This window comes from Falco rusticolus, chromosome 4 (assembly GCF_015220075.1).
Source record: "Falco rusticolus isolate bFalRus1 chromosome 4, bFalRus1.pri, whole genome shotgun sequence".
NCBI classification, from domain to species: domain Eukaryota; kingdom Metazoa; phylum Chordata; class Aves; order Falconiformes; family Falconidae; genus Falco; species Falco rusticolus.
This window is the reverse complement of record NC_051190.1, coordinates 32,091,495-32,163,583: the sequence shown is the minus strand read 5'-3', so window position 1 is coordinate 32,163,583 and position 72,089 is coordinate 32,091,495. Positions and strand designations below refer to the sequence as shown.

General features: G+C 41.6%; 3 long non-coding RNA genes across 4 annotated transcripts; 1 reads left to right on the top strand and 2 right to left on the bottom strand.

Annotated features, from left to right (window-relative positions):
• Positions 1 to 34,321: 34,321 nt before the first annotated feature.
• Positions 34,322 to 69,152, top strand: LOC119147544. Its single transcript, XR_005104076.1, has 3 exons — positions 34,322 to 34,558; positions 48,221 to 48,371; positions 69,054 to 69,152. It is a non-coding gene; the product is annotated as an uncharacterized LOC119147544 (long non-coding RNA).
• Positions 41,966 to 62,599, bottom strand: LOC119147542. 2 transcript variants are annotated; one of them, XR_005104074.1, is made up of 7 exons: positions 62,448 to 62,599; positions 61,003 to 61,336; positions 59,132 to 59,220; positions 58,760 to 59,028; positions 57,312 to 57,430; positions 55,949 to 56,111; positions 41,966 to 42,884 (listed from the first exon to the last, which is right to left on the bottom strand). It is a non-coding gene; the product is annotated as an uncharacterized LOC119147542 (long non-coding RNA). The 2 variants fall into 2 exon arrangements; XR_005104073.1 differs by lacking the exon at positions 41,966 to 42,884 and adding an exon at positions 49,841 to 52,393.
• Positions 62,683 to 67,831, bottom strand: LOC119147543. The gene is made up of 4 exons (XR_005104075.1): positions 67,583 to 67,831; positions 65,654 to 65,805; positions 63,723 to 64,359; positions 62,683 to 63,402 (listed from the first exon to the last, which is right to left on the bottom strand). It is a non-coding gene; the product is annotated as an uncharacterized LOC119147543 (long non-coding RNA).
• Positions 69,153 to 72,089: the final 2,937 nt, after the last annotated feature.

Genomic DNA, 72,089 nt, shown 5'->3' with positions numbered 1-72,089 from the left:
CAAAACCAAAACACCCCCAACCTGTCAAACAGCCCTAATTACTGGTTTATTGATTGGCTTATCATTGTCTTATTCTTTATCTCTGTGTCTGCTGACACCGTGTCTCCCAGACCCCTTGGCTCTCATGCTAGGTGTGCTGCCCATTACCGTGACAGTATCATGTTTCCCGTCATTAAAGCATAGTTTTGCTCTTGAAGGTAACTATATACATCGTGTAAGATTTGTCTTCTGAAACTTAGTTGTCTAAAAATTAGACACCTGACTTCAGCTGTTGGCAGGGCAATCACTGATTGGCTGTGAAGTACAAAGAGAATGTAGATGGAGACCTTAAGACACATGACTAATTTTTAGGCAGCTTAAGTGAGGTAGGAGGTTGTTTCCTCCCTGCAGGATTTCTGCCACCACAAGACCCCACTGTGATTTACTGCACACACTTTGAAACAGGTATTTTCCCTTAAAGATCTATGGGAGTATTTTGAAGATGTACAGGAGATGTAGGAGCACCCCCTCTGGGGGGACTGATGTATATCTACCCAGCTCCACATAGCCTCACTCCATGGAAGTGCCAATAGTTTTACACCAGGTGTGGAGCCTCCTCAGCATCCTAGATTATAACTCACAGGAACTTGGGGTTCAAGAGGAAACATGTAGAAAAAAAAAAAAAGTAAAACACTGAGGAAAAGGGAAGCAAGTTTTCTTTAAAGACTCAGTCAGAAGCTGTTCTGACCTTCCCAGGGACTAACAGCCCTGTTTTGTGTAGTAACTCTCATTACTCAGTTGTGTCACCCAGCTTAGTGTGCTGCAAAGTATTCAGGCCTCGCTGCTGCTGGGGGTTAGGGAAGGCACCAGAATCCAGTTGAAAAAAAACCAAACAAACACAACAAACCAACAGCAATATTAGAAACAAAGAATTGGCTTTAAAGAGAGAGTAGTTACAGAAGTTTGCCTAGAAACATGCTGTATTTCCCACCGCCACCCCTCTCTCTGCTGATGGGCCCTATTTGCATTTCCAAATTATATCTGTCAGTTCAGGCAGCAGTTACAAATTTGATGAAAGAATTAGTGGAAAAAACCTTTCCAGCTCATGTGATAAACAACCCTAGATGATCATAATCCATAACCAAACCCTCTCTACTCTCACTTTTCCCCTGGGAGAGGGGATAAGAGAACAGCACATGGCAGATGTTAGTTCCTTGGCTTAATGCAGTGTTTCATGTCTTGCGGTATACTCATCTGCATGGCCAGCAGGTGCGGGAGCCTGCCTGTTGCTAATTCCTTCCTGTGCTTCCACCGATAGCACTGGAAAAAGTTGATTATTTCAGTGAAAATGGTTGAGAAGACATATTTTACACTGGATGGTTGTAGTATTATGTACTGCTGTAGTGTTGAAAGTGGAGTTTTTCCAAGGCTTCCTAACAGTGTGTGCAAAATTGAATTCTCCGTTGCCAGTGCTGCTGGGTGTGACTTGGCCGTTCGTGTTATGGGAAGTGAAATCAGAGCTGGGGGGCGAACGAGGAGGCAGGAAGATGCGTTGCTACTCCTTTTCCTCTCCGGACAGGAGGGGCTGAGGAAACAGCTACTGGTTTTGAGACAAGTCATCCTGCAAACTTTCTTCAGCATTACCTTCTGCCCCGTTCACGCTTTCTTTGCTTCAGTGGTTGCCCCAGGCTGTGGTTTTTGGGCTCTGGGGGGCAAGGAAGGGGCAGAGACAGTTTGCTGACCTGAAATTCCGCTCTGATTTGCTTTAATATATGGCTGTTCTAACTTAAAGATTGAAGCGCATTCTTACTAATGTATAAGACAGATATACAAGTTTTGGACCTGACAGTATATTATCTAATTATGTATTGTAGGAGGCGTGTTTGCCTGTATACCTGTACCCATATGTGCACACATATAGCACTATAGGATGCTGGCAACAGTCATTTGAGCAAACGTGCACGGTGTGTGCCCCACAGACACGGAGCCGGGTGTGCAGTGTCACCTGCCGCCTGGGAGCTGGTGTCTCACTTCTGCAGGGCTAGAGGGTGACAAGCTGAATTTACACCTGTGTGAGAGAGACCTGGCCCTTTTGTGCCCCTGTTGTTGGGGAGCTCCATTTTTCTCTCCCCTTGTTTTGTCATTTCTCCTTTTTCACAAGATAAACGCTCAAAAGCAGACAAATGACTCGGGAGCCCAAAGGTTGTTTTCAGACTGAGCTAGGTTCTGTGATCCTGCCCGGTCCCTAAATTGTATTGGAAATGCCCTGGGCATGTTCAGGGAACTGGACTGGTGATCTTGCAATGACATTTGAGGCCCTGCTTCAGCAAAAAAAGTTTGAGGATTTATTCAAGTACTGTGCAGTTAAGCGTGTATTTAAGTGTTTTGTTGAAGCACAGCATATTTAGCTTTGGAAGGATTTGGGTTTTATTTATTTATTTATTAGCTTTTTGTAAATAAATTTGTTAAATTTCAGTAATTTCATCTATGTCTGTTCTGGACAGCTTGGGTTCTTTTAAAATAGCCTTAGGGATGTTGGTCTAAAGTTTGCTGTCTACATCAGAAATGTTTGAGAAAACAACTGAAATCATGAAGAGAAAATCGATCTAATAGTTTTCCAAAGAGATGGTAACTTGTTGGCAGAAGGTGGTGCTGTTACCTGATATTGCAGCAGATAAGTAACTCCCATGTCAGTGAACTTCTGCTAAACGAAGTCCCTGAGCAAAAGAGATTTTCTTTTGCTTCCCAATCACAGATGCGATACATGAATAGATGCAGATGAGGTTTCCCAGTCACTGAGATATAATAGTCGTCTTAATTAGAAGGCAGACAGCCATGCCAGCGTTTTTTTTCCAACGTAAATTAGAATATCAGGTGAACTTTGTATTTGGACAAATAAGCGCAGCTATAGCATGCTTTTTAAACAGAGTGGCTGATTTCACTGAGAAGAACATATGGACTGGATTTCACAAAAAACGATTGATGGAAGGGACAGCTGAAAGTTTTTGAAGTTTTTTTTTTTTTTCATGAGCAGCATGCTGTCACACTTGGTGATATCAGAAGTCATGAGAGGAAATTTGGAAAAAAAGCCAGAGAGGTTTTGGTAGGGAAAAGCTCTTTTAAGTTCTATCTTGTGCATTGCTAAACCAGTTAGTATGCTTAAACTGACAGGTGACGCATGGTGGCGGGTTGGATGTAACATGTGCAATGCACATGTGTAACACATAAATCACTTCCCGCCTCTTCAGAATGATTTCAAGCCTCCAGAAGCATTTAACATCTTTTTGAAAAGAAAGGATAAAATATAATGATATAATAGATAACAAATCTCATTTCTGAGCTTTCAGAATATACATAGGTTGTATTTTCAAGCTTTACATGGTACTCATAAAAGTTAGAAAATCCTTTTGTATTTTAAAAAAGATGATTTTATTTTTTTTCCTACCTAATCCTATGCCTGTGGGACTTAATGGTACTGGAGCAACACACAGGTGTAAATAGAAACCGTTATTGTGTTGTTTCTCATATATGATGTTAGTTGAGGGGTTATAGATTGTGTAAATGGAATGTTCTACCTATTTCTGGATTAGAATGCTCAGAAAGTATTGTAATTTTGCTCCACTTACAGTTCCTGATTTAGGAAATATTAGAATGTGAGAAAGGCTTTTCCTGAAATAGCTCACTGGTAACCAGTAGCAGAAATACCAATTTGTGTTCCAAAGCGTTTTGATAGATTTTCATAATCAAGAGATTTGGAAAATTTACATATACATCCAACTTTTTATCCTGAAGGGGGGCCAAATTTCAAACCTTTGAGAATCTCTTTGCCTGTTGCTAATCCTTCAGTAATTTATGATCATTTTAAATACAAGCCTCTATAAAAGAGCAGAACACTTCACATGTGCAAGGAGAGAAGGTTAAACAGTGAAAAAGAAAGTCCAAATCATGAAATAAATCTTTCAGGATTTGTGCTATCTGCTAATCTGAATCAGCAAGAAAAGCACTGGTGGATTAGGAAGGGTGAGAAATATTTGTGCTCCTATGAAATAATATCCCTTTTGGGATGGCAGATGTAGATAGTGGCTTGTGATACCATAAATGTTCAGAGCCGGGCAGCAACTCTGAATTTCAGAGATGAATTTGTACAGTTGCCACGTGCATTTTGGGCCATATTTTAAAAATTCAGAAAGATTGGCTTTGATCCTTTTGTTAGAACAGCTCCATGGATGTACAAATAGGCAATAAATATCTGCACTTTGATGGCGGGGGGCGTGTGTGCCTGGCTTTGAAAATCTGGCTTTTAGAGACAAGGCACTATGCCATACCTTCAGAGAAGAAAACAAAACAGGTCAGATTCCATTTAAGATACAATTGAGTCTGAGACTGAAAGGCTTTTGCAGGATTTTCAGACCTGGAGCATAAGGCTTCTTTTTCTTTTTCTTTTTTTTTTTTTTTTTTCCAATTGGATTTCACGGTTGAAACTTGGTGTAAGAATCCTGAGACTAGGGAGCAAATAGCTTTTTATGGAGATTTGAATTACATTTTACACTTGAAAAATCAGTCTAAGGAGTGAATGAAATGGCCTGGCATTTTGTCTCTGTGCCAGTCCTCTGCTGCTCTTTTCCTGGCCAGAGCAAGTTACACTTACAGGGCATCTAGAGTGGTCTGTGGCTGTGGCAGAGCAGGGTACAAGTGGCTAAATGGAAAGAAAACATTAAGAACTGATGCTTCCTCCTCCATTCAAGCCCTCTTTAAAACCCGTTTTAAAAGTCTATGAGGATTTTAGCTCTCATTTATCCTGGCTTGGTCAAGTGATACAGCAAAGAGATGTGGGCTTCCTTACTGCTTTCTGCTGCCAATTTCTCAGCATGAGGTGTGGTATGAGTCCAGCACCATTTCATTTGCTGCGCCTGAAGTCTCCTCTGCTGACAAATGTCATCGCCAGTTTAGTAGACTACTTGAAGTCTGTGTCCAGTGATTCTTGCTGTTCATCTGATCACCATCACATGGACCATTTCCCTTCTGTATGTGAAAATCCAGCAGTTTTCCATAGCTGATGTTGGGTTTGGAAACACAAGTAAAGCAGGATTTCAGGTAGTCCTTAATTCACCCGCAGTGCTCAGCACTGACATTGGAATAAATCACTCTGAATTCACTACAGTTTTCCAGAGTGTCTGTTAAGAGATGTATCTTTATTTGATTCCATTTTCATTGATACTTATCTACTGCACAGATTAGCAAACTTCACTGCCAACCAGTTTATGAACTGAGGAGTTTGTAAGGTTGGTACTTATTTCCTATTATTTTGTGAATTTTGATGTATCTCTGGACAAATCGGTGACTTCACTGTTATTTTGCCTCAGAGCATAACTGTACTTCATGGCCTTAAATGAAATACAGTAACCACAGAGTCCAAACCCTGAATTCTCACTTGTCAATGGGGGAAAAAACCCATCAGCCTGATGGTGGCACAGTCCACCCCTGTAAATGACATTTACTCAGGTGAGTTATCCTGGTCCTAGGCAAACTTCTGTAACTACTCTCTCTTTAAAGCCAACTGTGGAAAGCGGTTGTATGTCAGCTATGATCATCTGTTTTCCATTTTTTTCTGTGAGTTGCTGAAAAGCAAACCTTTCCCACAACTAATTGTATTTGCTAATTAGCTGTGAAAAAGCAATTATCTCCAGGTGATGCATTTCTTTGGAAAGGCTTTTTTAATTGGCAAAGGTGGGGAAAGAATCTCTTCTATGGATGTTGTTTTCAGAAAAAAATCTACCCAAATATTGTATCTGATGTATCACATTAGACACATCAGATTGGGTTGCATCAGCAATGTTGCATTACATCACATCACCAAGGTAATGTGCTGTGACAGACTTGCAATGCAATGTGTCAGCTGGAAAATGGGGAAAGATGTGATTTCCTGAACAAAATGCTTCTTAAGCTTTATGGTATTTTCCCCTCCTCCAACTAAAGAAGTGGCTGTTTATGTTTTACGGTATTTCTTAAAAGACTCAATTGCCTTTTGAAGAATTCTAAGCTTTTGGTTTGTTTGTTCCCTGGTGCTCCATGGGTAATTAACAGGTCTAGAAAGAAAGATATTTTTTGCTGCTTACATTTCCATACACAGATTATAACATATCTGGTTTTTACTCAAACTTTCAGTAAACTGAGAAAGCATTTCCTAGGAGGAGGAAAGTTTGTGCCATTTGTATAGCTCTCTGTCCCCAGGCTGATCTTTGACCTTAACTGGTGCAGTATGTTGTTCCCTGTGAGTGCCAAGGGGTGAGCTCCATACAAATGAGGTTCAGGATTACAGTGGTGAGGCTACACATATATATCTATATATCTATATATCTATATATGTATGTATAAAACATGGCAGCAATGTGTGTACAAATCAGAGCTGCAATTAGATAGTGATTTTATAGCACATGACTTATTTATAGTGCACATCATCTACAGGGATAGCACTGAAATACCTTACTTGCCTTCCTTCATGACTGTGGCCTTCTCTGCAGGGGTGATAGCCGGCAGATGCTTGCAGACTGTCTTTGCTATTGGGAAGTCATCCTTCAGTGATGTATAGGAAGACAAAATCTGCATTAGCTGAGGTATTTCTCAAATCCTGAGTAAAGGATGACTTGGCTAGCTCAGGAGAGAGAGGGTAGTGTAATGTTCACTTTGGTTACCAAGAGTGACATGTGCCTGGCCAGCCTTGCAAAACAAACAATTGCCATCTGCTCACTGCTCTTTGAATGAGTTTCTACTCTAGTTCAGTTGATGGCATTTAGACATCTTTGGCAGAAGACTTGGTTGTGGTCCATGTTGGGACTGTACACAGAGCAGAGACGGTGGGAATAGGTGCACTTCAGCTGTAGCTATGGAGGTAGGGCACACAGAGATGAAATAGCAGTGCAGGTGAGGGAGATACTCTTTTCCTAAAGAGCTGGATAGTTGTAAGTTTATCTATGAAATCCATGTAAAAGCAAAAATCCAAATCTTTTTAGTATCTCTTCACAGTCTCCATTGTCAGAAATAATGTACATTATCAGTTTGCTTTCTTTCCTGGTTGATTTTTTTTTTTTTAATTGTCCACTTTTTATCAGCTGCTTGGTGTTGCCTGATACTGAGCCTCCTTTCAGGCATACATTATGCTACAAGTAAAACATCAAAACCAATATACAGAGAATTTCTGAGAGGGAAGTGCTATACAATAACGATGAACACATTGTCCTCAAGCTGTGGAGGTTAACAACCCAAAATTGTTTTGGTATTTGTACATACTGAAATAAGAAGAATTTATGTGTTTGCTCTCATTTTAGTGGGCTCTTGTGATTCATTACATTGGCACTTCAGAGTTCAGAATAGTCACTTGTCTCCTGCAAAGCAGCACCCTTAACTGTGTTACTATTTGGTTGCTCATTATTGTCCCAATTCTTTCTTTTTTATTGCTGCACAAATATACTTTGGTTTCACAGTAACTTCCCTAATGCTGCTTTCTGTAGCATTCATTGTTTGAAGGATCAGGGTTCTGGTGTACTCAGAAAGAAATCAGCTAAGTAAATCTATAATAGCATTGCTGTTTAAACAGTGCCTTGGATCACTAAAACTATTTTAAAAAAATTGTTTATGTACCTATGGATACCTTTCATTTTATGTTCAGTAGTTGGCAGTAGTTTTTTTAAAATGGCAGCATTATTCGCCTTTTTGCTTACTTTGATTTAGTCTTTAAGGACAGTACAGTCATTTCACAGTCTGTCCTGAGTAAGGGAAAGTGCATAATTGCTGTGCCCTAGGAACAGCCTGGGAAATTAATTATGAGTTGAAAGTCTTTAATCTTGCCCTGCCAACCTACACTCCTGCTTGCTCTAAGCACGTATTAAGACCATTAAGAATAAAGGTATTTAAAAAGGTATTCAGGTGCCTAAAGATTCAAATAGGCTCACAATGTTTTGGGGTTTGCTTTATTTTTATAAATGAAAGATAGGCCACTTTCATTCATTGAAAACAAGAGGAGCTGTATGCCTGTTCCCCTGCAGCCCTCTGGGGAAAAAAGAAAAAAAAAAAAAAAAAAAAGAAAATAAGCTATATGCCTTATTGTGCCCATAAGTTCCTCCAATACTTCTACTAAGCAGTGCCCCGGCAGTGTGAGGCCATCCCGTATCACCCACCTGGATGCTTGGGTGTAGATATCCGTGCTAGAGCCAGGCTCCCCAGGGACCTGAGCTGTACGAGATGAAATGCATCTTGAAGTGTCTGTTTGGTCCCTACTAACTATACAAGAATTCCTCTGGGGCGACCTCAGAAATGGATGTTTCTAGTCTGGTAGCCACATTTGCTTAGGAGAACCATACTTTTAACAAAAGGACAACCTTGCTGCTCTGTCACTTGTTTTCATCAAAATGAATATTTTCTACTGCCCAGCATATGTGTAAGTCATTGAGATCAATACAAAACTTTCTTAATTTTATCTTTTAACCAAATATTAACCTTGATTTCTATTTACAAGCTGATAATAACTCACACTAGCCCTTTTTCTGCATTCAGAACTCCTATTCTAAGCCTTTTTTTAAAACCTGTTTTTAATTCTGCCTTTTATGTCTAAACCTGGTACAGCAGCACAATTAACTGCTTTACTTAGCATGCAAGGTTATAAGCGATCTCTATGATACCTCTGACATTAGAAAGTAAATGGGGTTAAACTGATTCTCATTACAACCTGAACCTTATATAGGCTTTGGTTGGTAGAACCGGCAGCAGACGTGTATTGCAGAATTAATTTGAAGAGAGTTATAAGAACCATTGCTACATAATGGTGATAGCAGGTGAGAATGGAAGAATCCACAGAAGTCTTTAATCTCCCTCAAGCCAAGATATTAACAGTGCTTTATTCTGTAGTTTAAAATAAATCCTTAATCACACTGTCAACATCTGTTTTGTGCTCTTCCTTTACTTCTGATTACAAATATGAAGCAGCTTTTCCTTTAGCAACACTGGGAAGTAGAAAAGTTCAAGCTCATCTGCTCACAATGAGCAAGAGCTACTTTTCCTACTGTAGTAAGAAGACAGTATCTCAGTTCTTTAGCTCCATGGTCTTAGACTTCTTCGGTGGTGAGTTCATAGAGAAACAGTGTGTTCAGATGCTTTGTCAGATCTAGCCAGAAGTGTTCCAGGATGAGACTGAGAAAGAAATCACTCAACAGCTCACAATTAGAATTAGGGAACAAGGTGGTGATACATGTTGTTAAGTGACTGAAATGGTGCCTTTCCCCTGCCCAACGGGACACATCTTCATAAAATTACAGCAGATAAAAAGGTAAGTCAGCTAATTCTGTTCTTTGCTTGGTGAAGAGCAGGAATTTAACACAATTTTAAAAGAAGTAGTAGTGGTTGAGACAGCAAATGACTAATGCATGACTAAGGTTTCTACAGAAGTTGTCAGGTGAAGGTAATGCTCAATTCTGGCTAGATTTGTAAAGGCTGTGATCAGCAGGTATGCCAAAATGGAGCTATGAGTTTCAAAAAGCTTGGGAATAAGGCTGAATTCCAGGGTTTCAGGGCAGATACCATATCTGAGTGAGACTTGTAATAGCAATGCCATGACAGAAAAAAACCACCACTCAAAACACCCACTCTTCTTCAGGCAGATTTCTTCTTTTGAAACTGTATGCAGTAGGCACTCAGGAAAGCACCGAAAGACTCCAGCACACAGAATAGTTGCTGAGGAAGATGCAAGAAATCACCTTTAGAGAAGCAAGACTGAAACTAGGAGTGAGACATCTCTGGGTGGGGAAAGGAGGATGAAAAGATTACAGAAAATGAAAAGTTTCCACCTGCTTTGAAAATATTAATGTGAAGAACAGCACAGCAGTGCCTTGTGAGCACCTTCTTTGGCACCCTTTTCAGTAGGTTGCTGGAGATTTGCATTGCTAATTTGCTTACTTGAAAGTTATCCCAGGCATCCAGGGAAAGGAGGCAGATGTATCTTTTCAGGGCAAGGCAATAAGGTGTTTGAGTAATTTTACCTCTGTGTCCTAAACTGTGGATGTACTGAGTGTGAAGCCTTGGGATTCCTGGGAAGAAAATACCTAAACTTCACATTCATTAAAGAAAGCTAGTTTCTAACCACTGTATCCTTGATAAGTAGCGCATCAGTAGGAGGGCAAAATAACAATTGCTCTAGGCTTGGAGAGGCTTTTGCATTACTGCTACTCCCATTTTTTTTTTTCTTTTTTACACATGTTCAGCAATCTCTTGCCTCTAATTACCGTACTGCAGCTATTAGATACAGCCACTAGGCTTTTAACAAGCCATCGTTACTTGCACTTGCTATCTTACAATTTAACAACAATGTCTTTGAGAGCAGTGTAACATTCCTCTTTTACAATAAACTCACAGGCTTGTGTACGGCACATGCATGTAAAAGCTAGTTGCAGTCGTAGACTTTGCTAAGGAACAGTGAAGAAGCCGACGGCAGAGGTGCAGAAGATGGAGGCAGCTGCATGCTATAGTCCTGATCTGAAGATTCTAGTTAAAAGTTATTTGTGATATCTCTGTTGGGCAAATTTTTTCTTCTACTTGAGAAACAGTGGCTGAGGATGGTGTTCCAGTAAAACAGCCCTAATGTCGGGAAGATAATTGCCAAATTGGAAAGCATATAGATAACTGAAGGCCTCTGAGGTCTTCTATTGATGTCAGATATGAGGACAGCTATGTATCTGCTGTCCTTGAACACCTACAGCAGTGGGGAAGGCATGTTAAGAAGGTTTGCCTTCTCCCAGCTGTCCCTCTGCGTGGCAATTTCTTTCCTGTACTCTGCTTTTGTAGTGGTGCTGAATACTAAAAAGAGGTAATTTTGTGTACACCCGGGCAAGAGGAGCATGGTGGGCCAGGTTACCTGATTAGCTGGTGGATTTTCTATGCTAACCCCAGGTGGCCAGGCAGAGCAGACATTTAAAAACTCATCCATCTCTTGTCTTACTATCTTTGAATTTGCATAATTAAAAGTGAATTACTTGCTATATTTTTAATATAGGCAGTGAAAATGCATGAAAAGCTAAAAAATTACAGCAATCCAGTAATTCATGTCATGTCCCATTCAGAATTACAGCTTTTCAGTGCCAGCTCAAATACCAAGGATTCCCTGCCACTGTAAAGCTATAATTGCTGAATTAATAACAGCAGGTTTTGGAGAGTGACTGCACAGACTCTCTGACCCAGGTAATAGAAATACTCATGTTAAAGTGAAGTTGATACATGTGACTTAATCTATTTCATATTGGGCTCAAGTAGTGAAGATCATTGCTTTCCTTGCCATAGGATGTTATGAGAGCTGCAGCAAGGTGTTACTTTTCAGACTGAGTTTAAGCCGGCTGCATTGGTTAGCCATCAGGGATTAGAAATTAAATTTTCAGGGACCAGCTAGGATAGCTTTTCTTCTACCAGAGGGCTTGTACCCCAGATCTGCTAGTCTGCTCAGCACTTCTGGGAGGTGGAATTCTCCATCCAGCTGCAAAGGCATGGAGAACAGGATGTAAAGAGAGATGGTGAAAGGCTTCTGCTAACGTTTCATTACTCCGGAATTTTATTAACAACTAAAAAACCAATCTTTCCCCCTTGCCTTCCAACTTGGGAACAAATTCTGCAGCTGCTTCTGTTCATAAAACCTGATGCCTCGTGGCCCCCACAGCTATGGCACTCATAAGGACTGGGATAAAGTAACTGTTTCTAAATGGAATGATAGGAAGTTAAGCAAAATAGCATGATCTGAAAGGTCTCTCTCTCTAATTTTTTTTTTTTAATTTAAGGGCTACTTTGGTATTTAGGGGAACTGGTAATCCATTTGCAGAGATTTCCCGGGTTTGGGACCCTGATGCAGTGGTCATTTGAACCTGTGGGACTCTACATTTATTTCAGTAGGTTTTGTGATTATCAGTCGTGACTGTAAGCTGACTCAGGTCATTAAAGATCAAGCGGCCCGTGTGAAAGGATCTGCTTGTACCAAGGAATTTAGTGAACAATTGTTCATGCTGCAAAGCTCAGCTGCAGCAAAAGCCAGGAAGCATGGCCAAGCAGACACTGGACTTCTCAGCTCAGGATAATGTCCCGTGCTAGGGAGCTCTGCAATAGTCTCATTGTGATTGTATGTACGTTGTGTATAAAAAGAACTGGCAGTTTCCAGGGCTAGCAATCTGGTTCCTTTTGTAAGAATTACCATCATTAATTAAAATCTCTTTTTCTGTCTAATTATTTCAGCTCTAATTCTCTTGTAGGTTCATAAATAGTAACATCCCGTTGTCCTGGAAAAAGTTCATTTTTTCTCCTTTTCATTCTCTTTGTCGTTGCCCTCATTCTGTGCCCTCTCATGGCTTAAGGTAATTAAACTTCCAAAGTCTGGTCACCTCTCTGAAATATTTAAACATAATCAAAGAGATTTTCACGATTCTTTGGCCTGCAAAGCTCAATGAGAGTTTCAAATGCAAAGGCTGTGCTTTTTGCTTCTGCAAATAACCGCAGGAGAGGGGCCAGGCCCAGTAAGGGATCAGTTCTTTCCACTCTGGCTCACTATTACACAGACCCTGTGCTATTGAGTTACAATTCTAAGAGCAAACATTTCAAGCCTTATAGCTTGCAGGCATTGTGAAAGGTATTTAACTTGATCTTTACAATTACCTCTTTGCCATTTAACACTAAGATTATAGCATTTACTACTGGATGTTGATAATTCTCTCAGCTGAACTTTTGCATCCAGCAGATGATTTTTGCAGAATATTCTCATGGAAGATACCCATTGAAATTTGTATGTGCATGAATGCATGCATGCAGAGTAGCTTGGGCTAACTATCGTTAATGGAGAGGAGAAAAAATCTTCCCAAAGCCAGATATGTTCAGCACTATTACCCCAAAAAGCTGAATAAAAGACCTGGGTATTTTAAGAAGTAATCAGTATATAACTGTGGCGTTAAGGCAGAAGGAGATCCTGCTTTAAGCAACCTGAGGGTGAAGTAGGGGGAATCTTTCTAGGTTGTCAACAAGGCAATAATTTTTATCAGTTTGATGTGAAATCTGCCTTTCCTTTGCAGATATTTAGCTTGCTGGCTGATGTTTTCTTGAAATTTCCTTTATTAAGTGTCAAGTTTTGGTACCAGAAAATATCAAACACAGCTAAAGGTCAAAGTAAATCATGAATGAAATTACACAAACTGATATACAGTGAAGGATAAAAGAGAATGCCAGAGGCTAGTTTACATAAATGTTATCCCTACGTCAGAGGCCATCCATGGCCACCCAGAGAAGCCCCTGTGCTTGCACCTTGGAGGTGCAGGTCTAACAATCTTATTGACGAGAGGTTTAGGATACAACTGGATGCCTGATACTTTCACCGTATGAAACAGCAGATGGTGCCTGAATTATCATAAGAATTTGGGGAACTTCACTGAATGCTTTTATTTTGAGGGAAAAAAATACTACTTCTTCCTCCAAAAACCTGGAGATGCTAGTGGTACCAGGTATCTGTGGAGGTCACTCTTCCACAGCAGCTTGGCTGACAAAGAGTAGAACAAAAGATTGCTGCTCCAGCTGTTTTCTTGCTTGTTAGGTTACATGATGTGGAAAGACAAAATCAAGCTCTGCTGCCCACTGTAAGCACAGAAGTAGCATCCACAGAACAACACACAGGCTGGGATGATCTGTCAGCTCTACCCTTCGATTCAGCACCATGTGCCAGTATTGGATTCTTGCCTTGGTCCAGTGTGCAACGTCTTTCTGCTTTCCAAAGACAGTCAATACAGCTTGAGCCAAAGCTTGCTGTTTATGGTGCATTTACAAGCAAGACTTCCAACAGCAACACTTTTAGTGGCTGTTAGGCCCTGAGACAATGGTGTCTATCCAACCAATTGAATTCTGCTTAGAAGCAAGTAGTTCTGTGAGCCACAGAGACAACAGGATTCCTAGTCCCTGTGTCCTGCATTTATCTCCGGGTAAATGGAGAGCTTGTTTGTCTAGTTACTGAGGTGCCTATTTCATAAAATTTGTAGGAATGCTAATACCTTGACCACACACAGATATACATATTCAGAGGAGCTTTGTGATCATATAAAACTTAAGAAAGCATAAAAGAAACAGTTTTTCTGGATATTTGCAGCGCTGTCTGTACCAGAAAGGAGTGGCAGAACTGGAGTGAAGGAAAAATGCATGTCCACAGATCACAAGCAGAAAAGTAGGTATTTTGAAATACTTTGATGGTAACAAGAATGTTGTCTCCTCTCCAATGTCAGGGTTTTTTTTTAAAGCTCAGTAGGCAGCAAAATGAAATGTTTTACAGTTTTATCAAGTGCAGCAAAGTCACTGCTATTATACTTGCAATTTCATGACCTGGTAAACAGATACCTTTGTGTTTAAGGATCTGAGTGCCAGTGGTGTAGAAAACTGATGATTATGCTGCTTTGTGAAATGGAAGCTTCTTCATAAGAAATGTATCATACCTGAAGCAGCATCACTTGATATTTGCCCTTGTAGAGCATGACCCTGTGGCCAGTGTTTTTAGTGAGATCAGGAATGAAGAAAACTGGTGGGATAGTTGATCTGGATATATGTTTATATAGTTCAGCACGGGCTGTATGGAATATATATTGCTTCTTCAGATACAGTGATTCAGCACCACATGCCAGTACTGGATTCCTGCCTTGGCCCAGTGTACAAACTTTCTGGTTTCCTAAAGACAGTCAAAGCAGTTTGAGCCAAAGCTTGCCATTTATGGGGCATTTACAAGAAAGACTTCAAAGAACACCCTTTTAGTGGCTGTTAGGCCCTGAAACTATGGTGTCTAACAACCCCATTGAAAACTTGTGTTTTCTTGGTGAGGGCATGCAGCCATCTGTAAGTCCTTTCCTGTAGATCTGGTGTAGCTGATTTTATAAATTAATCGGTGACATGAGAGAAATCTGATTGCAGGAGAAGGGACCCCCTGGCTGTGAGTTTCCACAGAAATCTTTTTGATTTCAGCAGTGAATGGTAGCTTTGTGCTATTCTCGCTGTGTCTTATCTAATGCGTTATTGACGCTGTTGCATTTGCTTTCAAACACAGTCATTAGAACATTTAATTTGCAGCAGCTGTAATTTATATTTGTAATTTTGTCTAAGATCAATAAAGGAAACTGAAGAGATTTATAGTCCTAGTTTCAACTAAGATAAATTGAAACAGGCTTTATTTCCCTGAAAAGCTTTATTTAAACAGCATTTTAAAAGAACAAAATGAATTAGATGAGATATTTGCATGCAAGCATGGGTAAATAATCCCTTGTGTCTGGAAGAGATATTGGAAAGTGTGAACACGGTCAGTGTGTTCTTCTCTGAAATACAAATAAATTCCTGGGAAATGTTACCTTAATATAGGATCTAATGGGAGTGAAGTAACCATTTCAAAATGTTTCTTAGCAGCAGCAGTCAATAAATATCCTTGAGATCTGTTGTATTAATACTCCATAACAAGACTGTAGCTGCATGTTCTAAATACTGCCAGGATCTGTCTGAGTGGAAAGCAAGACCCTGAAAGCATGGCTTTTCCTGATTTTACAGCAATCCTTGAACATGGGTTGCAGAGATGTGTTGTTAATTTTTGAAAAGTCTGTATTCATTTATGAAATATTCATGTTCCAAGCACTGCCTCATGCATGGGGAAGAGGTGCCTCTCCCATACAGCAATTAGCTGAGGGATTATGCTGGGCAGAAGAGACATGAGTACAGTCAGGCCAGCTCAAGGCTGTAATACAGTTTCACGATAAGGGAAGGAAGAAATGCAGTAATGAACCTTTCTCCTCTAGCACAGCAGTAGGATACTGAATCAGTGCCCAAAAGAGCTTAAAGCTGGGGATGAGGGTTGTTGCAGCTGGCCCAGGATAGGGCACAGTTTAGCAACTTGTGGGCATGCTTTGAAGCCTTTCTGACATGGTGACCTTGGGGAAGGGAGTATATTCTTTCTCTACTCTCTGTTAATTTGATTTAAGGCTAATCCAGCTGCCTTTTGCCAGTAGATTGCTGGTATTGCTGTGCTAGGGCACATGTTACTGTACTCTGTGATGTAGCTAGGCTTGGAATTTCTGCTGTTTTGGATAAAGTTCCATTTCCTACTGTTGTGTGATCACATGAAAATGGCAGATCTCATACTGAAAAAAAAAAGATAATTTGTACTTCTCCGTGACATGAACAAGGAAGCTCCACAGTGAAACCTTGACCTCCTCTACCGGGCAGTTGTTTTTTTGGATTGGATTTTCAATATTATGGTGTTTTGACTTGGAGTTTTTTCAAACTGCTTCACCCTTTCTGGGTTCATTCAGCTCATCCTGACTCCCCAATTGTCTCAGAGCTCCTGGATTTGTGGTGTTTGTGAACCCACGTGAACGTGGTTGGTGTGTGACATGGTGAAAGGAAGGGAATGGGAAGCCTGTTCTAGCCTGCACACAACTCATCTTCCTCTGTCATTCTGGAAAGATGCATGTGCAACTGACACTTAATATTCTGCAGGCGTTTATCCCTATGGGGAGAAATCCAGGATGGAAACCAGTGTTTCTAATCTGTGCTATACTAAGATTGCTAAGGTGGGTGGGGGGAGGAGGGCAAAACTCCCCATTTTCTACACTTCCACTTGGTGCATCCCATGAAGGTTACAGAGAAAGCGAAGAGTAGAACCTGACCCATCTCTCCGTGTGTGCTGCATTTCATGAGAAGGATTTGTCTTGGAACTTTAACTGTCAAAGGCAGCTAGATACTGTTCTGAAAAAGATGTATTTCTCCTTTTTTTTGTTATTGTGGCTGGTTGTTTGCATTCAATTAATTTAATATGTTTTTAATAGTACAGTGCTGCCATCTCTACAGTACCTTGTAAACAACAATTTTTGCTGTAAGCAATCAACCAGCACCCTGTGTCTAGTCATCACAGGGGTTGAATGTTGCCATTATGTCTGAAGGGCAAAGATTGCTGTACGGGCCACAAGACTGCAAAACCCAAAATTATTTATATTCATATAACTACTATTCATAATAATTGTTTACATGTTAAAACAATTACTAGATATGCCAGCAAGGGATTATGGTGCTAGAGCCAGGACACAGACAGAGAAGTCTATGGAAGAAGACAGGCCGCCTTCTGAGGACCTTCTCTTGCAGTTGGATAACAGAAGTGAATGTGTCAAGGGGGAAAATAATTTGAGAGGCAAGAAGACACGTTCAGCATCACGTGGTGAATTTAATAGAACTGAGTAGGAGCCTGTAATCCTGAGCCACTGCTAGGCTCACACCGTTATCCTCTTCTCCCAAACAAACCTATGGCATATTGAAGCCCCAGACGCTTTGTTTATTACGTGCAATCAGTTCAACTTGTCACTTCACCTACACTTTCTATTACCCTGTGTTTTCCTTAGAAGCGTCTAACAAAAGATTCAGGTGAAAGATTTCTTGAAAATGAATAGCTATTTGTGAGTCAGTGCATGATATTGGATTTCACCTGCCGTGGTTTTTGGAAGAGAGAAATCCAGAAGGAACAACAGATAACATAGCCAGATTTAAATGACTGGTAGGTTATTCTGAGGGCTTGCTGTGTAATGGCCCTGTATCCTGTTGTCAGCCTGCAAAACTCTGTCTTCAATCTTGCAGGGCTACAGCCCACATAGAGGCAGAATGGTCTGTTCTTTTGTCATTGCTAATGAGACTGGAGGAGTCTATTTTCTTCCAGAACTTTACATTTGTATATCCCCGGTGTCCTCTTCTGCTGCACAAATTCTGTGTGGGAGTGGAAGGAGGGATGGCCGACTTCTTAGACTGCAATGAATGAGATCTGCTGAGAAGGGTTTACTTCTACTCAGGAGGTCTTTGACTATTGTATCAGCAGAGAAGCTTTTAATCCACACCCCAGCACGGTCAAAACATCATAGTGTCTTCTCCACTGCATTCCACCTCTGATTTGGGAACAGAGGGATGATGGTGATGACCAAGGAAAACTCCCCCCAGTTTAATACTCCCTAAGATGTACTGGGTTTTTCTAGACATTTTCAGGGCCTTCACTGGTGGGTGGGTGAATACATGGCTGAACAGAGCTTTGGAGCCCACCACTTCAGTTTGCTGAACACCAGTGTTGGGAGTCACAGCTGCAGTCTGAAGATTGGCAGCCCCCCTGCTTTCATGCACCTTGCCAGTGGGGAGGGTGGAATAGAGAGAGCGGAGATATGTCTCCATGGATTGGGTCCCTAGGGTGAACAAATGAAAGAAAGGGATGTTTAAGAGATGTGTGCCATTAAGCCAGCGTTTCAAGTTGCTAAATAATAGGCAGCATTGTGAAGCTTCTCTAGGGAGGAGGCTTCTGGTGGTAGCTCTCTCTGTGCCTCCCTGCTGTGAGTCATTGTGAACTCAAGTTCAGAGGAATTGGTACCAAGGAAAAAGCATTGAGATAATAACCTTGAAAAATCAGAAGAGACGGGCAAAAGAAATCGGAAGATTTATACACTGAAGAGAGCAGAACTGCCTCACCCTAAAAGCATTCTGTAAATGAACACCCATGCTTCCCAGCTGTATGCCTTTATCAAAGCCATGATCTTCTAAGGACGGAGAAGCATGTGCACCAAGGTTTAAGGACTTTGCATATTGTGCCACACAGCCTAAGCCAGTGGTTGGTATGCTGCCAGTTTGCAACACGACTCATCAAGGCAATGGAAATGCTTTTAAATCTTATGCTTGCAATTATAAGGAACAGTACTTTCTACTGCCTCAGGAGAAATCGTGTGCTATGATTTCCTTTCTCCACGTATGCAGGTCTCTAGCGTTAAGAACACTGACATCTATTCAAGCATGTTTTACCTGTCTAAGAGCCATAGACAATGCCATGCTGTGTGGGAATTTTGTGGTGCTTGCTAGCTGCTGGGCCTTCTTCTTGGAGATAAACATACATTGTGTTATTAACAAGAACCCTTCAAGTTGCTGTTCTGATTTATATTCCCTTCTATGCTGTTGCATGCATTTATTGTTTGTTAAAGGCAGACTGCCCTGGAGACCTAAGCTCTTTATTTCTCCACAGAGTGAAATTCCTCTCTCTGTAGAGGGGATGCCAGAGGCATTAATTGTCAATGACACTGTTGCATGCAGAAAATATCCTTTCTCAATTTTCCAGCCAGAATAATTTTGCCGTGTGAAGGAGAATTTCTGAAATGGAAGCCAATGTAGAGAGTTTATCTGACAGAGGCAATGGGACTCCAGCTAGAGAACATAGACAAGCCCAAGTGGAAGTGAGGGGAAGAATGGTGGTGCTGTCAGATATGGGATTTTTTTTTTTTCTTATGCCTCACCTGTGCTCTGAAGCCAAAAGCTCTTTGCACAGCAATCTTGAGAACTGGGCTGTGTGGTCAGAGGTGACCAATAACATTTATTTGGTCAGTAGGAGCCATACGCTGACAGTGTCCTAGCTGGGTAAGCTCAGAGCAGATTAAGGCAGAAGCTCTGGGCATGCAGACACCTCCACATTAGGCATCATCACCATCAAGGTGCAGCACTCAAATGCCAAAGACTTTTGATTATTTTTTATTAATCTCAATCAGTTTAAAATCATATAATACAATCCGACAGAGCTGCTTTAGCTCTCTGCTTTCCTCAGCTCTGTCTGGTTTATTACATGCTTAGGGAAGAGGGGCTGGAAAGCTGCCTGGCAGAAAAGGGCCTGGGGGGGGGGCTGGCCAACAGCCGCTGGGCAGGAGCCGGCCGTGTGCCCGGGTGGCCAAGGTGGCCAGCAGCATCCTGGCTGGTACCCGAACCAGCGTGGCCAGCAGGGCCAGGGCAGTGCCCGTCCCCCTGCACTGGGGGCACTGGTGCGGCCGCCCCTCGAACCCTGGGTTCAGCTGTGGCCCCTCACTGCCAGGGGGACGTGGAGGGGCTGGAGCGTGTCCAGAGCCGGGCAGGGGCTGGGGAAGGGGCTGGGGCACAAGCCCTGTGGGGAGCGGCTGGGGGAGCTGGGGGGGATCAGCCTGGAGAGCAGGGGGCTCGGGGGGGACCTGATCGCTCCCTCCAGCTGCTTGACAGGGGCTGTGGGCAGGGGGGGTCGGTCTCTGTGCCCAGGGAACAAGCGACAGGGCAAGAGCAAACGGCCTCGGGCTGCGCCAGGGGAGGTTTAGGTTGGAAACTGGGAAAAATGTCTTCACTGAAAGGGCTGTCAAGCACTGGCGCAGGCTGCCCATGGAAGCGGTGGAGTCACCGTCCCTGGAGGATTTAAAAGACCTGAAGATGTGACACTTAGGGCCATGGTTTAGTGGTGGGCTTGGGAGTGTTGGCTTGATGATTGGACTTGATGATCTTAAAAGTCTTTTCCAACCTAAAAGATTCTGCAATTAATAAGCATACCTGGTATCTGCTGGTCCAGAGATAACTCATATCTTCTATCCTTAAGCAGTTCAAAAATGTTGGCAAACCTACTGTTATTATTTTAGGGACACAAATAAAGAGAGGAAGTGAGACCTTATAACAGGAAAATACTTTTCTAACCTTGCATGTTGGTTTTAAATGTGGTCCTAACATATGACTGTATCACATCTTGCAAAATACCTTCTAAAAGCAGAATTCATAGAAGCTACTAGTTAGTTACCAACAGCCTATAAAGAGTAACATTGAAAGGAATTTTTATTTACTCATTTTCTTCTGTAAAAAGAAGGTGATTCTAGGGGGAAAACCTGAATTTAAGAAAAAGCTGAATTTTCATCTCTTTTACATTCCTTTAACAACCATTTAAGTAGGCAGCATCCTCCAACCTTACTCGTCTCTGAAATCCCAGAGAGAAGGAAGCTTCCATTTAATCTGAGGAAAGATAGTAGCTTTGGACCAGTGTTTATTCTGCTATAGTGTTCTACAGGAATGGCTACAGGGCATCTACTTGAGAAATGTGAAAAGCAGATTTATTTTAATTACATCAATTTATGTTCATTAAAAAGCCTCCTCAATAACTAAACCTTGTATTGAATCGTTTTGTATCTCTTCCTAATGCACTCAGACAATGTTTATTTAATTTAATTGACAGTAAGGGTGAATTTATAGGACTGTAATTCACACTTCTAGTGAAAGGCAAAAAACAATGTGAAACTATATTATTTGCTGCAAAAATCAAGTAGGTAAATTCATCAGAGCAAACTGTATATTCGATGTTAATAGTTTTCCTTCATCAGACTCTCTTAATGGGGTTTATTTTGCAATTGCCAACCACCACTGAACTAAATCCAAATGGTAGAGGAGTTTTTAGCAGCATAACCTGTTCACTTCCTTCTCTCTTTGATAGCGCTTTTTCTGAAGTAAAACATACCAAGTTTCCAAAAGATCTCCATTCTCCCCCACCCCTCCTTTTTTTTTTTTTTATTTAATCAGAACCTTTCCTTCGCCATTTCAGCACAAGTTTTTGTTTTGTTTTTTTTTGAATGGACAATCAGACCACTTGTGTTTCCTGAAGAACCTGTCTGGATCACAAGTAAGAAAGGTGTCCAGAGCTAAGCTGTTGATAATTCTTGCTTAGCCTTTCTATGCTTTAGGTCTATGGGAAATAAAGGCTTTGAATAACTTGATTGAAAAAAAAAAAAAAGAAAAAGAAAAAAGCCCTATCATACCCCACCAGCCTTCCTATTTTAGGAGGCTTTGATGTGTGAAGGTGGTATGTCCGGGTGATAAAGGAAGACTGGTTTTGTCAGAGCCCACATGGCAGAGTACCTCTGAGAAGCCTTGTGAGGCTGAAACCAGCGCTGCCTGCCTCCCCTGAAGGGCAGCAGCTGTCTTCTCACAGCTCTCTTGCGGGTGGACTCCTGTGAGCCAGGAGGCAACTGGTCCCTGCCCACTTTATTCCTAGGAGCAGCCACCCTCACCTTTCGGTGGGCTCATCCCAAGGTGCCCACCACATGCGTGGTGGGTCTGACAGTGGGTCGAGTGGGACACCTTCCTCCTGCTCCATCCTTGGGGAATGCACAGGCCCTGCCACAACTTCCCATGGTGGACAATTCCCCCAAAACCATCATCTAAAGAAGCTTAGTGAGCATGAGACAGCAGTGTGTAACCTTTCACTTGTTTCTGTTAAACCGCCCCAAATTATGAGATCCTTTTCTGGAGTCCGTGCTTTCGTGGAGTGTGTAGCAGAGTTAAACCTGGAAGTAAGTGTTTCAAAGGGGGTCTGATCTTTACAGGATCCAGCAATCAACTGCCACAAAGTCATAGCAGTTTTTTGGACTTACGGGATGGAGGTGGGAAGCAGAAGGTGTTTCCATGGGGCAGTGCATTATATTAAGGAGTGCAGTGGGATCTGACCACACCAGCTACCTGCTCATGGGGCAGCAGGCTGTATCTAAGGCTCTGGGGTTTTAAGAAATTGCTCTGTTGCAAGCTGAGTATGATACCTTTGAGATGACAAGATTTATTCTTGGGCTATAATAAATAAAGGTAATTATGATGCTAAGAATTAATAAATGGAGTTTATTTGTCTAGATGATCACCTTTAAGCATAGAAATCAAAGGCACTGATGAACTTTGGCCTTACTGTGTGAAGCTTTTGCAATGCCGTGATTATTATCAAATCTCAATAACTTCCAGTAATGTGTAAGTAGCATCAACAACAGCTGTCGCACAATTTCATTGGGCTTTCAGATAAGTATCTAGAAGTAGAACCAGGTTTTAGAGGTATAAAGAATGCAATTACCATTTTAATATCTCTGCACAGGGAACAGGAAGATTAATTTTTGTAGGTCTATTTTTGTGATTTTTCACAGGTCAGAAGAGATACGCAAAAAGCTGGCAACAACACTAGAAATAAATTAAGGGCTGCTGATAGCTAATTAAAGGAGCACAACTAGATAGCAGAATTATTGGAAAAAATCTAAATATCTTGTACTTTAAAATCATGCTGTACTTTTGATGGGGTTTTCAAAAAGAGAAGAGATGTTGAGATTCTTGGCTCTTGCTTCTTAATGAAGTTTAAACCAGCATTTTCAAAGCAAGACTGTGTCTCAGAAGTCCAGAGAATAGAAAAAGTATTTTTCTACGCCTTTAGGATATATTTATTGTTATAACACTCGTGAGTTATTTATTGTTACCTGACAATTCCTGTATTCTAATACATGGATATAGTGTGTTTTATAGCTTCATTTCCAGCTCGTTCACTGCTTCCTGATGAGACTTTTAGAGTTGGTCCAATAGAAAATGAACTTGGTTTCTAAATGGTGCAGATATGTGACTGCTTTATTGAGATCCAGTTTAAGAAAAGAGGTATGAGCTGGCAAATCTACCAGAGAGCTGGACTTATTCTGGGGAAAAGCAGTAGTGTTTTGGCACAAAATCAGCAGGAGACTTGCTGCAAGCGGCTGGTGACCTTCTCTTTTTCCTTTAAATCTTGATCTCAGCTGAGCATTTGTAGCTGTGCTATGTCTGGAGGGTGGAGGGAGGGATGTTGTACTGTCTACAGTCTGCGCAGCAGTGTGCAGCATCATGTCAAAATCAAGATGGACTTGATAACTCTAATTAGTATTATCTCCCTATAGCATGCTGCCAGGGATGTTGGTAAGATGCTGTGTGGGTTGGCAAGGCGGCAAAATAACAAACGGCAATTGGCAAGAAAAATAGAAACAACCCCTTTAAAGGGCACGTTCCACGTTTTTCCTGTGTCTCAAGCATTAGAGATATTGAGCTTATATTTTAGACTGGAGATAAAGTATGGAAAATCCATGACACTTAGATCTTGCTACAAATTAATCTATTCACCAGGCAGAAAGTTTTAAAGTGAGTTGAGGCTTGAGGTGTCATGCTGATCTCTGCAAGCAAGAACAAAGTCACAGCGGCTGTACTGTCACATGCAGCCCATCATGCCTCTGACAGCTCACTGCAACAGGAACAGATAGGTGGCAAATTTTAATGACCTGTTAATATAACTGGCCACATTTATATAAATGCTAGGAACATTGATGTCTCCTGCAGCATGTTCCTGAGGTGTCTGGGGTTTTTTACCAAGTGTGTTGAGATTGTTAGATGTGTCACATGGTATTTTCTGGTTTGGGTGATGTGCAGAGGGAGGGAAAAGGAAGGATGCAAGATAAATGTACTAGGGAAACTCTAGAATATTTAGCTGTGTTTGCCTGAACTGGACTTGTCTTAGGGGTAACATGAAGGCCATAAACTTCTTGCCATAATAACCTTGAAACTATAAAGTCACACAGCTGAATGAAGTCTGTATGCATCTGTATGCAAAAGATCTCTGTGAATTGAAACCAGCCTTACTCCACTGTCTCTCTTTGAGAAGCTACGGTTAGATATATGGCCACTCCATTGACATCTGTTTTAATGGGAAAAGTGTAATTTAATGACATGAAATTAATTTTAGCTCGTGGGAGAAAGGAAGGATTTTTCCCACCTATTTTCCTTTTAGTGAAGAGGGTAGCACCAGGAGGGATCCCCCCATCCCCCCCCGCCAGGTATTGCCAATGACACTTCAGAAATATGATTTCTTTTAAAGGCATGTATCTGAGCTTTCCAGGAGTTTATTCCATAGCAGCTGCATCCAGGGATTAAGAGACCTCCTGTGAGAGACACAGAGAGTCCAGAGTTATGAAACACAAGGTTTCTGATATGGGTTAAGGCCCTGGCTGCTCACCACCCACGCCTGCATCACCATCCATATTGCCCCACTGTCCTCTGGCATAAAATCAGTTGGGACCCCACTTGCCATGCCTCGGCTGTGCCAGCAAGGAGCTTGTTCACCGTCTACCCATCAGGATGACTTGTGTGGGATGCTTTCTCCATGAAATGTCCTAACTCTGCCTGTGGGTTGTCACCCTGCCTTGACATTTTAAAGTGTTTTAGCTCTGCTGTCTCACAGTGAATTCCTCTTTCTGCTGGTGCTGTTGACAAGCTGCCTTCTGCACAACTCTGCATCTCCATAAATCTTTTTAGGAGTCAGATTTAGCGATCAGTAACAGCTCCCTAGCAAAGCTGACCGCCACTGGCTCCTTGCAGAGCCCACATTTACCCTGTGCACCGGGGGTGGAAGCTGCCACGACACTGCAGGGCAGGGAGGGACCAGTAAGAACCGCAGATGTCTGTGTGACTTCGGGTACGTCCCTTGCCAGCCATTCCTGTCAGCTGGAAAATAGAAATAATACTGCTGCCATACAGAGGTTTTCTGAGAAATGTCTCTTCTTTTCAGAAATTATTTGAGTTTTACTTAGTCTTATTAATAAAATTAGCTAAATTGGATAGACAAAAGCTAACGGGTATCCCTGGCATGAATAGAATTATGTGTTTTGGTGATGCTGAGCACTCAGCAGCTCAGTCCAATCACTTGCATAGAATAAAAAGGGCTGATCTTAACTGCTTACCCCACAGCTAAAGAAACAGATACTGGATATGCTCAGGAAGCCTTTATTAAAGAAAACAAAACAAAAAAAAAACCAGGAAAATTGGGAAAGCTATAAATACAAGAGAAGTTTGCCTGTAATTTCTGTTTAAACAAACTTTTTATTTCCTTCCCATTACTGGTATTAAGGGCTTTAATAATGACACGGATCAGCATTGTAGTCACTGGCGATTTCCAGCTGGCACCTGTCCCATGGGGATCTCAATGTCCTCTCCATCTTCCTAACCTGTGGTACATGGCTGCGGTACCAATACAGCTGGTGGGAGCTGCAGCTGCAGTGCCTGAATTGCTCTGCTAGAAAAGTATACATGGTGGGATCGCAGCTGGACAGCCCTCCACCTACTCTGCCCATATGCTTTTAAGGTGCATTTGCTCCCATTGCGTTTGTAAATCAGGTTGATGGTATTTACAGGGCAGTATCTAACCAGGTACTTTCCAAAGCAGGAACTGAAAGTAAGCATATGGTAACCTGTAAGTATAAATTTATTATCTATTTGGAAAGGGGCAATAGTCTTACTAGACTGATAGAAAGAGAAAGGGGTTTCTTCCAGAAGAAAAGGCCTTGGTTGTTTGGGGTTTTTTTGGAAGGATGAGGACCAAAAGGAAAAGAGTAGATCCTTCTGTTTCATGTGTGTTTCCTTATGGAAGGGGGAAATGCTGACGTTTAACAGAAAAGTCAGAATTTTATACCCAAACCCAGTGCTTTCTTCAGTTTATTTATTTACTGAAAACAATAGCTATACATCCAAAAACATTCTTGGTAGAAATGTGTCTTTGGATATCATCTCACAGGAGACATAGGAGATAGAAATGAAAAATTCTTTTACTAACTGCGTTTTATTTTTTAACTTCATAGGAGGTTGTGCTTTAAAGAGAGCTTTGACTGGTACTAAAACAGAAAATGTTTTCGTTAAAAACAAAAAAAAATGTGAGAGTAAAAGAAAACAAACCTTAGAAAAAGCCTTAAAAATAAAAGATTGCTTTCTTTTTGATGGTTTCTGTGGGCCCATTTCATGTCTGTGTCCTTTGGACATTTCAGCAGAGTGAGGCTGGCATGGAGGCTGGGAAAGATCAGCTTGTGGTTGTATCTTGCATCGCACAGTGCTGTGCTGTGAATCACGTGTGAGTGAGGCTGGCGAGGTTCATCACTGGGCTAATCAGAAGGGAAAAGTGCCACACGGCTGAGATAAATAAGCATGGCAGAGCAAATTTTGACAGTTATGCCAAAGTGATTTGAATTAGGCAAACCTTTGATGTCTACAAAGCTGTACTTGATATCCTGGTGGGAGCAGGTTTTCCCATTATACGTTCATTTAATAATTTTATACTCTAGGTTGGGCAGAAAAAACACCAAAATGGCTTTTTGACAGACTCATATGCTTGCTTCTGAATTCCCAGGGAATACAGAGATCTAACCAGACAGAACCCTGAAGAATAATTGACACTGAACGGTGACTCTTCCTTGCTTACTTCTTTATTACTTAGGTGTGGGTTTGTGTGAAAAAGGTTCATGTTTGAAAAGTTATTCCAAATCCTTACTCAAGTTGCAATCCATAATAAATACAAAATATAAAATGCGGTGTAATCTTCAAATGGTACAAGGCATTTACTGCTTTGAACGGATGGAAGAGATGTAAGTGCAAATAATAATCTGTGAGGAAGGTCAACACAGAGGAGGCAAAGTACATTTTTAATTTACACGCTTATGTAGCTTGTGGCAGGTGTTGAAACCGGCATCACTGGTGAAGGGAAAACACAAAAGATATAGGAAGATGTCTGGCTTTATCAGTTTTAAGTCACGCACTTGAAAACAATACCATGTGAAATGAAGAGACATAATGTAGAGAATTTCATACTTCAGCAAGAATGCTCCTACCCTGCTGATTAGCTGACATTTGCGGTCAATTATTTCCCAAAGGTAATGGCAGCTTTATAATTAGGCCCTCAGTTAGCGATGCCTTTCTGCTCATGCCTCACCCCGTACAGATTTGCAGCGTGGAGGTTTTCAGTTGTGGGTGTGCTGTTTGACGCGCACCGACCACAAGGAACTGGAGTAAAGGCAGAACTGGGATTAGTCCCAGTGTGTTTGTTTAGCACCGAGGAGTTTTTGAATCAAGCTTCCACTTCAGTGAATTCTTCAGGGTCATGAAGTGTTCATTAGATGAATGGGAATATGTATATCTGCGAGAAGACCTTTGTCACCCTGGGATAAAGCATGATCGTGTTGCCTGGGGACACAACAGGAATGGCCTCGTGCCTCCTGGCCCTCCCACTGTGCCGAGTGCTCACTGGGAGCAGCAAGAAGTGCTGGCCAAGAAAGGCTTTTCTCATCAGTCAACATTTTCATAATTTCAGATATTTTCCTGACAGCAAATTACTTTTGCGGAGCAAAACCTTGCTTTCCAGTGCCACCGAACAGAAATGGGTTGGGAGGTCTTAGAGTGCAGGGTGCCTGGCACCGCGGTGCTCCTCTCTGGCATGGAGTTAGTAGTGGCAGCGTAACGTGAGGCTCATCAAAGTGACCTTTCCCTCTGGTTGCCCTTACAAATGCTGTTGCCTGCCAGAGTCCCAATATCAGTATCTTCTTCAACGAAAGTAGGAATAGCTTAGTGAAGTTTTCTGCGGGGTATTTCTCACTGTGCCCAAACAAGACCCTTTCCCCTAGCTGGGGCATGCCATTCCTGCACAGCGGGAGGTCTGTGCGTCATAAACTGCAGTGGCAGGGAAGCTGCTGGGACTTCACTGACCAACATCAGAAGTAAGGTCTTAAATGCACTATCATGCAATGCCATCCTGGTGAAGCTCATGGCAAGTGGAAAAACATAAAAGCGGGAAATAGTGAATGATTTCCTTTGTTTTCATCCCATAGCAGATTTTCAGAAAAACTCAAAAATATGGTTGGGTTTTTTTTTCTCAAATGGTTTGTCAAAGTATGGCAAAAATATGAGTGCGCAGAGATAATTTATTGGGACATTTTCTCTACATTTGCATGTATAGATATACATATAAATGTGTATAACTATTTCTGCACAAGCATGCAAATATATAGATACATATGCATGTGCTTGTGTGGATATATACACACATATGTATATTCATGCATACACCCAAGAAAATAAATTCCCATTGCCTTTCTCTTGTTTAATAATAATACTGAAATACTGGCATTCAACAATCTAAATCCTCAAACGTGTTGAAGAAAGGTAGATTTTAATGGTGTTAAATGAACCATTTAGCACAGAGGGCCTCTCACCTTCAGTGGCACACTTCTCAAAATGAAATCCAATGTTCAGATACAATAATAAAAAGAAGAAAAACAATATTACCTGTTTAAAGAGAATATAAAAATCCAATTAAGTTCTGAATTTTAATTTTCTTGCAAGCATGGGTTTGTTGCTCTGTGAAAAGAATGAAAATGTGTATGACATTCTGTGTGTTATCTACATAATCCAGAGGCTAGAATATCCTATCATGCTTATTTTGTCTAGTGATGATAAAACTAAACAGTTTTAACTGAATTTCCTGTAAATGAGCAAATAATCAAAAATGAACATCTTTATATTCTGATCTTTCATTAATTTATGTATAAATGCTGTTATAAAGAGATTAGCTTTTATGAAAGAGAATGAATTTTGCCTGGATTCTGACAGCAGTGACGGGCTGTAGCAGATGAAGTGCTGTGGGTGGAAGAAAGCTGAGGCGGTCACTCACTTCTGAATTGTGAATTCAACAAAAGAGAAGAAAGGAAGCTCTGCAATCAAGAGGCCCATATGGCACCAGCCATTGATATGCAGACGCAGAGCATTGTGCCCAAGTGTCACTACCCTCTTGTCCCTAAATGCGGCGGATCAGTCATGGCCATTTGCTAAGCTGTGTGTTGAACATGAATTGGTGGCACATGTTGAGGGGTGGCAGAATGAAAAGGTGGCAACCTGCGAGTGCAGGAGAGAGCCAGTGGGGCAGGAGGAATTTGCTTCTCTTCCAGCCATGGCTGGGGCAATAATGTCAGTGCAGTAAACTCTTTCTTCCCTTTGCCACTGACTAATCCTGCCTTTCTTTCTTTCCTTAGGTTTGCTTTATTTGGACTAAACAACAGAGAAAAACACCTGTACCTGGACTGTAAGTATCCAAATCAGCAATTATATTTGTACCTACATAAGACTGTCACCCACCAGTCTTGCTTAGCCAAGAGAATGTCCTAGGGATAAAGCAACAGCAAAATATACCTCACTGCCATTGTGCCTCTGCAGCCTGGCATTGTTCAGCCGTGCCACACTCTGTATCTGTGCTCTTGCCCTCCAAGAAGCATTGCCTTTTCCAGAGTGAAACAGCAGATATTTGACCAAATTGGTAACTGGGTAGAACACAATGTGCCTGGGTAAGTGCAGAGGAGTAGACAGTATATCCAGGCTGGTATAAATCAGGTTACTCTCAGACAGTAACTTTTTGTATGGTTTATAAAGATAATTTAAAACAGGCAAAGGCAAAATGTCCAAACCCACATTATTTTAACAGACCTTTGTGCCTAATGGTGCAATTAAGGACTCAGACAAAGGAGTCTATTGGGTATTGAGAAAGACTGGAAATTCTTGGTGTCTGATTTTTTTAATACCAGTCTTTGTAATGGTGGGTACCCAGTCTGAAGAGTATCCAGCCTTCCAATGTCTGGGAAATCTGTTCCTTCTGAAATAGTCAAAGAGGCTGTTTACACAGTCTCCAGGTTTTGATATTAGATCCAGAAGAAATTATTAAATTGTTCATGTGACCTAAAATTCTACAGAAAACAGGGCTGTAAAGTGCCAGATTTGCCTGTTGACAGGAAGCAGCTTTATCTGTTTTCCCATGTTTTTACAAGCCATGTGTACTGCTCCTGGCCTTTAATCTCACCACAGATTGGCATAGAATCATAGAATCATGTAGGTTGGAAAAGGCCTTTGAGACCATCAGGTCCAACGATTAACCCAGCACTGCCAAGCTGAACCATGTCCCTAAACGTTTCCTCAACACCTCCAGGGATGGTGACTCCACTGCCTCCCTGGTGGCTTATTCCAATGTTTGATCATTTGAACTGTTTGTTATGTTGCAGCACTACAGCAGGGATGGGAACAGCATTGCCGACATCCAGATTCTTCTGTGCTTCACAAAGTCACGCACCCTGTTCTGCATTTCTGCAAGTTCAGAAAGGTGGCAACTTCTATGCCTCTTCATGTCCTGTAAAGTAATTAAAGGACAGCCATGTAAGTTTTAGATGGAAGTAAAAAACTAATCTTGTAGTTATTTTTCTGTATCCAGGATTATTTTTATATTATTAAAATTGTCACTATGGTGGTCCTACAGCAGGTTTCTTGTTGAAGGTTATGTTGCCTGTAAAAATAAAAACAATTAATTGTAAGTGTTTGCAGACATATAATACAAAACACTTCCAACATGACAAAGTTAACACTTTATGATTTTAACCTTGTTTCATTCAAAGCCTCAAAAACAATCTCAGGGCCCCATCTCGGTTTCTCACAATCAGTTTGTTATGCCAGAAACGTCACCTTCACTGTCTTATATTAAGCCACCAGGTGTTGTTCAGCCCTTTTATATTAACCTTCTTCATGTCTCTTCAAATTTGGCCCAGTGTCCGCCTCAAGGCAGCATGTGAAAATTAGCCACACATGTTTATAAACATACTACAAATCTGTTTTCTTATTCATAAAAATAAAGATAAAGGAATTCTGAAAAGCTGTGATGAAGCGGATACCATTTCCCCCAATACTTCAGGGCTTTTCTTTCCTGCAAACACTCTTGTCCCTCAGAGTGATGCATCGCAGCAAACCCAACTGGTGCAGTCAGTAAGCAGAGCTGCTTTGCAAGCACTTCCCTGCTATTTATGCTGCTGGAATTTAAGGGCTTGATCATGCCCACATTTTAAAAGCCAAACACTGAATTTAATCAGCAAAAGATTAAGCAGTGCCAGTGCTTTCCAATACTGCTAAAAAAAATAAGAAATAATCAATCATAGTGTATGAGTTATTTGTGTTTGAATATTGAATCCCAAAGGGGTGGTAGGTATTTTTTGTAATCCTGTGGAGATGGAGTAAATGGTTATGAATAGCACAGTGGCAGAACAGGATTGATTACTAAGCTCCAGTCTGTTAAAAACACCTCAGTTTGCCAAAAGGTCTTGCAGCAGGACTCGTCTATGTACTCTCTTTCTTCTAAGCCCAAACTCAAGTACGGCACAGAAACAAAAAGGCCTGGAAGGATTTCAGAAGAGCTCTTTGCTGTGTGCTGCCTCACATACTGTTTTTGCTACAGAAACTGCAAGTCCCTCCACTGTTTGTGACACAGTTTGTACAAATGGCATCTCATCCCGAGCCCTTGCTCTGCAATCTTAATGGTCCTTTCCAAGAAAGAGCTCTAATAGTTCATTGAAATTGTGTTTAGTCTGCAGGCCCCCTGGAGCTATTATGAATGCAATTAACGTCTGCAGATCAGGACAAAAATGGGAAGGACTCTATGCTGTATTGACTTAATATATCATAATGGCTCTGTCTGGGCCTGAACGGGCTATTATTCATCCAAAGGGCTTGGTGCATGCCACAGTTGCACAGTGCAGCTTTTGACATGGCTGGAGGTCCTGCGGGAAGGACAGGCCTGCGACGTGCCTCCTAGAACAATAAACAGGAGGCTGACCCCAGCTAACGGTGCTGGAAGCTGTGGTCCATTTCCCCATAAACCTTTGTGGGCTCCTGGTTTTAAAAGCTATATGAGAGGTCAGTGGGCAAAACCAGCTTCTAGTGCATCGCTAGCTCCTGGTCTACCCATTCCTTGCTGGCTCCTGGACCCATCGCTGCCCACAGGGAGAGATTTCTGTTGCTTCTACAGATGCTCACAGATGCCATGCAGAAGGCAAAGACCCCAGGGTGAGGCAGACCTGCTGGCATCTCAGCCCTCCTGGCACGGGCCAAGGCTAGTTGTCTGGGATCTCTCTCTAATAGTCTGGCACCTCTGGAGTGCTTTATCCTCACCTCAGACCCTTGGGACCAGCTGCTGAGATGTACATTTCGCTGCTGATGGAGGAGCCATTTCACTGTGTCCTGGTTGCAGTTGGGATAGAGTTAATTTTCTTCCTAGTAGCTGGTATAATGCTGTGTTTTTCGATTTAGCACAAGGATAATGTTGATAGCACACTGATGTTTTAGCTGTTACTAAGTAGTGTTTACCCTCAGTCAAGGACTTTCCAGTTTCCCATGTGCTGCCAGTGAGCAGGTGCCCGAGAAGCTGGGAGGGAGCAGAGCCAGGACAGCTGACCCAAACTGGCCAAAGGGGTGTTCCATACCATAGAGCATCATGTGCAGGACATGAACTGGGAGGAGATGACTGGGAGGAGCTGATCACTGCTGGGGGTCTGGCTGGGTATTGGCAGCAGGGGGTGAGCAGTTGTGTTGTGCATCACTTGTTTTTCTTGGGGTTTATTCTTTTCTCTCTCTCTTTGTTATTTCCATTTTCTTCATAATCTATTATTGTTATTGTTGTTATTTTACTCTATTTAAATTATTAAACTTTCTTATCTCAGCCCGTGGGTCTTGCTTTTTTCTGATTCTCTCCTCAACCTACCGGGGCAGGGGGAGTGGGCCAGCAGCTCCCTGGTACCCAGTTGCCGGCTGGGGTTCAACTACGACACGCTGTCATGTGTTTTGATTTCATGCTGTGCAGTAAATGCAGGGCGCTTCGGGAACTGTGATTATTTTCAACCAGGGAAGCCTGATTTCAATCACGTATTTTCCTGATTTTACACAATGAACACTAAAGCAAACAGATAAGCAAATCTATGTTTTATCTTACAGACTCTCCCAAGCGCCTGAGGCAGTTTCAGGTCCAGTGGCTGAGGTTAGGCTAGATTAAGCACTGCTGAAATGCAGAGTAGGCAGGGAACAGCTTCCCTTCTGAAGTCCTGGCACTGCAGCTGGCTGTGCAAGTGGAAATCCTTTTAAATGTCAGAGAAATCTTTTCTTTTGGAAGCTCCATCATCTGTGTTATCTGTTCTTTTAACCTCTCTATCCATTCGTTCAGCACTGGAGTTTCAGTGTCACAAAATGTTCTCCCAGTCCAGTTCAGGTGTCAGATTTTAAATATCACCTTCTGAGTTCTGCTATTGATTGTTAGTTGCCTTTTTTTTTTATATATATTTTTTTTAAATCAAACTGGGATTAGATGCATGTAAACTGCAATGTGTTCATATGTAGTACAAACTCAAGAAAAATAAGAGAGGTTCATTCAATGCATTGCCTTTTACAGATGACCTATCTCTAATCATGGTGCTGCTTTTGAAATGAAAATGCATATGTAACTCTAACATTGATACAGCTGCACTTCAAAGAAAAATGAAGGAATCTGAGGTCTTTGGTGCTCTTCAGATTTACACTATTTCAGGACCAAGTGCTATAAACATCTGTTTATATGGGAGTGTGATTACAAAAGAAATCTTTTCTATGTGAGTATATGCTTTTTTAATGTCACTGCAATGTATTTTCACTTTAATGATATCATTCCACTATTTAGGCAGAAATTCTGGAATTTATTTCAAATGGGTCACATAATTCCCTGATCCTAACATACCTAAAAATATATTTGTAACACTCAGCTTTGTGTGCAACTTCAATCTTAGCATTAAGCTAACCTGTCTCAGAGCTCGGCACATCCCTAGGTGAGCGCGTGCTGACACATTTTTAACTTTTGTGAAGAACCCTTATTTTTCCTTACCAAATAGAGGCAGGCTTCCCACAGAAGTTGTGATCAGAAATGGATGTGTCAGCTGTTATCTCCAAACTTGCACAGTTGTAATCACAACTGCTTGTGTGTGCCAGAAGAGATTGGAATATTTACAGCTTTTCAGTGCAGCCGGACGGAAACAATTACAAGTGAATACAAACTTGTATTTGTTTGTATTTGAAAAGTCGCATATACAAATATATGGAAAAACCACAAATAATATGCACATTCTGTCTTACAGATAAACAAGATGCCAACAGGAGCAAGCAGAAAATGTGTTTGCAAGTAGAAAGCATTATCAAAGATGCAGAATATAAAACTGTATAGAAGCAGAGGGCAAGGCAAGTGTCTCGAGCAGAAGCCATGGTAGCAGCTTTTCCGTTCCAGGACTGATGTTTCAAGTTTGTGAAGGTGAGTCCACTCGAACAGTTCTGGCTGCTCTGGGCTGGGAGGAAGCTGTATTTGCCCTGTGTGGGTGGTACTTTTTCACTGAGGCAGATGAAGCCAGGAAGAAGGTTTTGTTTTGAAGGAGAAATACACCACATTTTTTTGCGAAGTCTGATAGGAATATGATCAATTAAATTGATGCTGCAAGCAGGATGAATGGGTCTAAATGGAGACCAAATTTTGCTTATAAGGGTATGATACCAGGTGTGGGGGTGATCTTTAGGTTTTGGGACTCCTTGTCACCATCTTTACTGCAAGTTCATATATCCTCTTCTTATTCCTGAAATTGTGCTATTGAGTGCATCATCCTATGGCTGACCAGGTCATATTCCTTCATGAGCAGAGTAAATACCTGCATTTCTTCTTACAATGCTTACAAAGTCTGAATTGTTTAGTTTTATTCTTGCTAGGTTTTCTTTGTCTGTATGCTTCTTGGCAAATCAATGCTCAAAGGAGCAACCTGTGTATCTCTGACTTACACGCAGTTCCAGCTGAATGGCACTAGGCTTCTAGCAGAAGGATTGAAAGAACAAAGAAAAAGGTTCATTTAATTTACCTTGAGGGATAGTTCATTTTTCAAATAGAGACAATTTGAAAAACACAAAGTACTATGCCAATATCTTAGTCACTCTCAAAAATAAAATTAAGTCTTTCTTGGTAGGAAAATAAATGTCAATGCTATGTACATTTGCATCCAGCAGCAATTCTGCAGCTAATTTTGTAGTAATTGATACGCTGCTTTATTGCTTTATTATGAGTGTTGAAGCATTAAATATTCAGGTCCAAGCCAGACTTGGCATAACACCAAAGTGGGCATTTGCCACGTACTAGCAGGCTGACCAGTAGACAACAATAATCAGGGCTGGCACAGAGCTTAAACATTGATGTCCACTGCTGGCCTGAATACAGTTCAGAATATTATGGGCCAGAAATACTAGCTTACATACAGGGCTGCTTAATGAAATGAAGAACTGACCTGAACAATATAAAACAGATTAGAAAAGAAGCTGCCCTCCAACCAAGAGGCCATGAAGTAGTTGATAAATGGATGTTTCTATGAGTAGGATTTCAGGATGCTAAATTCAAACCAATGTCTTTTTTTGGGTGATGCTGATAAGTATCTTTATTATGTATGAAAGTGACTGTGAGAGTAACTTGTGAAAAGTGCATAATAGGTTATCTGTCTATTAAAAGGACATGTCTAGGTAGGCTTCATTCAGACATGTGAGAATTCTTTTTAAAATGCAGAACTACACCATCAGCTGGGGTAAAGAGGATTATTTTCAATGTCTGTCCTAATATACATGCACCAAACATTGCTGTTGTGCTGCAGGGGTGCACAGTAGGCAGTACAGTTGTGGCCACAGCTCCAGGAATCACTCACTCTAAAATGAGAAAAAGCAGCACTACTGGCATGACTCTAAAGAAATTACAGATACCAAAAGTGCAATAGGAAAAGGGAGCAGAAGAGCGTTTGCTGTTCTGGATAAGCTGTATTCAGACATATTTATATTTAAGCCAACAGCTAGTTGTTACAATGACTCTTTCACGTGTAGAAACTGCCTGCCCTGCATAGACTTTTCCAGACTAGAGCTCCTGGGCACTGCTGCTGTAGTGGCTGGACAGAACATATTTTCTACACACGCTGCTGCTTTAGTGGTTCTTTGTTGGTGTGCTCTGTACCTGTTACCTGGTTGTGCAACGCTCTCTCTGCCTGTAGTATTTGCTCCGTCCACTTATGGCTCCTACAAGGCAATTCGCATGTTTATTCCTGTTTGTACTGCTGGGAATGAGGACTAATTGCTATCAGAGGATCTCATTACTCTTTCCAGAGCACATCAGCTGGACATCCCAGACTCCATTACCTAATGAAACCACCTGCTGATGAACTAATCTTTTTATGTTAACAAGATGGCTTTATAGTGACACTCCTACTGCAATTACAGTGACAGGCTTGGCGTGTTTAATGTCGGGATTGGAAAGGCACTGGGGCACTTGCTGAAGTCTTTCCTCAAGTAAGCACAAAGTGAAGGGCAGTGAGGTATTTTCCTTGCAGGACAGAGAAGGACACAGGAAGGGTGATGTGTGCTTTGGGCACAGGGGGACGCTTGACTCCAGCTAGGCTTGGCAGAGGGGACCACTTGGCCAGGCACCACTGAAAACACTTCCACTTGATTCCTGCTCTGAACTGACCCAGGCTGGAGGCTGTTTCTTCCCCCAGACTGCAGGTGAGCCTTCGACACTGCAAAGCTTTTGGGAACCTTCCTTGTGATCTCTGGCTTCAGCAACAGGGACTCTGTAGCTAAAAAATTACATCCATGGAACCTCCCTGAAACCTGGACCAACATAAGGATGGCCCATGGCGTTTTTCTTCACTTGAAATGTGTTCTTCACCAATTCACGTAATTTCCCTTTTTTTAAGTTAGCAGAGCCTCTTCAGCTTTCTGCAGCAAGCAGGTGTTTCTCCATATTTCCAGTCTGTGAACTTAAAGAAATTCTAAAATAATTTGTCATTTTATAAATAAGTTAGACAAGCTGTCATCACAAATCTGTCACCGTGCAGACAGGTGCAAACATGCGCAGTATGCAGAGAGAGACACTGACACCGAGATCAGAATAAAGGCCATCTAAAAGCAATTACATTCCCAGGTATTAAGCAAACACAATTATTTAAATTGCTAGTAAAAAATTGTTGATAAAATAGATAATTAAAAAAGATTGACCTGAAAGCTGATTTTAAATTATTCCGTAACGTGCATATAACTCATAAAATTGCTCTCTCATGACCCAGCCTCCATTAAAAAGAAATTTCACCTAGGAAAAAAATTACATATGCAGCACACGGTGATTAAAATAAATACATTTTCTCTCAAATGCTGGAAATGATGTGAGGAACTGTATTAAAAACTGGGAATGCATTAGAACTACATTGCAAACTGTAGTGTGGTCTGTCATTTTAATAAATCACACTCAAGAGGCACTGAAATAGAAAGTATGACAATACCTTAGACCACAGAAATAGTAGATGACCTATTGTATGTAGATATATAAAAGCTGTAGATATATATAAGCTGAAAAAAGACTGGAAAAGATCATAGAATCATAGAATTGTGAAGGTTGGAAAAGACTTTTAAGATCATCAAGTCCAATCATCAAGCCAACACTCCCAAGCCCACCACTAAACCATGGCCCTAAGTGTCACATCTTCAGGTCTTTTAAATCCTCCAGGGACGGTGACTCCACCGCTTCCATGGGCAGCCTGCGCCAATGCTTGACAGCCCTTTCAGTGAAGACATTTTTCCCAGTTTCCAACCTAAACCTCCCCTGGCGCAGCCCGAGGCCGTTTGCTCTTGCCCTGTCGCTTGTTCCCTGGGCACAGAGACCGACCCCCCCCCTGCCCACAGCCCCTGTCAGGCAGCTGGAGGGAGCGATCAGGTCCCCCCCGAGCCCCCTGCTCTCCAGGCTGATCCCCCCCAGCTCCCCCAGCCGCTCCCCACAGGGCTTGTGCCCCAGCCCCTTCCCCAGCCCCTGCCCGGCTCTGGACACGCTCCAGCCCCTCCACGTCCCCCTGGCAGTGAGGGGCCACAGCTGAACCCAGGGTTCGAGGGGCGGCCGCACCAGTGCCCCCAGTGCAGGGGGACGGGCACTGCCCTGGCCCTACTGGCCACGCTGGTTTGGGTACCAGCCAGGATGCTGCTGGCCACCTTGGCCACCCGGGCACACGGCCGGCTCCTGCCCAGCGGCTGTTGGCCAGCCCCCCCAGGCCCTTTCCCTCTGGGCAGTTCCCAGCCCCCTGCCCCAGCCCGCAGCGCTGCGGGGGCTGCTGTGACCCACGGGCAGGAGCTGATGCTTCTCCTTGTTGAACTTCATACAGTTGGCCTTGTCCCATTGATCCATCCTATCCAAGGTAATGTAGATGCTAATATAATCGGGAAATTTGTGTTTCTCATCCTAATTACAGTGGCTCCTAAATAACAATGAGGGTCCTATCATGCCACGAGCACATAGCTCAAGAGATAGCAGCTGCTGTGGTGAGATTGCATTTACACTAGAGTAGACAGAAAAGAGGCAAAGAGAAAAAGGGCAAGTATTGCAGCACAGACAGATTAAAGGCCAGTTTTCCAAATATGTTTAGTGCATCTTGATGAGGGAGGTGGAAACCTAGAGCAAAGGGTGTCTCAGATGCCCTTTGTGACCTGCCAAGGTCACGGAAGTCTCATGCAAAGATGAGAAGCAGACGTTGGTGACCTGAGGCCAAATTTTGTGTCCTTAGCACTGGGAGACTGGTGGATGTGTGGCCACCTGACTGAGCTGGACACATCTGGTATCAATCGTAATTGCTGGAAAAGAAAAGCAGCTCTTTGGCTTTGCAGTTGGCACTGCTCTCTGCTTCTGTGGCAGGCCAGCTCGTGGATGGCTCACAAGTATGGTTTGTTTGTGCAATGCTCTCCTAAAGAAGATAATCTCTCAGTGCCTCTGTTGTAGGATGTTGCTTCTAAGTTAGTTTTAATGGCTTGATGCTCAGCTGGAGTAAAGCAACTTCACTGCTGAGACAGTGAAACTACGGCCATTTATGCCCAGTTCTATTGCTCCTGATCTTCTTGGTCATGGTTGATGTTTTTTCAGTACCTATGGTCAAATGTATGCATTGGCAACACCAGCACCAAATAAAAACTAAATTAATTTTGACCTGTGGCTATCCATATATACAAAATTCAGAGAAACTGGTTGAAGAGATGGATAGCACCAAAGGACGTTGTTTTAAGCAAATCTTTCAAGACTCCAGTTTTAATAACGTGTAGCTCTGCCAGTGTCATTGCAGAAACATGAGAGCACCCGCTTTCAATTTAAAGTGCTCTTCTCCACACGTAGCACTTCTCTGAACCTGTCACTTCTCAGGAGGCTCTTTCTCAGGCAGTCTGCATTTTAAATCAAGCAGTTATGACACTTTTCACTGCAAAAGGGGACAAATTAGTGAAAGCAGCATATATAGAAACTTGGTTAGGATAACTACTGAACAACAGTAACCAGGGTTCCTGGGAAATAACTAACTGCCTCAGATTTTTGCAGTGACCGTCCATAGAAAAAAGAAAGTCATGTAGGAGTGAAACAGCTCACTGGCTTTGGTGCCTACAGTAATGAGTCACAAAATGGTGCAGACTGAGATCATTAATCCTGGATTTATTGACAAGTTTGAAAGCCCAGGTAGACCTTCTTTAGAAATTCAGCTGAGACTGCAATCTGCTCCCATGTCTCTAATACTCTTGAAGACCTCTGCAATTTCAGACATGTTTGTTTTCTCATGATGTCTTTCAGACAGAGCGATAGGAGTAGTTCCATTTTTGTCAAGGGGATGTTGAAGCTCAGAGGTAGCTATGCTGAATTATGGCTTGAAGCCAAATTTTCATCAATTTACCTGCATGTCCCTTCTTTCCCACATGCAGAAAACTGGACTTGCAGACTGGACACTGCTAATTTTGTGTTGCAGGTTTTTTAGATGCGTTCAGGCAGAACCTGTGACTTAGGGAGCAGCAGTGGAACAAAGTGGTTAGGAAGGAGCTTTTTTACTGATCTGGTCTCAGAGTCCAATTTTCACATCTGAGTCTTATGACAGGAGATCGAAGTCCCTCATTAGGGGACTGTATCCAATATTTAATACGCTTAGTGTCCACTACATATGCCTACAAGATAGCCTGGTTTCTGCAAAAAGCAACATCCAGGCTCCTTTCAGTGCCTAATGAAGGGACAGAATGAGTGTTTTTTAAGACTTCATTTTCTATGCCGTTACATGGTAGTGAAGCAGGACTGAGTTCACTAGTTACGCTGTCATACAATCAGCCTGTCAAAAGCAGAATCAGTCTCCTATACTTTACATGAGGGGATACAGGAATATCCTTATTAATGCATCTGTCTTTCAAAGACTATCCTGTGATATCCTGCACTATCATCTTTGAAACATCTTGGACTTGGGGAATGCTAAAACTTAGGATATGAGTGCGCACTATTACTCTGTAAGTTGCATGGGAACTGATTAACCTATCAATCTCTATTATTCAGCTCCTAGAAATGAGACACATACTTCTGGGGATTTACCTGGAGTGAGATCAAAAGGAAACTGCTTTCTCCCTTCCCTGCATGAAGAATCAAAATTTGTTTTGACTAGTGATGTTAAAAATAAATAAATATCTGAAGTGACCTGAATAACTTGAGCAATTCCCTGGTGATTAAGGCGGGAAGCATTTGAAACATGAAAAGTTGCACCCGTGTTCAAATGAGAGAAGTCCTAGTTAATTATTTAGAGCAGCCGAAAGCTCATCAAAAATTTAACCAAGATTTATTTCTCCTTGATTGTGCAGGCACCACAATGTGCAGAAATGGAGGCTTTAACTCTGTTAAATGAAACTCTTGAGTTTTCGCCTCCCAGCGTGGCAGTGCTGGCTCGGTGGGGCCAGCGCAGCCTTTTCTCCTGTCCCCCCTCTTCCCCAAGCACCTACTGAAAATTGCCTTTGAACTGCTGGTGATGCACGTTAGTAAGGTGGATTTAAATAGCATATCCAGGCAATTAAATAGCTTACAGCAGCAGGACTGCTGCCGTGGGGGAGCTGCGTTGGCCCACAGCAGACTGGAGCTGTGGCTTTTCAAGGCTACTAGTACCATTATACTGGGATAGGGGCTGCGCCGAGTGGCATCTCCATTTCTCCTCTTGGGACTCTATTTTTTTTTTTTTTGTTTCTTCCATTGACCCTTAGTTCCCAGACCCGAGAAGTCGGAGCCTTGCAGCACACAGACTATTTAAAATCCCGTGGTGCCTGAAGCATCCCCGGCCCAAGGTGCACAGCGCTGCAGGGGGCTCCACACCCAGACCCCTGCCTGCACTGGTGAGCACCCACAGACTGCAGGTCTGTGCTCCCTTAAAAAAACAGTGCTGCAAACTGGGAGCTGTTTTTAAGCAATTTAGCTCACATCTCACCGATTTTGTGCATGCTGCCTCAGAGCTAGGTCTGGGCCATTGCCCTTTTCTTTGAAGTCCATTGCGTCTGTGATTTTCTTTGATCATTGCTGTGGAAATGACTGAAGTATTTTTCTCATAGGTTTGTATGCACACAGGCAGAAGAGGGCTGAGAACCTCAGTAGAGGTGAAGCATCTGACCTTATCTTGACTTGTTAGGATTAAAGTAACATTAAATAGGACAAAATTATGTTCTAACTATCTTAAGAGATTAATGAGGAGGGAGCGATATTATTCAACTGCTTTTATCAATATACTCAATACATTAAATGGCTGTGAAAGAGCTTTCCCAGTAAGCTTAGTGGGTGTGCAGGGATCTAAAAATGCCAGACAGCACCTTAGGATGTCTAAGGCTCCTTCTTCTTTCACTGTGTTTCCAGTGGTGGCATTTCATGCCTAATATCTCAGTCCTTGAAAAAGATAAAAAATTAATCTGCTCTTTTCCCACCATCTCTGAGCAGAAAGGTCACAGAAGAGGGGAAGCTGGGTTTCCTGGAGATGCCATGGTGTTGCTGAATTCTCCCTGATTTCTGGAGCTTCCCAGAACTGCTCTGTGCACTAAGCCACGAGACAGGAAGAAACAACTTTCTGCCCCGTGTTCCTGTGCTGGTTTAGCTGATAGCTCAGTCTACGTGGTTTCATTATAAAAACTTCTTTAGGAAACAGATCTCTGAGTTATTGCATATATTTCTTGCAAAAGCCACTCGAAGTTTAGAGGTGATCAACTAAGTAAACAATGCGAGGAAGAATGAGGAAAGTGCTGAAGAATAAAATAATGGTATTTCTTAGCTTTGATTATATCAGTCTGTGGTGTACAAGCTTGCAAATCCCATTTGTGATCATTTTCTCTGAAAAAGGCTAGAAGGCAACAAGAAAGGATGGAGAGCAGGAAAACAAGGGGGGTCTGGAAGGAAGAAATGGTCCGTATAAGGTGAACTGAAAGACCATTGGACCCATTGGATATCCTACTGGGCTTTCAAATCACAAACGATATTGAGAACATAAACAGGGCATAATTATTCATACTTTCTCACAATATATGAAATACTTCTTATGCTGAAAAGATTTTTGGTGAATAGCTAAAATAAACTCCCAAAATCTAGCTGAATATTTTGATGCTTTGTAAATGGTAACTAGGGAAAGAAACTGTACAAGGCTTACATTTTCATTTGAAGTATTACTGTGTATTTTGATTCATTTGGCTCAGTTCATGATATAATGGAGCATAACTGATGTAACTTGGCTTGATGTGTCTCCTTGTTACACATACTGGAACAATATCTGCAGAAACATTTGAAATTACACATTTTTTCAGACATCTATTTTAAGGATCAGTGACTTCAAACAAGCAGAACACTTAGGCATATTTTAAAGGCTTATTTCCTGCAATCATGCACAGGTCATGGCTTAATCCTCATCAGAAAGCACACACTTTGGGATCCTGATTGCAGGAAGGGGTAGTGAAGGAAGGACATAGAAAGAAAAGGAACATTATCAGAGTTTTCAAAAAAGATTCCAGAGAACTTGCACCCAACTAGTAAATATTTGATGCTTATTTAGAAAAGAGCAGATTTTTTTATTTTTTTTTTTTTTAATTCTGAAGGAGAAACCCAAGAGGCAAAACAAAACTGATGATTCAAAATATCTGTTAGGAGAATTTGTGTCACTGCTCAGCACTGTGTGTGTCCATGTGTGATACAAAGGACAGGCTTTGGAAGAGTCAGCTGTACCAGCAGGGAACACACAGCCTAATGGGAGAAGCAACTAAATCCAGTATTTCTTACTGAATTTCTTAGTACTCTGTAATAAGGTTTTTAACAGAAAGGCCAGCCTATGAATTATTTTTGAGTGAGAAGGAGTAGGGTGGCTTTGCTTGGCCATATGCACAGCTTCTCTCAAATGAAGTGAGGTGGCAAAAGGATCCTGGTGTTTTACTTGAGAGAGTTAGAAATACAACAGCTTTCTGCAGCAGATAAGAACTGGATTCTGGGCCACTTTGAATAAGTTAAGCAAGTAATTACCTGTGAATAAATTACTCGGGAAGAAAAATGCTAAATATATTTATTAATACAAACCATATGTTTTTTGCAACTTTTAACAGAAGGCTCTTAAAAGTACACAGCTACATTCAAGATTCCCCAGTCACACACATTTTCTGCATATACTTTACACTTTATATACTCACCACTTAATAGCTAGAATATTCATTTAGTGGATATTTTAAAAACTTATAACCATCCCTTCAAGGTCTGTGAATATACAGTAGAAGTCTGTTAATTCCTTTCAGTCACACCTAGATGAAGTGTTAAACATCCAAATTTCTTAAGTAATTTAATTTAAGAATTTTGGATATTTGACAGTTGAACAGGAAGTTTTCACATTTTTGAAAACGAGGAAAGGAATTTCCTATGCAACTCAGTTTCCTTTCTGGAGTACAGGATTTTTGAAGATACTCTGTTATTACAAATTATTATTTTTTTCATAAGAATTCTTCCAAATGTTGTGTGACAGGTGCTCTTGCTCATTATTGGAAGTGTTCGCCTCTCTTCATACCTTTCTGTTTAAAGGTTTGTTTGCCAACTGATGTGCTTTACAGAAGCCTCCAGGCTGCTTTCGTTTGTGCTAGCAGAGTGACCTTGAACTGATGAGGCAAAAAAATGAAGGAAGCATGCCAGTATTCATCTTTGTTCCCACCTTTTATATTCCAGTCATTGTCCACTACCTCCCCAGAGACTACTCCAGCAACTGGGTTATAGTTGTTCTCCCCCTTCACATTTCCACCTGATGCCTGGTGCTGTCCAGAGCAATGCCCAGGGGTTTCAGCTGCACAGGCATAGGCTCTGCCTAATTGGCTCTGGTTCAGGTATATGAAGTGTGTGGCAAGCAGAGGCAGGATTTTAAGGTCTATTTAATCTGCCCAGTAATTCAAAATTTGATTTGAGCTCGAGTTGTTTATGTGCAAGAGAGAAGCCTGCTTCTGGAGAGATCCTGGCCTCTCTGCACGCTGTGTACATCAATTATTGGAGAACCGTGTTCCGAGCAACAGCAGTAAGAGTGGTGTAAGAAAGATAAACTTTTTCCAGCGCTGTAAAAATTAGAGAAGATTTTAGGAGAAATTTCAGCTGTCTTGCAGGAGAGTAATGAGTAACCAAGCAGTTCCAACGGCCATGAGATTGGGAAGAAACGCCCTTGCTGCGATGTGGTGAGAACCATTGGCTTCATGTGCATTTCTGCATGTGCTGAGGTGCATGCTGCTTTGGCTGCTCCTCCAGCACTAACCAAACTGTAGAGCTTTAATCCCTGGTGCAAGCTTTTGTGACCCACAAAATGCCAAGACTATGGCACAGGTATTTCTACTGCAAATCCTGTAGGAAAGGCTTGAGATCTTTTCTCTCAGAACATCGCTGTGCTTTGCCCGAGTTAGGCAGTGCAAGAGGCTGCGCAGGAGCCTGGGTGCTGTGTTCTCTGAACTCCAGCACAATGTAAGTCCAGGTGTGGTGACTGAGTCTTGTCTTACTGGGCAGCTGGTAATAAGGGTGTTTTCAAGCCTTCCATAAGTGGAGAAAAAGCAAAAAAAGTCCAGATTGCACATTTGATAAAACTGATTTGTAAATTCCCAATTCAAACATTTTGATTTTTAAGCTCAAATTTAATCTCACTACTGTTAAAAGCCCATTTCTCCCTACCTGTTGTTACACTCAGAAGCACTTCTGCAGATGAAAACCAGCTTTCCATCCTGCAACCTCCCACAGACATATGCACACACATTATGTCCCATGTTTAATTGCCTTTCAAAACTGTCTTATCTTGGCATGAACTTGTCATTGGTTTATCTCTGCTCAGGATAAATGCATACCTAATCTTATTACTGGATGCACTCAGAGCAGGCAATCTCATTAATAGCTACCCTTAAGGGATTTTTTTTATCCATGGATCAATTTCGTAATTGGAACGCAGCTACATAATATATAAATATATCCCTTCAATGGCACAACTGTTCTCATGCTGTTCAGTCTTGCACATCTCAAAAAGAAAAAAAAAAAAAGAATCCAGAAAGAAAAAATGTATTTTTAAACCAGAGATCCTTCTTGGAAGCTTGTTAGGTTTTCAGATCACACCACAGGCTTACAAGCTTGATTTGTCAGGTTCATGATTGTTACTGGATATGTGAGTTCTATCATTTTTAGCCTGGATAGTCACTAAGAATAGTTTTCCCTATTCTTAGTGGCAGTGCACTGAATTCTCTATGCTCTTTGTTGTAGTATATAGAATTCTATAATGGGAAAACCCTAACTTGTAGCTACGTATAATTTTCAAAAGCAGCAGGAGCTATATAGCTTTTAAGAATTAAATGATGTTCATTTATTCAGTGACTGCAAAATATCCTACTAAGAGTGTAATAGCTTAAAGGCTTCCTAATCAACTTTACTTCATCATTAAATAATTATGCTTTGTGTATCTGAACTACACTTTTGTCACATCTCATACACAGGGTAGTTAGTGAATATGAGTCATTACTGAGGCTGAGTGAGCCGTTCATAATTAAACCTGAACCAAGGAAAACTGTCTGGTTTCAAGTTGTGTAAAGCTTCCAGTGAGTCTGGGCTAAGTTTCGAATAAACTTTGATTCAATTATATCCCAGCCCCAGCAAGAATTACTCAGTTTGGAGTTCAGTGGAGTCCCCTCGTCCCCTGTCACTCCCTGCCCTTCTGTCAGGATCATTACACCTCTGATCAAAAGGGATTAACTTTTCTTCTTCCTCCCACTCTGTAGGCAGAGAGTGAGGATGGGCATCACCAAGGCTCTCGGAATTACATACATGAGGAATTAGTGAGCAAGTATTTTACAGTTCTACGTATTTGTAGCTGTGAGCAATGCAGTTGTGCACACAATTTTCACAGTTGACACCACTGGGCATTGCTAGCCAGCTAGAGAGAAAATACTGCTGTAATTCAAACAGTGAATAGCTGTAGTAGTGATAAAGGCAATGTATTTAAAAATAGCTAGACTATACGTTTACTGTGTTTGATTATCAGCAGATCCCACATATTACTAGTAAGACACCCGGTTTGAGTTGTGATGGCAGTTCACCATCAGACCTGCTTCCTTAGGGACCTGATGGGTTATCTGCTGCTTGTGGACTTCAAATCTTTCCAAGCTACATCTCAAATAAATGCAGGAAAGTTGGAAGGGTCAGGAGGGCAACTGATTGATAAGGAGATTTCTTTCGAGCATGCCATTCAATTGCTTCATTTATATTTCATTAAGCATGAAATTATGTTTATAATTGCATTAGACAACTGTGTGAGAGATATTAGCTCATAAGCCCAGACTGAATTAAAACAATTATTAATTAATTATTATTATGTTTTTTCATTTTTAATGGAATTATGCTTCTGAATTCAAAGTGCTAGTGAAGGTGTGTTTTTTTAATTCATAAAAATACTGCTCTGATGGTCTAGAGATAATAGGAGTAGCTGTTATTTAATGCAAACACCATATCGCCCAAGAATGCACTTCGCATAAGTTATCTGGAGAAAGGAGACTCCAGAATGGGCAAGAGGAAAAAAAAAAATCCTGTCTGAGGGTTGTGCTGCAGGGAGACAGTGCAGCAGCCTCAACAACAGGGGTGGCCATGCAGCATACAGGGAAGCCAGCGATGAGGAGGTGAAAAACAGGAAGAATTAAAAATAAAATATAAGGTAAAAAATTATGGAAAACAGAAAACAATATGCAGCTGCGGAAGGCATAAGAAATCAACACAAAGCACCACACACTGAAGCAGCAGCCAGGTATTCACTTGACAGCCTGAATATGCTCTTCTGTGCTGGGCAGCGGTGCTGAGCCCCTTACAGTAATTCCCTGCTTTGCCGTGGCTTCAGCCAACGTGGTCAGACCTTACGATGGTGTGTCGTAGTGCCAAGAGTGACACAAACGGCCAGGCAGCTGCCAGTCCTTCTTGCTGGGATCCGGCCTCATCTGTGGACCCCTGCATGGTGGAAGAGGAGTGAGAGCTCGGAGCAAAATGGGACCTTCTCTGTAGTTCATCCATACACAGAAATCAGAGCTGAGAGGCATTTTTTTTCATCTAATATCGATCAGTCAGGACTATGGCTCCCTATTACACTTTTCTACTTCATCCTGTGGTATTAATACATAAGCAAAAACCACTCGGATTTCAAAAGGACACACTTGGCTGGTGTAAGAGCTGCAGGATATTTCCTGAGGTGTTGCAGGCACGGACGGTTTTCCTAAAAAAAGCTCAAATCTTTAAGCCAGTGCTGTGGCACACAAAAAGTTCTTCAGTTCACCTTCACGTATTTTTCAATCGCTTTCCAGCTCTCACACTTATTCTGTTCATGATAAAGGATCTCAAGCACTTGAAAAACAAAGCTTTTCACATTTAGATACTTTTTCAGTCTGTGTGAGAAGAACAGGCTCCTCGCTGGCATTCATCTTACAATGTACTCTCTGGCATCCCAACCAAAAATATTTGGAACACGTTCCTTTTCATCTTGGAGCTTTGTGAGTGTCAGGTAAACCACTTTTTTATTTATTTTTAAAGGTTGAATTTTTATAGCTTCTCCTTTTCTAATTTCTTTTCCTCTGTATACAGCTGACCACATGGTTTCATTCACCGAAACAGCCGATTGCGAAATTAGACAAATACTTTGACTTTGCCCCTGGCTTTGGTGGTTGCTGTACCTCTGAAGACTCCATTCACCTCGAATTACACGTCCCTCGAAATCGTGTGGAGAAGGAGCAGTGTAAGTCATTAGCCCTCCTAAATGAATGTGCGGCTGAGTAGCTAACAAAGGGATTAACACTTGACAGCAAAAGCGTTGCATGCTGAAGGAGCAGGTCACTGGGTGACTGCCTATTACACAGAAATAATTGCCACCCAATGCTGAGAGAAACTGATGTCCGCAGGCTGTGTTTACTGATGCATTTTCTCTCAAATCTTACCCCTCTGCTTAATCTGCCTTTGCACAAAGCAAGGCGGAGAGACGTTACTGGGCAGGGGATGGTGGAGAGCCGAGAGCTCGGGCAGCCAGAGCCAGTGTGGACTGGCTGGGGAGCATGAAAATGGGTTATGGAAATATAAGGTGGTTTGAAGCCAAAGAACATTCGGTAAGAACCGTCCTGCTGAACATAGGGCTTCCACCCCTGAACAAATCATGTACTTTTAAATTTTTAGAAATAGTGCTTTGCTTAATCCTCCATTGCTGTAGTATGGCATGCAGCTTTATACAAAAGGTTGTTTGTTTTGAGGTTATTTTTTCTTTAGATGTGTGTGTATATATATATATATATATATACATATTACAAATATTTGTCTTCTTCCCCTACCTAGCCTTTTCTTATTCAAAAGCACTTTATGAGTCAGGACAGTATCCACACTCCAATGAGCCTTTTGTAGATTAAGCTGTCCCCAGACAGCTAATATTTTACTTTTTAAGAATACAATTCTTATTCATGGAGCTTAACAGATCTGTTAATTCTGCGGTCACTAAGAAAAAGTATCTATGGAGGATTTCAAAATGCGGTAAAAATTACTAGATACAATAGGAGGCTGGGTTAGGGGATAATGGTCATTGCTGTCACCATGGTGCTGTTAACAAATTACTGAATTGTGCTTGCTAAGACATGCCACCACATTAGCATAATGCAATATGGAAGATCTTTAGCAGTAAGAGTGATCTTACAGTTAGGAAAGATTTCGGGTAAGACTTCCTGCTGGAATAAATGCTCATCACTCTATTGAAGTCATTGCAGCTGTTATGATTCAAATGGGCTGAGATTTGTTCCTTTGTCTTGAAGCAGATAAGGACAAAGTAACAGCTACAATGATTGGGGAGCATTCAGAACATGTTTGGAGTTGAGCAGAAAGGGGCTTTGTGTTGGACTTCTGAGCAGGATGCATTTTTCTTTTGTGCTCTGCCTTGAACTAGTTGTAGGGCAAAACTTGTGTTCCAGTGCATGGCTGAAATAATTCCCAGGCAAGATCACACAGAGGATTTCCAGGTAAGCAGGGACTGGAGCTGGCTTCTGTTTGGCTGTTTTAACCTTGCCAACAATACATACATGTTGGAAAACTTTTTGACCTATTTTGCAAGAAAGGGTGCCATTTTTCATAGCAAATTGGCTCAAGCAAAGTAATTTAACTGGACTATATATAGATAAGCTTTGACATCTTTAGACCAATTTAAAGACAGCAGATTTTAGTGCAGGCATTTTAAGTTATCTGATCAGCCACTGAGATGAAATACCATAAAGGTACATAACGAAGGCTGAGAAAAGGCACATAGCAGTGGGGTGGTGTTGTACACTGTGAAAAGGATGTTTATATCCAAACATCACACGCACAGTTGAGCGTGAATTCAAATTAGATCAACTTGAGCTTCAAACATATATTTATTAGATATGGGTAGAAACAACTATTTTTCAGTAGAGGAGTACTAATATCACAAAGGTTTTCCTCTGATGAAATACGTTAACTTCTAAAAACCCAACCATGGCTAATATTTCAAAAAGGTTATTGAACAACAGCATCTGAGCACAGGCGATGATACCATGATAGTAATCTCTGTTATTATCAATCTCTTATTTGGCTTGCTTGCTTTCTGCATCTTTAGTGGCATGTCAGTTTTGCCATGACATGCCCTGTAAAGATTTGTAACGAGTGAGGCTGAAAACATTAATCCATATTTACCCTACTGATGTTTGAGTATTTCATTCCGGTGCATTGGCAGAGCAGATGGGGTGAGCGCAGGTGCACAGCCACCACCTCCTCAGGGCACGCGGCCACTGAGCCAGCTGAACGACTGGTCCTTACGCAAACAGGAGCTCCTTCCACTGAGTGCAGTGGAGGTATTCGTACTAATGAGCAAAGGCTGGGGGAAAGGCCACAGAAGAAGTGATTATAGGAATAAAAGGAAATTTATGCATGAGACAATGGGCATTCCACAGACCATCTTCCATTCACTATGGAATACTCTTTCCTCTTGTCTGATAAAATGACATCTGGTTAGTATATTTGCCTGGTTATTTAGTTCTCTGCATCACTTGGAGCAACGTAATCTCTCTAATTGGTACAGAGAACTTTTTCCAGCATGGTTAGAACAGCAGATTCTGTATCAAGATTCCTTCATGGTTGTTTTTGCTATCAGCTTCAGAAATCATGCAAAAGGAGTCTAATTTTGCGTTTGTTCATTCAGAGAGTTACCATATTTGCAGCCTTAGAAACAGTATTTAGGTCTACATAAGAAGGAAATAAAATGCCCTAATTAATTTTCTGCATCACTGAAATGGAGATTCCATCAAATGGGAGAGGCAGGCATTGTGGATGTCAAAGCAAGCCACCCTAGAACCAGCCCTCCAGCGCTATTTGGGAGCAAAAGGTAAAATGAGACAGTAGATGACATGAAAATGCTAATTGTAAGAGGGGTTTGGATGAGATAAAAAAATTTTCTTCTAATCTCAGATAAATCTGAAGATTTCTTGTGTTCTCACCCGATCCCAAGTCATCATGCGTTTTGTTTCTGAAAAATAGCTCTCTGTCTGTTTTGAGGCTTCAGGTAATAATAGTCTGGCTGAAAAGACTCCTCTTGGTCCTTATTTTTTAAAACCCTTAAGGTTATTTGCTGGAGATAAGAGGGTGGTCCCTGCCTTCACAATGGCACTGATATTTTTTTTTTTAATGTATATAAACCCAACTTGATCTATTTGGTCTGGAGTAATTTTTAAAGGCTAGTTAGTAATCATCGCCTCAAAGATGTCCCTGTCTTTCAGAGCTGGACCTACAAATCCATCACTTGTCTGGAAAAGCTCTTGGTCAGAAACATGCTCCCAAAAGGGAGACTTGGAGATTAAGTAATAAGGCAAGCTTGCTAGAGGTAAAATAAGCAGGATTGTGTGATGGTTGGTTTTTTGTGTGGTTTTTTTTTTTTTTTTTTCCTTTTTGCTATAAGCAGCTGTTTTAAAGTAGGGATGCTACTGACAAGATCGGTATTTCTCAACAGATTGCATTAGCAGTATTAGACTTCCTCATACTTTAACTACTTTAAATTCCTCAGGAGGCTTTTATCCCAGTAGGTCTAAAAGGTTTAGCAGCATTCATTAAGCATCGTGACACCCCAGTTATTGCCTAAGAGAGCTTTTGATGCCCATAACATAGGGGTCATCCTGAAATACATCTAGTTGGTGAGAAAGGGACAGAAAGGGCTAAAGCACTAAAGTATCCTTCGTTCTAGGAGAGCAACAAGCATTATAAAGAAGTTAAGAAAAAATTCCTTTTCATAAGGATAAGACTGAAAGTGGTGAATCTGTAGAGCTTTGAAATAACAAGACGTAATAATGGTGGTCTTATTCTTAAAACGTGTGCAAAGAAGATGCTTATGAAATATTATCTTTGTCACCAAAGGGGCAACAAAAGTGCCTGGCTTCACATGCAGCAAAGGTTTAAATTAGAGATTTGGAAAGGTTTCCTAATGAAAGGTGCTTAATCAGTGAACCTGGCTGCTAAGCAAAGCTGTACAATCCAAGTTATGAAGGACCAATTAGACTAACACCTGTCTGGAATGGGCACAGCAGATCCTGCTTCCATGCAGTGGAAACAGACTTAAAGCTACTCTCATACTGTGGTGCTTTTTTTTACGCACCAGAACCCCAGTTAGGACTGGAGATTTCATATTTGCTACACACATATACATCCTGAGACAGTATGCAAGTCCTCCAAGCTTGGCTGTGCATGCTTTCAGTCTGTTTCACTTCCACAGTGCTAGCCAGTCTGGAAAAAAAAAATAATCATAAACTTAAATTATATGAGATCAAAGTCCTCTCATAAGGAGTCATATGGATTAAAACTGATTTCATTATTCTGAGTAGAGCAACCTTCCCTTAGGAAAGAGGTGTCTTCTTCTTGACTCTGTTGAGCTGGTACCTCAGTTAGAGAAGACTCTACCCCATAACCATCTTTTTTCTTTTTTTTTTTTTTTCTTTTTTTTTGGGGGGGGGGGGGGGGGGGGGGGGAGGGCAGGTGTTCAAGGGTGAGGATCCTTGAGGAGAGAAGATATTTCCCTACAGTCTCAGTGAGGTATACAAAGATTCTTCTGGTTTCCTACGGATGCTGTGAATGCACTAACTTTGGATGGTTCCCTGCTCTGACAGATTTGGTTTCCTGGTGCATGGTATGAGACGTTGGACATGCTATTCACAGCTCTGGGTTCCCCTCTGAAAGCCAGGATCCTTCATGCCAAAGTCAGTGCTGCTTCCTAAGGTTCTAAATCCTTGAATTTAGTCTTAGTCATGAGTTGCAAGAATGATCCCCAGCACTGTAAGTCAGCAGTATCCCCCAAATAAGATGGTAAAGCAGCTGTGTTGGCTCTAGAGCAGCTTAACTTCAGGCTTCTGAGTATGACGAATTATTGTTTAAGGAGATGTATTCATAATTCTGTTCCTTCCAAGCAGGTGGTTGGTATTTTGAGATCCCTGCTGTATCAGCACTATGTATATTTGGCACAGAAACTGCATGAATATTATAAATTCTATATTTAATTTGGTCTCATAAAGAAATCCTGTAAATCATAGTCATCCCATCAAACAAAACAGGAAACTGATATGGTGAGGTATTCAGTAACATTACTTCTTTTTGTCCCTAAAGGTTAGATAAAAATTTGTTGTTTCCTTAAGAAGGAGAAAAATGATGATAGAGTCAGGTATCTTTGATGTAGCTCTGTTTATCTGAAAACAACACAAAATCCTAATTCTTAGTGCAGAAATCAAGTGATATGAGAAAGTACTTTTATATACAACACAAGCTTCCCCAAGCCAGCACTCAGCCAAAAAAGCTTTCTATTTAGGCTTTCAGCAAGACCACAATGCCACTATTTATTCAGGTTGCGTCCTAAGCTTTCCTGCTTCTTTATATCTTCCTTGAAATATTCCTTCCTGTTCCTCTGTCGCGTGTATTTTGGCAGAAAATATCACAGCATCTTTTGCTATACAGTAGGTGGTGAAACTCCTTCATTTACTTTTGTGAATGTTAGGTGGCATTAAATGGGGGGGGGGGGGAGAGCTACTCTTGTTTCAGCCTACCAGGGCTGCGAAAATCCTAACGTGTTCTGCTTTTCCTGAATGAGAGAGAGTCCAATAGTTCTTTCCCTAAAGATAGACTCTGAGGCTATGGTAAAGGAATTATTCACAATAAGTAGAAGTGAGACAGTTCAGACAGGTGTCTTACCTAATAAATACGGGCAAAATACACATACCAATGCAAGCAAAAGGAGATTTATATCTAGTTACCTTAAGCAGGTTGGAATCTGTACGTGACTAAAGCTGCTTTCATTTTTAGCATATTAGTTTGAGTTCTCCGCACCACTGGATTACAATGAAGTACTAGTTGCACCTATTTTATCTATAGTACATCTATTACATTAAATCAAAGAAGAGGTAAGAAAGACTTGTACGAAATGAATGCCATTCATTATTTAGCTGTATCTGGCAAACTGAATAAAGGGAGCAGGGGTTGATTTTGGCATATGACCAGCTTTGGCATCTTTTGCCTGCAGAGTGCTCATTGTGGGAGAGAATAGTTCGCTACAAGGAACAACAGACAGGCCAGTGAGCCTTCTAAAACTCATGTATGACCACATTTTCTTGACAGGCTGCTTCAAGTGTTCTCTAGAGTTATTTGATCTGGTCCTCCAAACCCTATTCACGCTGCTCTTACTGTGGAATTCATCACAGGCTATTTTATCTGGGTGAGAGCCGAGCGTACACATGGGTTTGAGTCCATGCAGTGCATCTACAAATAGATTGCTATACAAGGTCCCTGGCCTTGCTTATCAGAGTGGAACGGCTGGGGACTGGCCTTCTTGAGAGGCCAAGGTGATCGTGAAGCATCGCACCCCAGGCAATTGCAAGTCTCAGCATGCAATAGGCAAGACGTGCACTTGCTTGTCACAGGTCAGGGAAAGGTCCCATTTGAGATTGTTTGCAGATCTGTGTTGAAAAGCCTCTTTGATAGGAGTGGATTGTCCAGGTATGGCAAGAATGGTACTCGTGATAACATTTGAACATGACAGCTGTGTTGCACAGTACAACAGGGATGCTAAAGAAAGCCACTCATGTTAGCAGCTCCTGAGCTGAGTGTAAGGAAAACAACAGAGCTAAGGGTGATCTTCACTCCACCCGTCGAGGTAAACGATTGTCGCTGCCTCGGTTTTTACTCTCTACTGCAAATTAAAGCCAGTGACAAGGTGTGGTCATGTCTTTCCAAGATGCCTATTTCTCTCCTGTTCAGCAGCAAAGTGTACCTCATATCCATAAATCTGCAGAAACTTCAGGGAGAAAAAAGCAGTTGTGGAAGATAAAAAGGAAGCCGGTGAGAGCATGAGCAGAGGAAATGGTGGCTGCTGCTGGTTTCCAGTTTGCTCAGGGAAGTGGGAGATGGGTAGCACAATCTAATAGATTAACATAGTTACAGTAATATATGTGGTTTACTGTTTTTTCCCTCCGGTCTAAAATGATCCAAGACAAAAATTGGCCAACAGCTCACTATGGGGAGCAGGAGTGGTGTTATATGTACCAAGGAGTTCACTGCACGTATGAATAACTGTAGAATTAAGTAATTGTGAATAGGATCCTTTGAGCATGAACAAAAGTTAAGGAGGGCTGAAGTATACTGGAAAGTCAACTGTGCTCAAATTCAATTTCACATTTGTCTGTTATACAAAGAAAATGTATGCTGCTCACCAGAAAAGGGCCTGAGCTTTACCATTATAGAAGTCAAGAACTCACTCCACTGAAGTCACTAGCATAAGCTAATGAGGTGTGAACATACTTTCACAAACTAAACAATACCTGCACAAAGTTTACTGTTCATTTCAGGGGGACTATTTGTACAGCAAATTACTGCCCTGTATGAGCAAGTCTACGAGCATCCATGTTTCTGCTAAAATAAGATTACATGTCTATTAGACTACCCAGAAGCTACAACACTGCAATATACTGCATTACCATGCACTGAAGGTAGGTTCTTGGGAAATTACTCAATAGAAATTTGTAGGAGACCAATTTCCTCAGTAACAGCAAATCTCTCAAGCACTGCAGTTTAGGTGACGATTCAGCTCTTGGAGCAGAATCCATTTAACTTTGGATTTGGAAAGGACAGGGCTGGAAGTTAGGGAGCAGCAGATTTATGTGTCGCTGGATTGTAATGTGGAGGCTATTTTGCAAATAACCTGCCCTCCGAAACTGCTGACTGTAAGGTGCTTTAGGAATATTGACATTTTGCCACAAGTACAGAAAGCTCACAGTTAAGTCTTATCATCAGGTGACTTACCAACACTTTCCACTTCCATAAATGAAACAATCCCTGGTCCTCATAACAATTATCAGAACATCTTTCAGTTGTTATGCTACACAGCAGCAAGGAGAAGGGTATTGATCTAGGCCTGTGCTCCATTTGCAAACCATATCTGTATCATGACTTATTGAGAGCTTTTCTAGGGAGAAAACAGAGGGTATGACATACTCTTAAACACTAAGAAAACAGCTTCATCTCAAAGAAAAAAAACATCCTTTGAAGAAAAGTAAAATGTTCAAAATGACTTAAGAACAAGGAAGCACTATTTCATATTGCCATCATAATAGGAGCTCAATCTAGGGGCAATCTCCCTTAAGAAAAACAAAACAAAAAAAATCACGAGAGGTCACTTCTACTCCAAAGAGGTTTATGTGTTTTGTGCATGGGGAACTCAACAGAGAGAGGCTGAGTTCTTCCCCTGTGAGTCAGAGCCCTTGCTGGCATCGGGAACTGACTCAAGATTTCCACAGTCTCTATTCAGTCCTGCCATCCTTTCTTCAAAAGCTAGGTCCAACAGGGGATCTGTAATGATGGTCTAGTCTCTATACCATTGATTTGGTAACTTTTCCAGTGCTGTAAAGCATTTACTCCTGACTTTGCCTCTTTGAAGGTAAGAGAACAACTAACAGGCAGTGCAGCATCCCCTGGGAGACCATCCTCTCTATTTTCTTTTCAGCCTTGCTCCTTCTCACAGCCAATTCTGTTGGTATTGGGTGAAAAGAACTGGCTATAAGCAGGGACAATGCTGTTACAGGTGAATTTAAAGAAGGGGGGAAAAAGTTTCACAGCGGGAAGTACTGCTGAGAAACCTGAGATCTGATACTACGTTCGCAGACCTCACGCCAACGTCCTTTTGAAATACTGCGAAGTACATGCTGCTCTGCAGCCACCAGCTCCATCAATGGCAAGTGGGCAGCCACTGAGAACACGAAGTGCTGCCTGCCTTTTCTCAAAGGGTGATTTGTTCCACTAATCCAGAACATTTCAGTATTTTTATATTTGGTTTCTGTCTTGTCTTTTCGTGTATGCAGCTATCAATGGCCAATCTGGGCTCTTTAACATCTCAGAGGTGGTTTAGTCTTACTGTTATTCTCTGTATCGCTGAACCTTCAAATCACAATTTCATTTGTTGCAGCATTTATTGCATTCAGTTGTCCTCTTTTTCTGAGCTTTAGAAAGTTGCTTTATTTCCTGAAACTCAGAGACAAAATCTACTCAGAAGGCCAGAGTCGTCCCTTGTGTTCTAAATACATAGGCAAAAAATATCAGCTAATTAGTGCTAAATTAAAATGCAAAAGGAATATCCATTATTTTTAGGTTATATGTATACACCACTTACTTCCTTTACTATTTCTGAAGAAAGATCAGTCACGGCATGCTGTTAGTACCACTGAGAATACTGAAAAAGCTGTCACAAAATGATGTCTTGATAAAACAAGATGACCTTTAAAGTTGAAGCTGTGGAAGCAAACCAGATAAAAATGTTTTCAAAACGCACACAAAAAGCTCTGCAATGAAAAGAAAGCTGATTATTCTCACATTCTTAATTATTTTAGAAGATTGATACAATTAAAATAGGTATTATTTTAAAACAGTGGGAATTCATACCATGTTGGCTACATTATTCATTTTTGAATGGACTTTGATTTTCTTCCATTTACGAAGCAATGCTGTTTTTTTTTTATGCACACTTTTCATTTTACCACACATACTGTAAAGTCAGGATGAAAATTTTCGCAGCAGGAGTTGATTACTAACTGGTCACTTTAAACCATGTGGTCTTCCTTCCTTGTAATTAATGAGTGACTCTATATCCTTATCCATTTAAAAGGTTTCTAACAGCAGACAACAGCTGGGGTGATTCTTATTGCTCTTTAATCTTGGTTGATAAAAATATCAGAATTAGCAAAGGAGCCATCCACTATCTCAAGGTTTCTGTACACAGAACCTCTTATGCATTAAAAAAAAAAAAAAAAAAAAAACAACAGGAAAATTCAAAAACGCCTGCTAGCATCAGTTGTATTTTGTTCTCTTCAGATTCTGGTCCTGATTTTACAATTACATAGAGGCAGACTCAAGGGGTTTAAGCCAGGGTCAAAGTTGTACTATATTTTTGCATAATGCCTTATGGAACGAATTCCTATTCCCTGATTCTGACTGGGTGGGTCATCTGCCCTAAATATAATGAATAATATTTAAATTAAAGCTTTGCTGATGCCAAAAAGAAATGAGAGACTGTGAGGATGAGCAGAGTTGGGTGTGTGTGTATCTGTGACCTTTTCCAGTAATCCCAGTTTGGATCTATAGATTAAATCTATTCACTGAACAAACACATTATGGTAAAGAAAAAAAAATCAGCCAGAAAATCCACAGCATCAGCATTACAGGGTTAAAGTTTGAATTGGGTTGTGCAAAAAAAAAAAAAATATCAATGGGAGAGGGTCTATTATTAATTGAACTGAAATCCTGCTCATGGCTACAAATCTTGTGAAACATCCAGCTATGCTTTAAACATTAGTCCCATTCAACAAGGCTTTCCTGGCTCATGTCAATTTAAAAGGCAGGGGAAGGGTAATGAAGTGACTGAAACGTGAAGTTAAGACCCGCATCTGTTGACAGCTGCAGAATTCTTGTGGCCAGGGAACTGAAGCAGGAAAAACTTACCCAGCATGTGCCACGGCAGGAAACAAATACGTTTTCACATGCACCCCACATTAGTTACTTTTGAAAGAAACTGGAATTGAATCACAAGTAATTTAGCAGTCAACTATATCCAGTATATCCTACCTTCAAGTTCCATACTGCTGGCATGGAGATTTTCCTGGAAAAAATGTCATTTTGATATGCTTCAGATGATCTGCTGCAGAACTCAATCACCATATGCTTTCCAGATTCAGGGAGCTCCTTGGATGAAGTCCTCTTGCTTACTTTCTTTTTCCTGGAAGGATTTCTTCCCCGTTTTCTCCCTCTGAGCCCCATGGTACACCTTAAACTCCTGCTTGGCCAAATGAAGCTCACCAATGGGATTGCAAGAGGGAGAAAGAGAGGTTGTTTATCTGCAAAAAAAAAAATAGGAGTAGGAAAATCCTGGTTTCTCTGCTGCAGGGCAAGAGGGAGGTTTTTTCCTCCCATAAAACTGAACAAAAGTTTCCTTCTTACCTGGACAGGAGTGGATCCCTGGTCCCTGGAGTCTCTATTTCTGCTGAGGCTTCTGTTTCTCAGGGCCACGTACAAAGTCCTTTCCTCGCCTGTCCAGGAGACTGAAGGTTAGAGCAAACTTCCCACGCAAGTGGGGTCTGCATGCAATGCCATCTATTTTACTCGGAAAAGAGGATTTGAGATTTCTAGCCCCAAAGTCTCAGTGGTTCCCACAACCCTTTGAGTGTGGGCTAATGGCAGCCTTGCAGGTAAACAAAATTTAATCTTTCTTGAAAGGATGGATTTTCCAGCTTGGATTGCTTTCTTCGCCCCATTCTACTTCTGTCTGTGTTTGATAGCAAAGGGAAAACAGAGAGAGGGAGCTATCTGGAGAATTTGATATTGGGATAATTTTTTTATGGTCTTCAGGTTAGTCAAATAAAGACACCAATGTTAAAAACAGGGGAAAATATTTGATGAATACTCACAGATTTCCAAAGCAAATGTCTCAAGTACAATCCCAGATTTTTTTACAGAGGGTCTGATTTTGAGAGGTATGGCAAGCTCTTCATATCCCTTTGCAATATAAGTTTAAAGTGAAGGAGTCTAATGAATAACACTGAGAGAAGATTAACTCTTTGATGTTAAAACTCTGATTAACTCTTCCTGTGTGGGGAAGTACAGTTTATGTTGTCATAGAGAAAAGTAAGTAATGTTAAGAAGATAATTGTTCTTAACATCATTACCAGGGAGCTCTAGAAATACTTAACAAGAAATGGTTCTTGACATGGATGCTGCTTTGAATTAATAAACCAGGAAAAGATTTTCATAGGCATTTTCTGACACACAGTCTCACTAAACACCCTCAGACTTCTTTGATAGCCATAACCCATATAAATAAGTAATACATATTTTCTTAATCTCAAAGCTGATTGTGTATTGCACACAAATCATCCTGGAAACTAGACTGGTACCTACTTGGATAAATGTATTTTTTGATCTATGTACCTTAGCGGTTCATACAGCTCGATATTCTTTACAAAACTATCATTCATTTAGCTGAAGTAACAGCTTCTTCTCTTTTGACATCACTGCCTGTTCACTATGCTATCCTATCAAACTGACTGACGAGTGCAGTCTCTTGGTCTTATATATTGGAAGAAAATAAATGGTTGCCTATGCATAAAGAAGGAAAGGAAATGTTCTGCTTGAGGGTTATTTTTTCCTGGTTGAATAACCATCCACTTTCAAGGTGTGCTTACAAGTAAGCGCAGACTGTGCTTTGCAGAGGGTTGTAGGATTTGGTCTGCCATGGATGCAGGAAGAGGCAATGATTATTTGCCACCTGGCAGCACTCATTTCCCATTTCAGCTTCATCCAAAGGCAGCACTGTGTCTCCCAGGACAGCCCAGGTCAAGCAGATTAGTGAGCAATGTGGGTGGATTTTAAACTCTGAACACCTCTCTCCAGAAATAAGCCACTGCTGTTCATCAGAAATGTATAGATTATATTAAACATAAATAAATACACTCTTCCTACAAAACAGGACATGTCTTCCTATCTCTGCCTCTCTGAGCACATTGCCCGTGTGCTGTGGCTCTCGGTGTGTTCAGTTAGTGGTGGTGGTGTGTTTCTGCATTTGGACTGTATGGCTGAATTTCAGCCCATATGTTACAACAAGGCCATTGAAGGCAATTTGGAAAGACACTTTAATTAAACAGCACAGTTGGCTAGCTAGGAAATTCAACATTGTGACTTAAAATCACAGTATGAGTCAATCTGGAAAGGTAGTTTTGTCTGGGGGAGCTCAAGACGTGTTTGATTTTGATAGCTGAATTAAGCATGCAAAATATAGAACCCATATGCATAGGGTCATGTTTAAAAGAACTTACCTGTAGGAGGCAAACTTCAATTTTGGTTGCAGACCATCCACAGATATGTTCTAGAGGAAGACATCATATGTCTGCATATAATTACATATGGCAAACCTGATGAGATCGTTGATGTGAACTCCAATTCACATCACCTTGAATCGCTCAAATAGAAAACCCAAAAGAACAGCTTCCAATGCAATTTGCTGCTGAATGTACATCAGATAATGCATAAACTGGCTGAAATGAGGCCAAAAGTTTATGGAAGATTTAGATCTTTGACATTCTGTTCAACATAGGTGGCAGAGTAATCCAGCGAAATGCTGCAATGCAATCTCTCTTCATTGCTGAGGACCTGCAGAAAAGGAACAAACAAATGTAAACCACAAGCCTAACTACACTACTGCTTCTCTTAGGATTGCAATAATTAGGCCAGTCCAGGTCATGAATGAAAGCTGTAAGTCATCTTCTGCAAAATAATGGGTCATCAGGTCAAGCCCAATAAGCATTAATGCACAGAAATTTTCTACTACCCCACATCCAAATGAAGATGATGGCTGAATTGCAACTGCAATTCAGAGGAACACAGAAAACAAACCATTCCCTCACTGACAATGAAAGGAAAGAAAAACTGCAAAAACACAGGGGGCACTGACTTTGAAAAAATATGGTTGTTCTTGTCAGCTTCATTCGACTTAATCTTTTGCCCTCATCTTCACAAGGAGAGGTTAGAATCAGCACCCACTAGCACTCCCTGGCAGTGGTGCTCAGCCTTCTTTTGGGCTATCTCTTATTGCAGTCACTGAGTAATACCTTAGTTCTGTTAAATGCTTTCATTTGTTCAAAGGGAAAAGAAAAGCACAATAGGGACTATTACAGAAGTATCCTGGAGTGATATTTTATCCTTCTTCTGTCATGAGTTGAGAGGCAAAAGAACAAGAAAAAAAGAGAAATGAGCCATAAAAAAATGAGCAAAAGATGACACTTGGATCATTGCATGTCAGAAATGCCATACAAGACTAGAATATTGTCTTCAGTCAGCAATGACATCGGTATGTCAATGTCTTCACCGTTGTTTTACTGGGTCCATCAGAGCTAACTGGACACAGCACTACTCAACTATCACCTGTCAATCACATTCTAAAAATAAAGTTCACCTGTCATCAAGTTATTGGAATTTTTGACTATTTTATATGCTGGCCACCCTGTCACTTTAATCCCCTGCATCACTCCTGTGTGAGACAAGGATTTCAGGTAAGATGCAACTGAGATGTAGTGAACCCCAGGGACCGGATAACTCAGGGAGTTTTGGTAATAACTGTAACAAATATACAGTGAAATAGTGGAAAGGAAGATTTAACCAGCACACACCAACATGGGTTTTTATCTATACTGGTTTCCTGCTTTGACATGTCCTTTACCAAAACCCTCTTGTGGTTTACAGAATATGTTCTCAACATTTTTACCTCATCCTTCTAGATTCCAGCTGGGATCAAATACCGAGGTTCTCAATGTAGCGGTCTCACATATAAAAACTTGCCAGTTTCTGAAAAAAAACAAAAACCCCAAAAAAACCCCAAAAACCAAAAAAACAACAACCCAAAACCAACCCAAACACAAAACCACCAAAAAACCCCAACAAAAACCCCACAGTCTGGATAAGGGGTTTTTTTTGGTGGGTTTTTTTTTTTCTTTTTTTTTTTTTTCTGTGTTATAGCTATTATCAACCTGTAGCAAGAGAGAAATTGCATGAATATTGTACAGTGACCTTGGTATCAGACACTGGCTTGCAAAGTCCTAATGAGTTGATGGGAACTTACCAAGGGATATCGGACTCGGGGAGCAAAAGTGGAAGCTAAGAGTAGCTGAAAGGGAAAAAGCTCCTCTTTGAAGCTTGCAGCAGCTCCAAGGAGGAGAGACTGATGGATGACTATTTGCATTATTTTGGGGGAATTCCCTTGGGATTTTGGTTGTATGGGGCCGGTTTAAATGGTGCCGGCTTGCTCCCTTCTCATTCCTTCCTTTTGGAGGAACCAAGCTCAGCTGACTCCTGCTGGAACTCAGGTCCCACAGCACTTTGTCACAAACCCCAAAGCACCCACAGACACCTGCAGGAAAGACACTTGTTACATCCAGCCAAAGGCAAATAGCGTAGATAATCTTGCCAGAAGCAAAGTTCTTGCTAATTCTCCTATTTCACTCCACACATTATTAAACATAAAATACCAGCACAGCACAAAACTCACAAAAGAATAGCACAACACATTTCTAAGATGCTGGGGAAAAAAGGCTTTAGGTTCACTTAAATTACTCAATTCCTGAAGGAGATGCAGCATGTACTTCTGTCTCTCTGCATACTTACGTTATTTCTATCTCTTGTGCCCTTGGTGAGGTATTCAAGCAAGGTAGCAGAAGGTTCATCTGAAAGGCACGGAAGTTTTGCATTCAAATTTTCCTTCAATATAAATTTGTGAGACTGAGTCTTTGAACACACCCAGTTGCCTGGATTTATTATTTTTTTTTAACTCTGATGTCTTGCTTTCTTCTTTATCTTCTCTACAACAGCTGGCAGCAATACTGCCAGATGCCACCAAAGTCTACAGAGCATTAAAAACAGGCTAGCCCTAACCCTGGGCTTGAAAGAGTGATGATGTCTCAGCAGCCAGAGGACACAGAGGAAATGAGTGAGACAGAAGGAGCTTGTCAGAGAGTTACAACTTCAAACTAACAAAATAACAAACCTGAGATTCAAAACGTAGCTTGGTAGCTCCAACAACGAGCAGATGCACACACTTTTTTTTTTTTAGTTACTGTTCTTTGGTGGCAATTAATTTTCTTAAACAATTCTTGGACTTCACACGTGACTTTGCAGAATATGTCTGAATTGTATAGTCAAGGATGAAAATGGGTCTGGAGGTGTCACGCACAGACAAATCCTTTTCTGAAGTCACATATAGGCACAATCTTCTTCCTTACTAATGGTTAAAGGCAAAAGTGTGTTATTTTGATGAAGAATCCAGTCTGGCAGACATCCATTTCCACACTGGATACCTCTGACCTGTCTGCTGAGGTTAAAGCATGCTGGCCCTACAGTCAGTAACATCCAGGGTGATGCAGATGCACAGGTATGTCCTCTTTTAATCAACCACCTCCATGACTATGCATCCTTATGCCTTCTCTGCTTCATCAAAAGCTGGTGTGGTTACACCTGTTTGTGGCAACAATATGATACAGCAGATTTTCTGGCAGCTGATTCACAGTGATGGTTCATTTGTACTCCAGAAGTTTCTGGAAACTTCCACAGGCTTGTGGTGGAGTTACTGTTTTTGATCCCCTCTCTGAGCTGCATCTTGTGGTGTACCATTGAAGCCAAGTGGCCTGAAAGTTAGCAGAGGATTATTTCCAGGGTATTGGCTATTCACCGAGAGTTGAAGCTGAGGCAGTGGCTACTGAGAAGCCAGCTGGAACAGAAATGGTAAGAGCCGAAGCCAAAGCAATCCAAGCCAACAGGTTCACTAGAAGCCAGCGAGAGCAGTCTCTGAGGACTTCCCTACTGCACATAAGTTTGGAGCTCAAAAAAGGAGAAGAGGATCTCAAGGGACATGAATCAGACTAGCTGAGCAACACCGGGAACTTGAACATTGCTGCAAAGCCAAACTTCTTTGCCTTATCATATCCAAAGCTTATTAAAGCAACATACTGCAAAATGGCAGAGAAACAAAGTCTGATCCAAATCAATATTTAGAAGAAGCAGTCCACAAAGAGCATAATATATATGCCAAGATCCTCTTAGGAGCAGAGTAATTTTGTGCAGACATTCCTGAATAGGAGATACATTCATAAATATGTCTTGTTATGGGGTTTCAGAACAGCATGGGAACTCCTTACTGAATTAGTTTCCAGGCACAACTCAACCCTCTCCTTTTTCTCCTTCTCCCCCTATGCCCAGTTAAGAGCAGCTAAACCTCCTCGGTCTCTCCAGAGGGGTTAATTCATTCATCAGTGTTAATGCAGACACTGGGATTGCCCTGAGAGTTTCCAAGGTAGAAAGAGAAAGTGGAAATAAAAAGCAGCTCCTTGCATGATTTGTGAAACATGCAAAATACAATAGCAATAAAAATAGTAATGAGCTCATTACAATAGAAATTGTCTCATTAGCAGTGCAAATGCCAATCATACACGTGGCCAGGTTTCTGATGGTGCAGGGAGTCCTTTAAACACTGTCCTTTCCTGCTCCAGCAATATAAGTCCTATTTAAAACCGTGTAACCCTTCCAGTCCTTGGCCTCCTGTCCCTCCCTTTGCTCCCCCAAAGGTCACCGTGCGGTACATAACGCCTGGCACCATCACATACGGGGGTCGGATGCCCGGCTGAGGTAGCGCACAGCCCCTGCACCGCTGCGGCAGGGATCGGTCCTTCCCATACAGGCTTTCCCTGCCACAGGAGGAGGAGGGCTCTATTTGCTGGCCAGAAATGTCTTGAGCATACAATGGGAAAAGGACTTTGGAAATATTTTAAGTAGGAGGGAAACAGTTTTCATCAACATGCTGCTAATGAATTCAGGGCGTTTGCAGATGAACAGTAAGAATGGGGGTTGCAGCTTCAGAGGTTTTTGGCCAATGCATTGGAGCAGAGCATACAGAGAGTGCATGTCCTGCTGCTTGAGACATACCACTCAGGAAAATGCAACAGACAATGTCATCTGCCTGTGGCTGGAGCACAGCTCCATTTCTCCTCTTCACTACAGCCAGATGGTGTGGTTTGTTTCGAAAGTTTCAGGCAGAAATATCACCTTAGCTGAGAACGTGCTGGCCGGTAGTCATACTGGGTGAGAAAGAGCAGTTAGTAGATGGGAGAAGATAGGGGCAGGCACTGAGAAAAGGGGTGGGAACAGCATCACTCTGGGGGCCTGGGAGCCTCCTGCAGAGGAAATGCAGTCACTCCAGTTCTGGTTACTCCTAGATTCCTAGTATTGAGCAGGGAGAGAGCATGCACAAGCTCTGCAAAACATTCTGTGTGGATATTAATCGAAAAGAAAGAGTCCATTTAAGTCTTTTTCTATTAAGCGTCTGCCTATGCATCACCTGAAAAATAGAGCTGAGCTCCTTGTATTTACCTGTGTACATGAGAAGATGCTTACTATCTTCATTTTATAGATCAGAAATTGTAGCAAAAAATGCGAGCAAAATCAACAACGGGACTCAGCAGGCTCTTGGCTGGAGCTCCCAGAAGGAGTTCCACGCCTTTCTCTGGGCAGCAACGAGGCTGACACACAGCCTTTTCTGCTGGCTACCTTCCACAGTTCTTAGTCTTACTAACAGCCTCTCATGGCTCACTCTTTTTCTCATCACACATTTATATGCCTCAGGGATCAGGCTCCACAGGCCCTAGATTTTAGAGGACCTCAAACAGTAGATGGTGCAGCACCACAGTCCCTCCACACATGAACATCTCTGGCATTCCCACGATTGTGCAAAAGCCTGCAGCAGAGCAGGGAGTTAAGCCTTTGCCCCTGCAGGCCAGGCTGTGTTGTAATTGCCAACCAGTACCCCCGTATACAAAATTCTTTTTTCATTTGTAATCTAGGCTACCAGAAATTTACAACTCCATCAAGATCTGCAAGGTAATAATGAGCCACCCTCTTCAAAACTGTACTTAAGGTTGGAAGTGATTAAAGATGCTCTAGCCTGCAATTACCTATTACTCACTGGTGCTCTAAACGGTTCATTTTTCACATCATTCCAGGAAGTTGTAACTTCTTAAAGCAATGTTTCTGGTAATTATGGGAAAGCAGCAACAGCAGCCACTGAGCATTATCTAATGCTGCAGCAGTCAGAAATGCTGCCTTCTGCAGATGATATAATGTGTGCAGGGATGTGACAAAGAGGGACTGCTTGGCATCTCATTGCTTAGGACTGCTAATGGCTCGCCAGAACTTCATTTTGGAGAAAAGCTGGACTTGGGAAGGCTTAACCCTGCTTGGTCCATGTTTCTGAGACCAGCTTTGGAATCAGGACAAGGGAGCTCCTGGTATAGTTCAGAAACACAGCACTCCCTTTTGCTGGGTCTGGGTTAAAATCCTGCCTCTCCAAAGCTGGCCTAGGAATAAGAAAAGGCTTTTAGCAATGTATTTTTAGGATCTCTACTTTTTAATTTTGAAATGTAGTTGAAGTAGCTACGACAGACACATCTGACCACTAAACCTCAACAATCTCCCTTCACCTTTACGGCCTTTATTCTGTTAATGTTTTTTATTTACCAGTTTTAGTTTTCAGGCATTTAAATGAGACCTGGTTTTCTTATTGCAAAAGTAGTGCCACTTTGGTCTGATAAATGTATTAAAGAGATACCACAATGCTTAAATAAAAATAGAAATATAAATAAATAAATAATAAAATACCCCAGGCATTTGAGACAACCACTCCATAGCAGATGCCGTAATTGCAGGATCAAACGCTGTGGTGCCTGGCTACCTCCGTGCATAACCCAGGGCAGGGAACAAACCCTAATGATGACTATATTGAGCTCAACAGTTTGTGACAGTGAAGAACAACTTTTATGGGCTCCTCTGGCTGGAAGGTGCCTCGCTTTAGAGACATACCTATGATATACAGGGCATTAGGTTTATGTCTGCTCTGGTGAACCAACTTTTGGTGGTTTCACTTTTGCTTCCCGTTGTGCTGCGCAGCTTGTCACCAGGATGTCCTCACCCCACTGCTCCTCAGGCTGCTGTCAGCTCTGGCACAGCATGATGGGGTCATACCTCCTGAAACAAGAAAGAAGAGGAGAGAAAAAGGAGCAGTGAGTGCTAGCAGACCAAAGGTGGGCTGGTGCACCAGGGCTCCAGGCTCTGCTCACTGTGCCTGGGTGCAGCTGGGCTGCGACATGTCGCTGCATTTCTGATGAAGACAGCCCTATGCTTCATCAAGACAGCTGTCACTACATGGCCATTCGGTGCCTTTCACTACTTTGTCTATGAAGCTGAAAGAAAAGAAATGAATTATTTACTGCTGGTTCTGCTACACATTTTGACTTGGAAAGAAAAATGTTCAGACACGTTCCCATCGCATGTCCAGACTCAGCACCAAGCTCTAGCTTGCTCCTCCTTGTATCGCCTCCTGTGATGTTTTCTCACTCATTTGTTTGCCCTCCGTTATACTTCCCAAATATGATGTGATCAGGTGTGCTTCCAGGTCCGAATTCATATCTTGCCTTATACGTGCCTCTGGCTTGGAAAGTGGCATGATGCTGCATTTCAGTTTGGAAGAGGATATTGTTTTACACAAATGTTATTTCACCCTTAAACAGAAGGCAGTGATCACAGCTGCTGAGTTTGTGAATTTTATCTTAATAAAAATAACAACAATAATTTTTACCTATTCGGAAAGTACTGTGCACATACAACACCGTATAAACAGTAAATGACACTATTACTAATAACTGCCCCTGTTACTAGTGACAGAAACTTATCTCAATAATAATGATAAGCTTTCCTAAATGACTTCAGCTCATTTAATCTCAAGAAGTCATCTCAATGATATGGGAAAAGATACTAGAAGTAGATATAGAAAAAAAAAATACGCATAAGGATCATGGAAGCACTGTATGTCTTCCTGCATGATAACTGGTTAACAAAATAAATGTGCCTTCTTGCTCAAGTACGTGTCTGGAAAAAAAAAAAAACAACTAACAAAGCCTAACTTATACATGATGTATTTATGCAAGGAAAAAAAGCTAGAAAGGCAAGGGTGTACCTTGGCTTTACAGGTACCTTGAGCTGCCCAGCTGGTGGCACGGCAGCCTGCAGGCTCCTACGAGCAGCACTGGTACCTGCCTGTGAGTTTGGGCGGGCAACAAGTTTCCAGTTCAGGAGCAGCATCCCAGTGCTGGCTAGGTCCTGTGCTGCAGAGGCACCAAACCTGGCAGAAATGGGTTTACCGGTGAGGGGATGGTGATGTCTGGAGCTGCCCCACATTTCAGGCACAGCTGACAGCATGGCCCCTTGCAGCAGTGGCGGGTCTCCCTTCCCATGCCCAGTCTGAAGCTGCCTCTTTTTCCCCCTGCTCATACAGGTCAGTTGGAGACCTCTGCCTTCAAAACAGAAAAAAGACAGCTGAGAACACAAGTTAGCAAAAGGAAATGAAGGAACAGCAACTACCAGATGATTAATGCTACCCATACGAACCTTGCTGACAGCTCAGAGCCTGGGCACCTCTGCTGAAACAGATTGACTTCATCTCTTGAGACACAGGAACTAAAGAAAAAGAAGCTGCCCGCTGGGGAATGTCTAAATCCACAGAAGAGCGATGAGCATGTTTAGGCTGAAGGAACTGGTTGGAGAAAATTTCTGTCAACCTTTGCCACTTCATCTGGGTGCTTAACATCCCCTCAGCTCAGCGTGCAGATTTTGGGCTACCAGCATCACATCCATTGGCTGAAAAGTCAAAGGCAGCAGCACATGAATTGATCCTCATTTCCCGCCCCCCCCCCCCCCCCCCCCCCCCCCAAGTAGTTTGGAAACATTTCCTGAGTTGGATTTTTCCACCCCGACCTATATTTCTGGTGATGATTCATTTTTCTTTTCCTTTTTATTTTTTTCCCCCCCTTCTTTCAAAGGATGGCATGCTGCAGCAGCTCTGCCTTGGCTGGGGTTTCCCACTCTCACTGGTGGCCAAAAGGCAGCAGCCCTGGGAGCAAATTGCTTCTGGACCACTGGCCTCCCATTTTGCTTACAGAGTCAGGTGATGCTCTGGAAACTTCAAAGGCATAAAGAAAAGTCAAATACACATTGAAATACTTTTTGCACAAACGCACGTGGACATTGGACATGCCGAGTTTTGTATCAGGGATTTACGGCTTATTTATTCACATAATAAAAAAGCTTCCTAGCAGCAGCAATCACTCGTGGGTTAGCCCTGGTGTGAAACTTCCCACAAGAAATAAATGAGGGCTTTCTCCAGGCCTTGGGGTTACAACAGGAATCTGCATCCTGCTCTGCCCGAGAGCACTGAACTCAGATTTTAAAGTGATCTGAAATAAAGGTCCTGTACTCTGCTGCCACGTGGTTTGCCTGTCGTGTCTGCAGCCCAACAAGCACTTTTATAAGCAAGGGACTGTTTTCACTCCATGTGGCCAGGGCACATGCACCCAAGCAGAGAGACAGAAAATTAATTTTATTGCCTATAATATTTCCTTCCCACGTTACACTCCCATTTCACTCTCCTGAAGAAGTTACAAAACTCTGGTACTGTCTTGAAACACTGGAGACCAGCAGGATTTTAAGGCCTGATTCCTAACTCACAGCAACATCAAAGGAGAAGCCCCCGTTTGCTGCAGTTCTTTTTCTCATCTTTACATTTGGGGTCTGGTCACAGCTGATTTTCTGATAAGCAAAACACCCACAGCCCAAGCAGGCCGACTTCAGTGGCATCCTATTGGGCTGAAGCAGAAAGACTTGCACAACTTCTTCTAATGACTCATATTTTAGGGAGGAGGAACATCACCTCTAGGAATTGAGATTTATTGGATACTCTAATCCAGAAGAGATAAAAGCACTTTCTAATTACTACTGGGTTTTGTTTCTTTGAAGAATTGGGTTAAATCTCTTTTGAAAGTAGATGGCTGTTTGTGCTCGTTAGATGTATAATTTAATTTGTTTAGGACTTTTTCCTGTTTTAGGGTTTCGTTCTAATGATATCCATGCTTTTCCTCCTCTTCTTTCCCTCTCTTTTCTCCCCAAAGATATGAACTTTTGATTCACTTTAGATTTCTTTTCTCTAAGTTAACAATGAGCATCCCCAAGTTGACACATCTTCTTAGGGGCCTTCTTTTTTCTTCTATTTTCCCCCACTTGAAAATTCATTCAAAAAACAAACAAAAAAAAAGTGGTGGTGGTGCTTCTCTTGCTTGCTTGTTTGATAATTATGAGATTTATTTGTTCATGGATATTTCCTGACTGAAATCTGTACTCATGCTACACTGGAGAGGGAACTCAAAACATCTACTTTAGAAAAGAAAAAAATTAAAATTGTAATATTATAATTTATCTGCCAACCACTACTATGCAACATTACAGAAGCAGAGGAAATTGGACTGTCATTTAATTCATACTTCTTCCCCAAGTCAGGAAAAACTCTGCCTACATCATTCCTGACAGATGTTTTTCTAACCTGTTCTTAAAAACCTCCAGCGACATCAGATGCACAACCTCCCACGGCATTTCTATTAATATTCAACTGTCCCCACAGTTGGAAAGTTTTTCCTAATGTTTAACCTAAATTTCCTGGGAGGCAGTTTAAGCCTGTGACTCCTCATCCTGTTCACATATATTTGATCTTGTTAAGTCTATCCAGCTGAGGGAAATGGTCCAGCTGAACTCCCAGGAGCTTTCTGCACTTGTGTTCCTCTGCAAATATAAACTAATTTTGAAAACCCCATCACTGAGTGCTATGCCCAAAATTCAAATAGAGACCAGCTGTTTGCCCTGCCCATGCCTGACATCTGTTGAGATTTTTGCTGCAGGCAGACGCTTATAAATCACACACTGCACTTATTTGTGCAACTCCACTCCCCTTCCACGCCACCACGTAGCACAACAATGTTCTTTGCTCCTGCTCTGGGTCACACACTGAGCTATTTCAGTATTGACCAGTTACTTTTGCATTGAGCACACTAATATTTGGATGATGTATTATAAAGGAACTCTTACCCCCACCCTGAAAACATCACCCAAAAATAAGTAATACTTCTAGTTTGCTATACAAATAAAGAAACACTTTGATTAACTCTCCTGTTTCTTATCCATAGGATGGGAATATACACACTGCTAGTGATTCATAGATGCTCTCATGGTTCTATAAATGAAGACTAATGTCACAGTCAGCTTTGCCACTGGCCTGGTAGGCTCATTTGGGTCAGCCAATTAACCCTTCTTTTACCTGACTTCTTATGTTAAAGGGAATGATTTAAAAAAGGATATATTTGGGAGATGTATGCCTGAGCTGTGCTCTGCTATATTATTCTCAGGTCTAGTGATTGCCATGTGAGTCTATAAACTCCTCAGTGCTGCAAAACACTGCGTAAGATGTAGCAGCTCAAAGCTTCACGGC